Genomic DNA, 72089 nt, shown 5'->3' on the forward strand with positions numbered 1-72089 from the left:
ACCTCCTTCAAAGCATGTTGTGAGACTTCTTTCCCAAGGCTGTCAATGGTCTTCAGTGTCTCATTCAGGTGAACCATGTCATTCCTGTGAGTTTCTTCCAACCAGGACAGGAAACCATTCAAGGTCAGTCGCATGAGAGCCTCATACAGGAGCTTGTGTAGTCGCACTGCCCTGTTGTACTTGCGGCCATCCATAACACCAGCAATTGAGCCTTCTGCAATCATGCCAGACTCAATGCAGAGGTCTTTGAGTCCAGCATCTTGGAAACGCTTTCCTATTATTGCCAGCAGTGTGCAGATGGTGTGGAATACCCCAAGCCTAACGATGATATCATGGAACTTGTCATGGTGTTTCCATGTGATCTCGACAGCCTTCGCATACAGGGCTTGGTCAAAGACACAGACAGTCTTCCTCAGGCCTAAGCACTGCATGATGCTCAGTGACTGGTTAAGCACCTCGTTGACAGTAGACATTTGTGTCGCTGGAGCATTGATGGTAGGCAGATAGCCTATATTGTCGGGGATGACCGTCATCTCTCCTCGAGTCAGGATGTTGAAGCCTGTCCAGCTGCTGACTGACTGTTCTTCTTGTTGTGACATGCGTGCTAGGACCCAAAGAAGGTTTTTCTCTCTGGCAAGCTTAGTATTGGCTGCAGTATCGGCATCTGACTTTTTGCTTTGTGGTGGCCCTACCCGTTGTCCAGCATTGTAAGTTGGTAACATTGGTGGGGGTCCATCAATGCTTCTCTTCTTTGTTTTGGGAACAGTGGGCATGGGTTGGACAGGAAGTGGGTTGACTGGCTTTGCTTGCACAGCAATCCCATTGACTCTGTGAGATGTTCCCTCACCACTGACAGTTTCTTCAAGACGGTCGATATTGTCCCAGGCTAAAGTTGTGAATATGCCAGGATGGATGTTAGCTGGAAGGGCAATGCCACTCCCTGACGATGAGAGTTTCTGGAGACACAGGGCAGTGTTGATCTCTTCCATCTGTGAATAGGACACACTGTGACCAAGTCGGTTGAGGATGTTTATCAACTCTACATTTCCTGTCAACGATTTGACACTGAATGGCAGAACAATGTGCTTGGAAGGCTTGGTATTTCCACATGTCACTGCATATACTATGTCATGGCCAAATGACTGCAGAAGGCACTGCACTCTCTGGGACGCATGATCAGGATCATTTGAGCCTGTGAGTAGAGAGTACAGGAAGATAATGAGCGACTCTGGAATGGTAGGACATTCTGCTTCTGGTTTGACTTCAGGCGGCCAGGTTTGAGGAACATCTTGACTTTTAATGTCTGCTCTCAATTTGATGGCTGCTTTGGCTATAACATCTTGTGCACTGACACTTTTCAGGGTCTGCAGCTCCCTTTTGAGAGACTGATTTTCTTTGGCAAGTTCCCTCATGGACAAGTTATTGGGATAGAGGAGGAATTTTCCTTTCTCATCAGGGAATATCTGCAAGGCTCCAGCAAACTCACTCTCCAGGTTTCGCCTTATGTGCTTCTTGGTTGATTCCTTGACTTGGGCAATGCCTTGGGAGTTCATTGAAGCTACCAGTCTAGAAGAGAGATCAGTCATTGTCATCACTTGAGGATTGCTAAAAAGCTCCATCCTGATGAAGAGGAACAGCTCATTGTATGCCTTATTCACAGCAGCTTCATACTGGGCTGCAGCATCATCATCTTCATTGCTGGCAACCTCTCCTTTGGAAACCTCTTCTTTGGTGTAAAGTCTATAGCATGACCTGTGGTAGTGCCCTTCAGCTGCTACCAGATCTCTACTCACAATGGCAAGGATTCTGCTGTCCCTTTTCTTTGTGGCTGCACTCCTGATCTTTGCATCAGCTCGCAGTTCTCGACACTGCACCAGTACTTCTCTCGTATTCTGTCTCTTGGAATATTTGCTGTTTTTCTGACAAAATATGCACTCTGCATCATAAGTCCTAGATGTACTTGGAGCATGTCGAGCTACTCTCTTAGATTGTTTCTCTTCAGCAGAGACACAACTTTTCTTTTCTTTTGCAAGGAGGCCATCAAGAATTTGCTTCATAGTGAAGATACTGCGACACTTTCTGTGGTAGTAGATTGCTGGAATCTGTCCCTCAGGAATGTCTTTTGCCAGTTTCAAAACTGGTGCATGATTTCGTATCTGAGCTGCCCTGAGCAGAGTTCTCCATGAGTCAACACTTTGTAGTGAAACCAGCTTATCTGTATCATCAGAACAGTGGATAATGCACTCCACCCGTGGGCGCTTTGGTATTGGGTAAAAACTTGCTTGTTCACCAGTGGCCATATTCAGTCAGTTTTCACCTGCCACATACAAACAAATACATGTAACTTAGGTGTATGAACACTACTAAAACAAAGTTTACTTTGCTTCACCAGCGTCATATTACCATTATTTATCTTACATAGCCACAAATAGATACATTACCTAGTTGCTATGCAACAGCTGTATTTTGTCCACATGAGGCCGCTAAAATCAACACAAGATGAAAGTTCCTCGTAGCCACTTTAACTAATCATATTAACATATACATTAAAAGAACATGCTAACATTATGGGAAATTAGCTTACAATCTTCTCCAGAGTGAGACAAGAAGATAGATACCAGTTTCCTCTATATGTGTTTAGTAGAAAGCTATTTGGCTGCACGTTAGCCTAGCTTAGCACAATGAATGGAAGTACACAGTACTGGTTATCCTTGGTTGTTGGCCAACTAAGAACTGTCCCAGAGTTTAAGCTAGGCTAATCAGTACCAGGGGTGTTGAAATGCTATATTTGTAAAAATCTGGGCAAATACACAATCGTGAGAGGCACAGAAACAGGTTTCCTGAAAGAAAAATGAAATAGCTGCTCATTTGGAAAGGTTATCATGTATTATTTTACTTCTGTTAGTGTACCAAATAAAATGGCACCAGTGAAGTTGTGTCACCTTGGGTGATATCGATATCTGGTCTGACCCATGGACTAACTGGCTTTGGTCTAGTTAGTTTCTTAGTAATAATGCCCTTCTAATTTAAGGTTCACAATCACCTCACACAATGAAATAGTATGGGTATATTATACATTTCCTGAATCTTTACAGTCCTGTGAGTATTCCAGTGTTTGTGTTTTGTGTCCCTGATATTCCTAGATGCCACAGGGCTAAAAGAAAGTATATAGTTTAGGCGAACATTGCAGAAAGATGTGTGTTATTGACGGGTTGAAGAGCTCAAGTGACCTCTATATTTGTGAGAAATATCCACAACAGGGCTTGAATGAAAGCTAAGAAGGTCCCCTTTAAAATGATACCAAAGACAATATTATAGAACATTGAAAAATGTCCTGACCATGAGGCTAAACCAGGATATGCACCAGCGTCTAAAATGCAATTTAGTTTAGCGGGTGGTTAACTTCATGAGCTGATAACTGTGATACAGCTGCCACTCAGGAATGGTTATCATACCAAAATATCATCTACAGACATGGATCCTTTCAAAAATTATAAGTAAGTTTTGCCACCTTGAGTGTACCGAAATAGGAAATTTTGGGCTCTGGCCCATGGACTCCAACAGGGCGGTCTAAGTCCAGGTGAGCAGGCTTGAGGCGGTCCACAGAAACCCGCTCCAGCCTGCTGCCAACCTCCACCACAAAGTGCTTATCTCCAGTGTCCCGTACCCGAAATGGGCCGTCGTAGGGTGGCTGCAGGGGACCGCGGTGCGCGTCGTGACGGATGAAAACATACTCCTCCGACCGCAGCTCCGTGGGGACATAGGACTGAGAGCCGCCATGCTGAGAAGTGGGGACCGGTGCAAAAGCCCTGGCTTCCTCCTGCAGCGCAGTCCGTTGGCAGCTGGCGGACCAGGGAGCTGTCGCGGTGGGAAGGAAATCTGTCCGTAGACCAGTTCGGCGGATGAGGACTGGAGGTCCTCCTTGGGGGCCGTCCTGAGCCCAAGCATGACCCAAGGCAGTTTGTCGACCCAGCAGTCGTCCTTGAGGGTAGCCTGCAATGCGGCCATCCTCGAGCGATGGAACCTCTCGACCAATCCATTCGCTTGAGGGTGATACGCTGTGGTGCGATGGAGCCTCACCCCTAAACCCGCGGCGATCTCCTCCCAGAGCGCTGACGTGAATTGCGGCCCTCTGTCCGAGGAGAGGTCAGATGGGGTGCCAAAGCGGGCGACCCAGGTTCCGATGAACGCTCGGGCAACCTCAGGCGCTGTCGTGGACGAAAGCGGGACGGCCTCTGGCCATCGCGTGGTCCTGTCGACCATGGTGAGCAGGTATGTGAAACCACGGGAGGGGGGTAGGGGGCCTACCAGGTCCACATTCACGTGGTCGAACCTCCTCTCAGGTACCGTGAAAGGTATCAGGGGCGCTTTGACATGCCAGAGCACTTTGGAGCGTTGGCACTCCACACAGGTGTCAGCCCAGTCCCTCACATCCTTTTTGAGTCCATGCCAGACAAACTTTGCCGCCACCAGCCTCTGTGAAGGCTTTCTGCCAGGGTGAGACAGCCCATGGACTGCGTCGAAGACCCGCCGCCTCCAAGCAGTCGGAACGACGGGGCGGGGCTGACCCGTAGAGACGCCGCACAGGAGCGTGGTGCCGGCGTCGTCGAAAGCCACATCCTCCAACACAGCCCTGTGACGGCGGTCCTGCATGCCTGCACTCCTGGGTCGGTGGCCTGGTCAGCCGCCATCTGGCTGTAGTCGAGTCCCAAATGGGCGGCCCCATGCGATGGCCCGGGAGAGACAGTCGGCGACCGGGTTGGACTTCTCAGCGACATGCCTCACGTTGGTAGTAAACTCTGAGATGTAGGCCAACTGTCGCTGCTGGCGGGCTGACCACGGCTCTGCCACCTTGGCCATCGCGAACACCAGCGGTTTGTGATCGACGAAAGCCGTGAACTGACGGCCCTCCAGTAGGAAACGAAAGTGCCTAACAGCGAGGAGAAGGCCAAGCAGCTCACGATCAAAGGTGCTGTATTTGCGCTCTCTCAGGTTAGACTGCCGGCTGAAGAAGGCAAGCGGCTGCCACGCGCCGCTCACCCACTGCTCATAAACCGCGCCGACAGCGTCGTCCGAAGCATCCGTCGTGATGGCGATGGGTGCTCCAGACACAGGGTGTGCCAGCATCGCCGCGTCAGCCAGGGCGGCCTTCACATCCTTAAAAGCCTTGTCCCTCTCTGCAGACCAGTCCACGGCGTGTTTGGGGGCTGTGCCCTTCAGAGCCTCATATAGGGGGCGGAGGAGATCGGCAGCCCGGGTGATAAACCGGTGGTAGAAGGACACCATGCCAATGAACTCCCGGAGGGACTGGGCCGTGTGTGGGTGTGGAAAGTCTGCGACGGCCTCCACCTTAGATGGAAGGGGGGGCGCCCCGTCCTTGGTGACCGGGTGGCCCAGGAAGTCGATGGTGCTCAGACCCAACTGGTATTTGGCCGGGTTAACTATCAACCCGTGCAGGCTGAGCCTCTCGAAAAGGGCTCTGAGGTGGGACAAGTGCTCGGACACGGAGGTGCTAGCGACCAGGATGTCATCCAGGTACACAAAGAGGAAAAGTAGGTCCCGCAACACTGAGTCCATGAGGCGTTGGAAGGACTGCGCGGCATTCTTGAGCCCAAACGGCATGCGCAGGAACTCGAACAGTCCGAACGGAGTTGTCACAGCCGTTTTGGGGACATCAGCGGGATGGACGGGCACCTGGTGGTATCCACGGACGAGGTCCACCTTGGAAAAGATCACTTTCCCAGCCAGGTGGGTGGAGAAATCTTGGATGTGAGGGACCGGGTAGCGGTCCGTTGTTGTTGTATCATTGAGCCGACGGTAGTCACCACATGGACGCCACCCACCGCCAGGCTTAGGCACTATGTGGAGGGGTGAAGCCCACGGGCTGCTGGAGCGGCGGATGATGCCGAGGCGCTCCATGTTCTCAAACTCCGCCTTGGCGACAGAGAGCTTGGTCGGGCCGGGGCGCCGAGCTCGGGCGTGCACCGGCGGGCCAGTGGTGACGATGTGGTGATCAACCCCATGTTTGGTCGTAGATGACGAGAATGTGGGCTGAGTGAGGTCAGGGATCTCAGAGAGAAGATGGAGAAACACGTCCTCGTTGGAGAGCATGCTGGACAGCCTGACGGAGCCTGTATCGCTGAGTGCACATGCGTGTGAAGCGAAGGTGACGGCGTCAATCAGGCGTCGATTCCTGACGTCCACCAGCAGCCCACGAGCACAAAGGAAATCTGCACCGAGGAGGGGAAATGCCACGTCGGCGGTGACAAAATCCCAGCTGAACCGCTGTCCGTTAAAACACATGTCAATGTGCCTCGTGCCGTACGTACGGATAGAGCTGCCGTTAGCAGCTTCCATGGGAGGGCCGTGAGCGCCCGACAGGGCGTCCACACTTGATGCAGGTACGACAATCCTCTGCGCCCCAGTGTCGCATAGGAAACGCCGCCCCGAGATGGAGTCTTGCAGGAAAAGTAGCCTGTTGTCCTCCACGCCGACGCCCATGGCCACTAGTGAGCGCCGGCCTTGGCGTTTCCCGACGAGCTGAGATTGCACGGGGAGGTGCACTTTTTCGCCTTGGCCCCGAACTTTGCATGGTAAAAGCACAGGCCGGGCTCCTGTCGCCGACCGGGGGTTGCCGCGGCGACCACCATGGAGTCACCAGGTGGTGGCGTGTGGGGGTGGGCAGGGGTGAGCGTGGACGCGCAGTGCTGCTGTTGGCTGGCCAGGAAGAACTTGTCAGCTTCTTCAGCTAGCTTGCGGCAATCGGTAATGCTGGTGTTAGCCAAAGCGGTCCGCACCTGAGCAGGCAGTTGTCGCAGAAACAGTTGGACAAAGAGGAAATCAGGAGTGTGCGCCGGTCCCAGCAGATTCAGCATTTTGTCCATGAGCTCGGATGGCTTGCTGTCACCCAAGCCTTGCAGAGAAAAGAGACGGTGGGCCCTCTCGGCGTCGGAAAGTTCAAAAATCTTCAAGAGGTGGTCTTTGAGCCCCTTGTATTTGTCTGCCGCCGGAGGATTTGTAAGGAGACTCACCACTCTAGTTGCAGTCGAACACCCGATCGCCGATACCACGTAGTAGTATTTAGTAGCATCATCCGTTATTCTGCGGATAGCAAACTGCGCTTCCGCCTGGGCGAACCATGTCGTTGCCGATGACCCCCAGAACTCTGGCAATTTGAGAGAAACCGCGTTGATTTCGTCAACCATGTTCGTCTGAAAGTTTGTCTCTGATAACTACCAAGAGACAAACGTCGGGGTCACCAGTGTAGAGGAGCTCAAGCAGGAGTCGTGACAACTTTCTCTTTCGGCTACACAACGTGCACCAATTATTCCGTCCACCATTACAACAACAACAAAAACCCGCGCAGCGGAAGTGTGTCACTGTAAACCCGAACCGAGGAAACAGCAGCTGTAAACTAACATTCCTACTAGCTCAATAAGGGGAATTATGTAGCCCCATAACCACTACAATGGATGTGTTTGTTGTCTTTCTGTTGCACTGCTGTGGGCTGGGGGGAAATGATGTTTGGTTTCATTCATTCATGAAATTACATATAAATGTTCCTGATTCCTGAACAGTTTCAGCCTTAGCAAACACACATTTCACCCTCAGTCATTGTATTTGTCATGTAAACCTTGTAAATAGTGTGTTATCACCACACGAGAAGGACCTTATCCTCAACATGGCCCTGCAGCTGCCAGAGCTGACCGTGTCCCACCTCATTGGAGTGACAGCGAGAACAGCGTGTAGAAGAGCCAGATGTGTAGTTAGGGAAGAATGTGTTTTAAACTCAAGGTGGTAGAAGAAGAATCACCTCTGTGTTCAACCTATTAAGAGACACAGAGGTGGGGAACGTAGAGGAGCTAAAACCATCATGAAAGAGCGGGATAGTTGGAAATGCCATGTGGAAGCAGTTATGGGGCGTCCTGGCGGACGACCTGGGTGAGGTGAGGTGTTTTAGGCCATAGTAAAGTGGGATTCTAGGATTCTAGGATTTGGTTTTGATGATGACTCAATGCAGCATGCGGCTCTGTCGGACCTCAACTTTTTCCACTTTGTACAGGATCTAAGTAGACAAAGTTATATTCGGTCAAATACTGACTTACTTGCTTTTTTGTTGTTGTTGTTTTTAACATAAGGCGAGAGCTGCAAACTGCAGATATTCCGGTCTTCCCAGGAATGCACTTTCTACTGCGTGGAAGACAGAAGACCCATTGCTTCAGTGCAGAGCTCTAGTCATGTGGAGAAACACTTAAAGCTTTCGGAAGCAGAGATGATTTTGACCTGCCTTCTTCATCTGCCACAGCTTCCCTCCCCAAAGTTCGGCTTCTTGGACTCAAAAGGCTGGCCTCCAGGAGACCTGCTGGGGTTACAAAAGCATCTCTTCTTTAATGAGCCGAGGTGGGGGACTAAAAATAGCTGGGGTTCCTTCCCTCTCTCTCCCCTCAGGTTGTTGTTGAAGTCTGCTGCATTCCTGACACACTGGGCTGGTCTGTGCTGCGCTCCCGCCCCTCGCTCCGGCAAGAATGTTCCTACAGGGACACTGTGTACCGGAGCTGGGCTGAGATGCTAATCTGAAGTCATGTCTGCTAATGTTTGTCTTACATATTTGTTGATGCAAATCGAGAGCGAGATTGCTCTGGTGTGTTGTTTTTTTGTTGTTTTTTTTAACCAGAAAATGTTTGAGCAAGTGTTCGCCTTGATGGTTTTGGAACACTGTGTGGAACAAATGTGTAATTAATGCAACCAGTAGTCCTGTTATACACCCCATTATACTGGTGTTTTGTACACGTGCAAGCTCCGTCAGCTGAGGTCATGAATAAAATGGCTCAGGTTGTGCAGAAATAAATACTGCTATGATGTTGGCCTCTAGCAGAACATCTGCTTGTATTTCGGTGCAGCCCCGTCACACGATGCTGGGATGACACGAGCGTTCAAATCTGCAGTACAGATGTCAGTCTCTCTCTCGCTCTCTCTCTCGCTCTCTCTCGCTCTCTCCCTCTCTCTCTCTCTCTCTCTCCCTCAAACACATAGAGACACTAAGACTGGACTTTTAAAATACATGTAAATGTGTTAGTCCAACTGAAATCGTACTAGATCGACACTCTCGAAGTTGGGCTAACACATACAGTGCGTTTACATGCACAGGTAAGTGGAGCTACGGTTACAGCTCCATTAGGCCATGTCATTGGACTACTGTCGTTGTCCCAGTACACAAGAACCGGGGAAGAATAGATTTATTGACGGAAGTACGTATGTCCGACCCCGGTACGGTAGGTGACGATATACCCCGTTTCAGCTGCTTGCTATTGGGCCGCGGGAACCATGGATCATGCGCAGAACGCCTAGGCCAGTTTGGGACCGATTGAAGCGTATACATGCCAGAGTAAATCCATCCCCAGCCGCATTATCTAGGTGTGTTAGTCCCACTTAAGAAATTGGATTTAGTTCGATTTCAGTCGGAGTAACACGTTTACATGTGGTTTAAAAGTCCGGTTTCAGTCGGAGTAAAGCGTTTACATGTGTTTTAAAAGTCCAGCTTCAGTCGGAGTAACGCGTTTACATGTGTTTTAAAAGTCCAGTTTCAGTCGGAGTAACGCGTTTACATGTGTTTTAAAAGTCCAGTTTCAGTCGGAGTGAAGCGTTTACATGTGTTTTAAAAGTCCAGCTTCAGTCGGAGTAACGCGTTTACATGTGTTTTAAAGGTCCAGCTTCAGTCGGAGTAACGCGTTTACATGTGTTTTAAAAGTCCAGTTCCGGTCGGAGTAACGCGTTTACATGTGTTTTAAAAATCCAGTTTCAGTCGGAGTAACGCCTTTACGTGTTTTAAAAGTCCAGTTTCAGTCGGAGTAACGCGTTTACATGTGTTTTAAAAGTCCAGTTTCAGTCGGAGTAACGCGTTTACATGTGTTTTAAAGGTCCAGTTTCAGTCGGAGTAACACGTTTACATGTGTTTTAAAAGTCCAGTTTCAGTCGGAGTAACGCGTTTACATGTGTTTTAAAGGTCCAGTTTCAGTCGGAGTAACGCGTTTACATGTGTTTTAAAAGTCCAGTTTCAGTCGGAGTGACGCGTTTACATGTGTTTTAAAAGTCCAGTTTCAGTCGGAGTAACACGTTTACACGTGTTTTAAAAGTCCAGTTTCAGTCGGAGTAACGCGTTTACATGTGTTTTAAAAGTCCAGTTTCAGTCGGAGTAACGCGTTTACATGTGTTTTAAAAGTCCAGTTTCAGTCGGAGTAACGCGTTTACATGTGTTTTAAAAGTCCGGCTTCAGTCGGAGTAACACGTTTACATGTGTTTTAAAAGTCCAGTTTCAGTCGGAGTAACGCGTTTACATGTGTTTTAAAAGTCCAGTTTCAGTCGGAGTAACGCGTTTACATGTGTTTTAAAAGTCAAGTTTCAGTCGGAGTAACGCGTTTACATGTCTTTTAAAGTCCAGTTTCAGTCGGAGTAACGCGTTTACATGTGTTTTAAAAGTCCAGTTTCAGTCGGAGTGACGCGTTTACATGTGATTTAAAAGTCCAGTTTCAGTCGGAGTAACGCGTTTACGTGTGTTTTAAAAGTACAGGTTCAGTCGGACTAACACAATAAATCCACCTTTCTAACGTCATGTAAACGTAGTCACAACACGTGCACATTATGTTTCTCCCTGATGACGTCACATGCAACACCAGCCCACTGACAGACCGGGTCAGTCGGGGGACACACCTTGTTCATACACAAACCCACACTATGAAAGGTTGGGCTCGGATAGTTTACCCTGTCCCAGCTCGGGGTCAGTGGCATTAAGGAGTCCAGCTGTTCTGTGCATCCCCCTGTCTGTGAAACTAAGCAGGAACATTGTAAAGGGATGAAACTGATGAAACAGACACACAAGCCTTCTGTTCTTCCTCCTGTTTTTCCAGCCTTCCAGTAAAGCTGAACCGCCACCCTGCTGAAACACACGCCGCTGTGTGTCAGGCAGACTTGTGGTTCGGAAAGGACAACACAGGTGTCATTTCAATGTGTTCTTATTGTTGACAAAAGCTATGAAAAGACTATAATCCCTGCTGCCTCATCCCTCCCCATCCTCATCCTCATCCTCATGACTCATCCTCATCATCATGACTCATCCTCATGACTCATCCTCATGAGTCTTCTTTATCCATCTAATCACTGGAAGCCAGGAAGCCATCACATGCAGTTTACAGAGACCTGAGTTAAAGAAGACATACTACCATTAAAACAGTGTATCCCAGTTAAATACACTGATACAACATATAAATACAAAGTAAATATATGAATACAAGCGGATATACCTTTAAAACAGTACACCAGTTAAATATACTGATACAACACATAAATACAAAGTAAATATATAAATACAAGCAGATATACCATTAAAACAGTATCCCAGTTAAATACACTGATACTGTGGAGGACACAAGGGGCTATGCCTCTCACCCAGCAGGACTGTGAGCTGGGGGTGTGATTTACGTTCCCGGGCTTTCTGGTGCAGGGTTGTTCCTGTTTCAGATTGGTTTTTGGAGCTGAGGAATAAAGATCAAACTGGCCTTGGTCTCCTGTGTTTTTCCTCATCCTGCCACATTGGTGACCCCGAACTGAACATGGTTGGAGCAGAAGAAGAGTGTGAATCCACTTCGGCCACGCCGCCCCAACTCTCTCAGCCGGCCGTTCTCGCCGCGGCTGTGAAGCTCCCAGAGTTCTGGCAGAGCGACCCGGCCTCGTGGTTCCAGCATGTTGAGGCGCTGTTCCACCTGCGTGGAATCTCCGCGGACGACTCCAGATACTATCTGGTCGTCGCTGCGCTGGACCAGCAGTCCGGGCCATGCAGCTGTTGTGCCCCCCCCCCCCCCCCCCGCAACACGGTAAATATACGTCGCCCTCAAACATCTTCTGCTCCGGAGGTACAGCCTATCAGCCGCAGAGAGGGCAGATAGAATCCTTTCCCTATCCGGTTTGGGCGACGGGACGGCTGTGGATCTCATGGACAATATGCTGTCGCTGCTAGGTTCATACGAAGGTGGATTCCTTTTCCCGCGCGTTTTCCTGCGCCAGCTCCCGTCTCCTGTGCGCGCGGCTTTGCCTAACTCCCCGTGTCTGGCCGCTGGTGACTGCCGAGGTTTGGCTGAGGAGGCCGATCGGGTCCTGCTGGCTACCGGACGGTTCTCTGTGCAGAGTGTGGCATCGGAGCCTCTGCAGCCGACGTCGGAGGACGCGGACCCGGCAGTGGTGGCTGGAGTGACTGCCCGGAGACGGCGCGGGAGCGGCCTCTGTTTCTTCCACCAGCGGTTCGGCGGCAAGGCGAACCGCTGCTATGGACCCACGGCGTCCATAGCTTTAACAACCGATGCGTCTGACATAGCCAAGGGGGCTGTGGTTGAACAGCGCGTGGCGAATGCGTGGCAGCCACTCGCATTTTTTAGCCGCAAACTGCGAGATAGCGAGCGCAAGTACAGCGTTTATGACCGGGAGTTGCACCTTGCAACCTGTCATTTCCGCTTCCTGCTGGAGGGTCCCTCATTCACGGCTTATGTGGATCATAAACCGCTGACTTTCGCCATGTCCAAGGTGACTGAGCCGTGGTCTGCTCGTCAGCAGCGCCACCTGGCGGCCATCTCCGAGTTCACAACGGACATTCAGCATGTGGCCGGGAAGTCCAACCCTGTTGCTGATTGTCTGTCGCGTGTGCTTGTGTGTCCTGTGCACCTCAGTGTGGATTTCTCCGCTATGGCTGCCGACCAGCCCAGCGACCGGACGTCCTTGCCCTTAGGTCAACGCGTACCGGTCTCAAGCTAGAGGACGCTGTGATGCAGGAAGGCAATCCTGCCCTCCTCTGCGATGTCTCCACCGGCCGTCCCCGCCCCGTTGTTCCAGTGGCCTGGCGCCGTCGAGTTTTCGAATCGATTCACTCCCTCTCGCACCCTGGAGTTCGGGCGTCGGTGAAGTTGGTCGGTTCCAGGTTCGACTGGCCTGGCCTCCGCAAGGACGTCAAGGGGTGGGCGGCTGCATGTGTGGCGTGCCAGCGCGCTAAGGTCCATCAGCACATTAAGTCGCCACTCGAACCGTTTCCGATCCCGGCCAGACGTTTCGACCACGTGCATGTGGACCTGGTGGGCCCTCTACCTTCTTCACAGAGTTTTACGCACCTGCTCACAATGGTAGATCGGACCACCAGGTGGCCAGAGGCTGTCCCTCTGTCCTCCACAACATTCCTGGATGTTGCACGCGCGTTTCTTTCCTCCTGAGTCGCCCGTTTCGGCACTCCGTCAGATATCACCTCAGACAGGGGCCCCCAGTTCGTGTCAGAGCTCTGGTCGGCACTTGCGCGATCCTTGGGGGTGCAGGTACACCGCACTACCGCGTACCACCCTCAGGCTAACGGCTTGTGTGAACGGTTTCACCGGTCGCTCAAGGCAACGCTGCGCGCTGCGCTCTCGGATGGTAACTGGGTGGACCGTTTACCTTGGGTTATGCTCGGGTTGCGTTCGGCTCCTAAGGAGGACCTCGACGCGTCACCCGCTGAGCTGGTGCTCGGTCAGCCGCGTCCCTGGGGAATTTTTGCCTGGGGGTTCCGCTCCTCGACCCCATCCGGCCGTTTATCCTTTTTTGTCCGACAGCACTCGGGTTCCAGGCCCCGTTCACCACTGTTTTCCGCGGTCGTTCGTGCCTGCGGAGCTCATGTCGGCTCGTTTTGTTTTTGTCCAACCCCCATACGATGGCCCATTTCGGGTTCTTGAGACGGGTCCTAAGTGTTTTGTGCTGGATATGGGTGGGCGTAGGGAGCGTGTCACGCTTGATAAGCTTAAACCTGTTGGGGTTTGTGGGAGACCCCAAGCGCGCGACACCAGGCAGATGTAGAGTTCGCCGAAACTGGCGTACTTTATTAACAGTTCATACAAAGGTCAACGCGGAAGGACAAGGAGCAACTAGGAAGCAGGAAACCCGAAATGAACCGAGATGTCCCTTTAAGGTCCACTGAGAAAAACACACACGGCAACGAAAAGAGCCCAGTAATCCGCTTCGCGGGTCGTCCCAACAAACAGAGAAAACGGTAAATCCACGGGCTGAGATAAACTCGGAGAGAATACACATGGAGGGAAGAGTAGTCACCTCACCGAGAAGGTTACGGCACGAACTGGCAACGGGCGCTGGGAGACCAGGAAACTTAAGCCCAGCCCTGACGACTAAGCCCAGCCCTGACGACTAAGCCCGGCCCTGACGACTAAGCCCAGCCCTGACGACTAATCCCAGCCCTGACGACTAAGCCCAGCCCTGACGACTAAGCCCAGCCCTGACGACTAAACCCAGCCCTGACGACTAAGCCCAGCCCTGACGACTAAGCCCAGCCCTGACGACTAAACCCAGCCCTGACGACTAAGCCCAGCCCTGACGACTAAGCCCAGCCCTGACGACTAAGCCCAGCCCTGACGACTAAACCCAGCCCTGACGACTAATCCCAGCCCTGACGACTAAGCCCAGCCCTGACGACTAAACCCAGCCCTGACGACTAAACCCAGCCCTGACGACTAATCCCAGCCCTGACGACTAAACCCGGCCCTGACGAGCTGATTGGCTGACGGCGCGGGGTGGGCGAGCCGTAACAAAACCGGCGCACAGGGTGGCAGACGAAGTTGTGTTTCCGGCCCAGGTTCCCCGTCGGGGTCGTCCTCCTTCCAGGACCCCGGCAGTGTCTTCACGGGTTCAGCGTTCTGCTTCTCAGCCGGCTTTGGACTGTGTTTCACCTACTGTTCCGGCTGAGGGACGGCGCAGCCGTTATGGCAGGCTGCTTAAGCCTCCAGTGAGACACTGATTTTATTTCCAGGAGTCCCTTCTGGGTGTTCGGGGGGGGGGCTGTGTGGCGGACACTAGGGGCTGTGCCTCTCACCCAGCAGGACTGTGAGCTGGGGGGGGTGGTTTACGATGGGGGCGTGGTTTACGTTCCCGGGCTCTCTAGTGCAGGGTTGTTCCTGCTGCAGTTGGTTTTGGAGCTGAGGAATAAACATCAAACTCGCCTTGGTCTCCTGTGTTTTTCCTCATCCTGCCACAATACAACACATAAATACAAAGTAAATATATAAATACAAGCAGATATACCGTTAAGACAGTGTATCCCCGTTAAATACACTGATACAACACATAAATACAAAGTAAATATATAAATACAAGCAGATATACCGTTAAGACAGTGTATCCCCGTTAAATACACTGATACAACACATGAATACAAAGTAAATATATAAATACAAGCAGCTATACCATTAAAACAGTATCACAGTTAAATACACTGATACAACACATAAATACAAAGTAAATATATAAATACAAGCAGATATACCATTAAAACAGTATCCCAGTTAAATACACTGATACAAAACATGAATACAAAGTAAATATATAAATACAAGCAGCTATACCATTAAAACATTATCCCAGTTAAATACACTGATACAACAGATAAATACAAAGTAAATATATAAATACAAGCAGATATACCATTAAAACAGTATCCCAGTTAAATACACTGATACAACACATGAATACAAAGTAAATATATAAATACAAGCAGATATACCATTAAAACAGTATCACAGTTAAGTACACTGATACAACACATAAATACAAAGTAAATATATAAATACAAGCAGATATACCGTTAAGACAGTATCCCAGTTAAATACACTGATACAACACATAAATACAAAGTAAATATATAAATACAAGCAGATATACCATTAAAACAGTATCCCAGTTAAATACATTGATACTGTGGCAGGATGAGGAAAAACACAGGAGACCAAGGCGAGTTTGATGTTTATTCCTCAACTCCAAAAACCAACTGCAGCAGGAACAACCCTGCACTAGAGAGCCCGGGAACGTAAACCACGCCCCCAGCTCACAGTCCTGCTGGGTGAGAGGCATAGCCCCTAGTGTCCGCCAAACAGCCCCCCCCCCCCCGAACACCCAGAAGGGACTCCTGGAAATAAAATTAGTGTCTCACTGGAGGCTTAAGCAGCCTGCCATAACGGCTGCGCCGTCCCTCAGCCGGAACAGTAGGTGAAACACAGTCCAAAGCCGGCTGAGAAGCAGAACGCTGAACCCGTGAAGACACTGCCGGGGTCCTGTAAGGAGGACGACCCCGAACGGGGAACCTGGGCCGGAAACACAACTTCGTCTGCCACCCTGTGCGCCGGTTTAAGCCTATCAAGCGTGACACGCTCCCTACGCCCACCCATATCCAGCACAAAACCCTCAGGACCCGTCTCAAGAACCCGAAATGGGCCATCGTATGGGGGTTGGAGGGGCGAGCGGTGAGCATCATGCCGTACAAAAACAAAACGAGCCGACATGAGCTCCGCAGGCACGAACGACCGCGGAAAACAGTGGTGAACGGGGCCTGGAACCCGAGTGCTGTCGGACAAAAAAGGATAAACGGCCGGACGGGGTCGAGGAGCGGAACTCCCAGGCAAAAATTCCCCAGGGACGCGGAGCGGCTGACCGAGCACCAGCTCAGCGGGCGAAGCGTCGAGGTCCTCCTTAGGAGCCGAACGCAACCCGAACATAACCCAAGGTAAACGGTCCACCCAGTTACCATCCGAGAGCGACCGGTGAAAACGTTCACACAAGCCGTTAGCCTGAGGGTGATACGCGGTAGTGCGGTGTACCTGCACACCCAAGGATCGCGCTAGTGCCGACCAGAGCTCTGATACGAACTGGGGGCCCCTGTCTGAGGTGATATCTGACGGAGTGCCGAAACGGGCGACCCAAGAGGAAAGAAAAGCGCGTGCAACGTCCGAGGATGTTGTGGAGGACAGAGGGACAGCCTCTGGCCACCTGGTGGTCCGATCTACCATTGTGAGCAGGTGCGTAAAACTCTGTGAAGAAGGTAGAGGGCCCAAAAGGTCCACATGCACGTGGTCGAAACGTCTGGCCGGGATCGGAAACGGTTCGAGGGGCGATTTAGTGTGCTGGTGGACCTTAGCGCGCTGGCACGCTACACATGCAGCCGCCCACCCCTTGACGTCCTTGCGGAGGCCAGGCCAGTCGAACCTGGAACCGACCAACTTCACCGACGCCCGAACTCCAGGGTGCGAGAGGGAGTGAATCGAATCGAAAACTCGACGGCGCCAGGCCACTGGAACAACGGGGCGGGGACGGCCGGTGGAGACATCGCAGAGGAGGGCAGGACTGCCTTCCTGCATCACAGCGTCCTCTAGCTTGAGACCGGTACGCGTTGACCTAAGGGCAAGGACGTCCGGGTCGCTGGGCTGGTCGGCAGCCATAGCAGAGAAATCCACACCGAGGTGCACAGGACACACAAGCACACGCGACAGACAATCAGCAACAGGGTTGGACTTCCCGGCCACATGCTGAATGTCCGTTGTGAACTCGGAGATCACCTCTAGGTGGCGCTGCTGACGAGCAGACCACGGCTCAGTCACCTTGGACATGGCAAAAGTCAGCGGCTTATGATCCACATAAGCCGTGAATGGGCGACCCTCCAGCAGGAAGCGGAAATGCCGGGTTGCAAGGTGCAGTGCCAGCAACTCCCGGTCAAAAACGCTGTACTTGCGCTCGCTATCTCGCAGTTTGCGGCTAAAAAATGCGAGTGGCTGCCACGCATTCGCCACACACTGTTCAACCACAGCCCCCACGGCTATGTCAGACGCATCGATTGTTAAAGCTATGGACGCCGTGGGTGTGGGATGGGCGAGGAGGGCAGCGTTAGCCAGGGCGCACTTAGCTCCGTCGAAGGCCTGGACCTGTTCGGGAGTCCAGTCGACAGGGTCGTTAGCCTTCTTAAGCCGCAGGGCTTCGTAAAGTGGCTGAAGGAGGCGGGCAGCGCGAGGGAGGAAACGGTTATAGAAATTCACCATTCCCAAGAATTCCTGCAATGCCTTAACAGAGACCGGGCGGGGAAATTCCGCCACCGCTTGCACCTTAGAAGGCAACGGGACCGCGCTTTGCGGCGAAATGCGGTGACCCAAGAAGTCAATCACCGGCAGTCCAAACTGACACTTGGCCGGGTTGACTATCAGGCCGTGTTCGTCCAGACGACGGAAAACCTGATTCAGGTGCGCCAGGTGCTCTTCAGCTGACGGACTGGCCACTAACATGTCGTCGAGATAAACGAACACGAAGCAAGGTCACGCAACACCGAGTCCATCAGCCTCTGGAATGTTTGCGCTGCCCCCTTCAAGCCAAAAGGCATGCGCATGAACTCAAAAAGCCCAAACGGGGTGATCACTGCGGTCTTGGGCACGTCCTCTGCGCGCACGGGAACCTGATGATAGCCGCGCACCAGGTCCACCTTAGAGAAAATAGTGGTACCTGCCTGGCGTATGGAAAAGTCCTGTATGTGTGGGATGGGATAGCGGTCATTAGCGGTGACGTTCAGGTGGCGAAAGTCGCCGCAAGGCCGCCACGACCCATCCGCCTTGGGCACCATGTGAAGCGGCGAGGCCCACGGGCTGTTGGAACGCCTCACTATACCCAGACGCTCCATGATGGTGAACTCCTCCTCAGCTGGAGCCCATTTTACCGCGTCGAGGCGCCGCGCGCGCGCAAAAACTGGCGGTCCCAGAGTGGGAATGAAATGTTCTACCCCGTGTTTAGTAACCGCGGTGGAAAAGGCAGGCGTAGTCACCGATGGAGAATCCGCCAGCAAACGCTGAAAAACATCCCCTAATGCTAAAAAGTTAGCGTGTGTTAACGGCCCGGCTCCCCCTGTCTCGCACGGAACAGTGGCGAAAGACACAGCATCAATTAAACGGCGGTTTGCAACATCAACCAGCAGACCATTAGCACACACAACATCCGCGCCGATAATAGGAACAGTAATGGCGGCCACTACAAAGTCCCACTCAAAATGGCGCCCGTGGAAGCAAACAGTCACCAACCTTGTGCCAAACGCCGCAATGGACGAACCGTTAGCTGCACTCAACTGTGGGCCGCCGCCTTCGGCTGACCTGTTTGTCTTAGCAGGAGGGATTAGGCTCTTTTGCGAGCCTGAGTCCACCAGAAACCGTCTACCTGACATCGTGTCCTTAATGAAGAGCAGCTCACTACGTCCACCAGCGCCCACAGCTGCTACTGAGCGCTGCCCTGGAGTTTCCCGGCCCCTCAAACGTGCACGGAGGGACGCAGCGCCTCGCTTTGCCGCCGAACCGCTGGTGGAAGAAACAGAGGCCGCTCCCGCGCCGTCTCCGGGCAGTCACTTCAGCCACCACTGCCGGGTCCGCGTCCTCCGACGCCGGCTGCAAAGGCTCCGATGCCACACTCTGCACAGAGAACCGTCTGGTAGCCAGCAGGACCCGATCGGCCTCCTCAGCCAAACCTCGGCAGTCACCAGCGGCCAGACACGGGGAGTTAGCCAAAGCCGCGCGCACAGAAGACGGGAGCTGGCGCAGGAAAACGTGCGGGAAAAGGAATCCACCTTCGTCTGAGCCTAGCAGCGACAGCATATTGTCCATGAGAGCCACAGCCGTCCCGTCGCCCAAACCGGATAGGGAAAGGATTCTATCTGCCCTCTCCGCGGTAGATAGGCTGTACCTCCGGAGCAGAAGATGTTTGAGGGCGACGTATTTACCGTGTTGCGGAGGGGCGCGCAACAGCTGCATGGCCCGGCGTGTGGACTGCTGGTCCAGCGCAGCGACGACCAAATAGTATCTGGAGTCGTCCGCGGAGATTCCACGCAGGTGGAACAGCGCCTCAACATGCTGGAACCACGAAGCCGGGTCGCTCTGCCAGAACTCTGGGAGCTTCACAGCCGCGGCGAGAACGGCCGGCTGTGAGAGTTGGGGCGGTGTGGCCGAAGTGGATTCACACTCCTCTTCTGCTCCCAACATGTTCAATTCGGGGTCACCAATGTGGCAGGATGAGGAAAAACACAGGAGACCAAGGCGAGTTTGATGTTTATTCCTCAACTCCAAAAAACAACTGCAGCAGGAACAACCCTGCACCGGCGAGTCCGGGAAGGTAAACCACACCCCCAGCTCACAGTCCTGCTGGGTGAGAGGCACAGCCCCTAGAGTCCGCCACAATACAACACATAAATACAAAGTAAATATATAAATACAAGCAGCTTTACCATTAAAACAGTACCCCAGTTAAATACACTGATACAACTTATAAATACAAAGTAAATATATAAATACAAGCAGATATGTCATTAAAACAGTACCCCAGTTAAATACAATGATACAACTTATAAATACAAAGTAAATATATAAATACAAGCAGCTATACCATTAAAACATTACCCCAGTTAAATACACTGATACAACACATAAATACAAAGTAAATATATAAATACAAGCAGCTATACCATTAAAACAGTATCCCAGTTAAATACACTGATACAACACATAAATACAAAGTAAATATATAAATAGAAGCAGATATGTCATTAAAACAGTACCCCAGTTAAATACAATGATACAACACATAAATACAAAGTTTTGCTTTGCTTTAGGTTGTCCGTCGTGTCCGATGATGACAATCCTGCCTCTCTCACTTGTGAGTCTTCTTATGGCTGTAAAGCCCAATCCGCGATCCACAATGTCTGCCACAGACAGAATAGGTGAAATCACTGACTGGGGGTGTAGGTGTACTGACTGGGGGTGTAGGTGGTGGGGGGTGTAGGTGTGGTACTGGCTTCATGTCTCTTCAGACGTCTCCTGGTCCGTCGATCACCGCGGTCCTTCTCGAGGTTTTGCACACCTTGTTGACAGAGCTGCCGCCAGATGGAGCGTTGAGCGGCAGTGTCTTCCAGCTGGCTCGGGTTCAGGCCGCACTTGTTTATGATGGTCTTCAGCTGGTCTTTGTACCGTTTTTCTGGCCCCCTGCCAAGCGGCGGCCAAGATGTTGCTGGCCATACAACACTTTACGCGGTAAGCACTCCTTTGGCATCCTGATGACGTGGCCGAGCCATCGAAGTTGGTTCTGGGTGACGGTATCCTCCATGCTGATGCAGTTGGTCTTGCGGAGTATTTCAGTATGGGGCACTTGGTCACACCAGGTTCTCCTCAGGATGCATTGTAGGCATCTGATGTGGAAGGCCTCAAGCATCCTGAGGTGGTGGCTGTACAGGGTCCACGCCTCACAGCTGTAGAGGAGAGTTGTGATGACAACTGCCAAGTAGACAGATATGTTGGTGTGGAGGTTGAGGTCTTTGTTTTGAAAGACCCTTCTCCTAAGTCTGCCAAAAGAGGATGACACTTGTTTAATCCGGTTTTGTATCTCCCTGTCGATGCTGCAGTCGTCAGAGAGGAAGCTGCCCAGGTATTTGAAGGATTCCACTGTTGCAAGTGGTTTGTCGGAGATGGTGAAGGTTGGTGAATGAAATGGGGGAGTAGATGCCCACTGACATACTACTTCAGTCTTTGCCACGTTTATAGAGACCCAGCCTACCATACGCCCTTGCAGCAGCTGCACGGGTAGCTTGTAGTGCCTCGGATGTGTGGGCCACAACTGCACAGTCATCTGCGTACTGTAGCTCGATGATGTGCTCAGATGTCATTTTTGTGACCGCTTGGAGCCTACGGATGTTAAATAGGTTTCTGTCTACTCTGAAGTCCACAGTAACCCCACTGTCCTTCCTGGTTTCCTTGTGGAGCAGCAATGTCACACACAGGAGGAATATGTTGAAGAGAACTGGAGCAAGGATGCACCCCTGACGTACCCCGGTGCACACCCTGAAGGGCTCAGATTCCTGGCCTCCAATGGTCACACGTGCCATCATCCCCACGTGAAATCTTTGAAGGATGTTGACAAACTTTCGTGGACAGCCAAACTTCAGGAGGATGTTCCATAGGATCTCCCTGTTGACTGTGTCGAAAGCCTTTGACAGGTCGATGAAGGCTATGAAGAGGTTCTGATGTTGCTCCCTACACTTCTCTTGGAGTTGCCGTGCTGTGAACACCATGTCCACAGTACTCCTATTCCTCCTAAACCCACACTGTGACTCAGGCAACAGCTCCTCTGAGATGTGTTTTACCAGCCTGTGTAGCATGAGTTTGGCCAGGACTTTTCCAGCAACAGCCAGTAGTGAAATGCCACGGCTGTTGCCACAGAGGGACTTGTCTCCTTTGCCTTTATATATGGAGATGATGTTAGCATCCCTCCACTGCTGAGGGACAGTTTCATTCTTCCATACGTGTGCGATGAACAGGAGAAGTGCATGGGTGCAGAGGTAGCCTCCCTGTTTAAAAATCTCTGCAGGGATACTGTCAGGGCCAGGGGTCTTGTTGTTTTTCAGCGACCTAACTGCACAATGAACCTCCTCAAAGGTTGGTGGACGGTCAAGGTCTTGGATGGTGGGGCGGACAGGTAGTTCATCCAAGATCGAGGGATCTGTTGGGGATGGCTGGTTCAAAAGAGTCTCAAAATGTTCGGCCCATCTTTTTGTGATGAGTTTCTGGTCCTTTATGAGGGTGGTACCATCATCAGACTTCAGGGGGAGACAGAGCAGATTCTTGAGCCGTAGATGGTTTTCACTGCATCATAAAAGTTGTGCATATAATTTCTGTCGGCATGGGTTTGTATTTCATTTGCCTTCGATATCCACCACTCATTCTGCAGGGCACGCAATTTTGACTGCACCTCTCTCCTGGATGCTTGCCATTGTTGCCGGAGTGCAGCTGATGTGGGATTGTTGAGGACAGCACTGTGTGCTTTGTGCATGCCTTTGAGTATGGAAGTTATTGTGCCTGTGTTGTCATTGAACCAGTCCTGGTGTTTTCTGCTCTTGTAACCGATGGATTGGGATGCTGCCTTGTAGAGTCTGGAGCTCACGGAAGACCATTTCCCATCAATGGAATCATCTGTCCTCAAGAGAAGCTCAATGTCTTCCAGGTTTTCAGCCAGAGAGAGGCGGAGATTGTTCTGGACCTCAGCCTTTTCTAGCCGGGTACAGTCAAGCCTCTTCTTTGCTGACCTCTGGAGACGAACAGCAGGGCGTACCTCCACCTGGAGTCTGGTCATGATGAGCCGGTGATCTGTCCAGCACTCAGCACCTCTCATTGCACGAGTGAGTAAGACGTCTTTTGTATCAGCACGTCTCACAATGATATAGTCCAATAGGTGCAAATGTTTGGAGCGTGGGTGCATCCAGGATGTTTTGTGCTTATTTTTTAATTGGAAGAGGGTGTTTGTGATGGTCAAGCCATGCTCAGCACAGAGGCTTAGGAGGCGCAGTACATTTGCATTGACTTTCCCAATGCCATGCCCACCAATGACACCACTCCACACCTTGTTGTCTTTCCCCACTCTGGCATTGAAATCGCCCAGCAAAAAGATCTTGTCCTCCTTGGGTATATGACGGAGAGCCTCATCTAGTGACTGGTAGAAGTGGTCCTTTACGTCATCCTCTGATGGTAGTGTTAATGCATAGGCACCTAGGAGGGTGGCTTAGCGTTTCTTGGCCAGAGGGATCCTGAGTGACATGAGCTTGTCACTTATGCCAATCGGTGTTTCAGTGAGTCTTGGTAGGAGGCTGTTTTTTATTGCAAATCCCACACCATGCTGATGCTGTCCTCCTGCAGGGTATCCCTTCCAGAAGAAGGTGTAGGTGTCCGCCTTCAGGGAGCCTTCATCCAGGAACCTGGTTTCGCTGAGTGCAGCGATGTCAACATTGTAGTGGCAGAGTTCTGCTGCAATGAGTGCAGTCCTTCGCTGAGGTCTTTCAGCGTTGGCATCCAGCAGAGTTCTTATGTTCCATGTTGCCAGTTTAAAGGGATTATTTTCTTTCTTTTATTTCGACCACATAGTGGAATGTTCCGATAGGTGCGGTAGCCTATCCAGGATGTTTTGAGTGGGCAACGTTTAGGCCACCTTTTCTAGGCCCCCCCCCCACTTGGGGGGAGCAGTGTGACTCCTAAATAGGGCTGCTCAGACACACAGGGGTCTCCCGAGAGCAGCTGCCACTCAAGCCCAGCTGCTGGCGACCATGAATAGCCCTGTGCCGCTGGCGTGCAGGGGTCTGATTAGGAGCTTCCAGTGCATTCATACCTGCTCCCGTCACCAGACACCCCATCGCCGCCAGACTTTGATCCATATTCCGGTTGCTGGTCTCACCGAGGCAGAGGTGGATACCTGCGCAAAGAGATTATTTACAGTGCCGCTGGGGGTGCGCATGTCCCAGCAGCACTTCTTCACTGTGAGAGGGTGGGATCCGGTGGCAAGGGGGGCCAAGACGACCATCACTCTTCCACAGCTGCAGGAGGCTGCCAGAGCTCCAGTCTGTCAGAGGGCCGCCTATCGTGCGCCGCCATGCACGTTGCTTTTCTGTCAGGGTGTGCTCCCCTAGCCTTTATCGTCCTACACTTACCCACAAGGCAGTGGGACAGTGGTTGGTCAATGCCAGGGCGTATCCACTTCACATGGGCCTGCGCATTAGACCTCTGGGGACCACACTGATACAACATATAAATACGAAGTAAATATATAAATACAAGCATCTATACCATTAAAACAGTACCCCAGTTAAATGCACTGATACAACACATAAATACAAAGTAAATATATATATCATATCCAAGATGGCGGCGCGCTGGACGCAGCGGCTGCAGCGGCTCCCCGTTCCGTGTCGTGTTTTCTTTGTTATTTATACGTTAGTTTCAAGTTTACTTACAAGTGTAGGTCCTGCTCTCTTCTACAGCCGTCAGGACCTGTTAAACCTCAGAAGGGATTACTCACTTCCCTCCACCATCACGGACAACTCCCCCATCCATATGATCCGCTCACCGGCCTCGCAGTGGAAACGCTGCCCCCTGGCGGCAACGTGAACAGAAGAGGGGGAAAGGAGGCGGGCTACATGCTAAGCTAAGTAGCGCTGCCTTCAAAGCTCCCCTCCCCAGCATCTTCATGGCTAATGTCCGGTCGTTAGCTAACAACATGGAGGAGATAAGACTCAGGCTGTCCTCTCAGAAAAGGCTGCAGAACTGCTGTCTGCTGATGTTTACGGAGACTTGGCTCAACAGCAACATGGCGACTCGGCAGTCGAGCTAGCGGGCCGCACAGCCCTCCGTTCCGACAGGACAGCGGACTCCGGCAAGACCCGCGGAGGAGGTTTGAGTATTTATGTCAGTAACTCTTGGTGCAACAATATAAAGGTCGTCGAAAGGCATTGCTCTGCTGATCTGGAGCTCCTTATGATTCAGTGCAGGCCTTTTTACCTGCCCAGGGAGCTAACGGCCATTACCATCGCCGCTGTATACATCCCCCACATGCTAATGCTAAGGTAGCACTTAAGCAGCTACAATGTGTCATCAGCAGACAGCAGACCCAACACCCGGACAATGACTTAATCATAGGTGGTGACTTTAATCAGGCTAACCTCAGGGCTGTATTGCCCAAATTCCATCAGCATGTCTCCTGCCCCACTAGGGGACAAAACACCCTGGACCATCTCTATACAAACATCAAGGACTCATACAAAGCTACTCCCTGCCCTCATATGGGGCATTCTGACCACCTCTGCCTGTTCCTGGTCCCAGCCTCCAAACCCCTAATAAAACGGGTCAAGCCAGCAGTAAAGACAATCACTGTCTGGCCAGAAGGAGCAGTCTCTGAACTCCAGGACTGTTTTGACAACACAGACTGGAGTGGTTTTGCACATTCAGCTACCCATGGCTCCCCTATAGACATTAATGAACAGACATCTGCCATACTAGCCTACATTAACTTTTGCACTGAGAGTGTCACAACAAAAAAATCAGTCCACACCTTTCCAAACCAGAAACCCTGGATGACCAGTGAGGTCCGGCAGCTGCTGAAAGTCCGGGATGCAGCATTCAAGTCAGGTAACTGTGAGGCCTACAGCACAGCCAGATCCAACCTCAAAAAGGGCATCAGAACAGCCAAACATAAATATTCCCTACGAATAGAGGACCACTTTCACAATAACTCTGATCCTCGGTGAATGTGGCAAGGCATTCAGTCTATCACAGACTGCAAAAGCTTCAATAGCGGTCCCACTGTCCATGATGCCTCCCTGCCAGACAAGCTAAATCATTTCTATGCCCGCTTCGACAAGGACAATACTGACCCAGCCACAAAAATCCCCAGCCACCCAGAAAACCAGGTGCTCACTCTATCAGTCGCAGAGGTCAGAGAATCACTGCGCAGAGTGAACACACGGAAGGCTGCCGGACCAGACGGCATACCGGGTTGGGTCTACCGGGAATGTGCCGACCAGCTGGCTGAGGTCTTCACACCTGTATTTAACCTCTCACTGTCCCAATCTAAAGTTCCGGCATGCTTTAAGACCACCTCTATCGTTCCTGTCTCCAAGAAACCAACTGTTGTGGTTACACCGCCCCGAGCTGCCTCCCCGGCACGTTCAAGCCACTCCCCCAGCTCGGACGTGCCGGAAACATCCGAGCGCTCGGCTCGCGCTCTGAGGAGACGAGCGCTCCACTGCACCAGGTGTTTGCCATCATCCATCAGGCACACCTGTGGCAATCAGGCAGCCTTCTACAAGAAGCCTCCCAGAACGTCTCTCAGTGCTTCGACGTACTGAACCCTGCGGTAAAGTTCTGACAAGCCCTCCAGCGGTCCTTGCAGTCTGTTTATTCCCCAGTGTCTTATCTTCGTGTCTCTGTTTCCTCCCAAGACTCTCCCTCCGCGATTTCCACGGCTCCCCGCGTCTCCCTCGTCCCCAGCGACCTTCACGTTTCTCCCCGGACCTCTCCTGCGATCTCCCCCCTTGTCCTTCTATCTGGACCCCTCCTTTCGGACTCGACTTCCCGGATCTCGGACCTGGACTTTCTCGGACAACCCCTCTTGGATCACGGACTGGACTTTCTCGCCAGGTGCACGCACATTTTTTCAACACCTCCTGGTCATTTACATACCGCACCACACAGGCTAAAAACACTCACACATAGTTATACACGCAAACCACGGGACACCACACATAGTTTATTCACACATCCCACTAACAGGACGCTTTAGCACCATACATTCCCCTCCCCCAATAAAACCACCTTTTGGATTTTGAAGTCATCCTGTGTCTGTCTTGGGTTTCGCCACACGGGTCAGGTTCTGGTGCGCGAGCATAACACCAACATCCACATGTCTGAATGACTACCGACCCATAGCACTCACCCCCATAGCTATGAAGTGCTTTGAAAGACTGGTTCTGGCTCACATCAAAAACATTATCCCCCCCCACATTCGACCCACATCAGTTCGCCTACCGCCCTAAAAGGTCTACTGGGGATGCCATTGCCACTGCCCTGCACTTTGCTCTGACCCACCTTGAACTTAACACATACATCCGGATGTTGTTTATAGATTATAGATCTGCCTTCAACACTATCATCCCCGCCAAACTAACCACCAAACTCCTCTCCCTTGGCCTCAACCCCTCCCTCTGTAACTGGATCCTGGACTTCCTGACCAACAGACCTCAGTCTGTTAGGTTAGGTGACCACACCTCCTCCACCCTGACCCTCAGCACAGGTGCCCCTCAAGGCTGTGTTCTGAGCCCCCTCCTTTTCTCCCTCTTCACCCATGACTGCCTGCCAACTCACCCTTCAAATGTTATAGTTAAGTTTGCAGATGACACCACAGTCATTGGCCGTATCACCAACAATGACGAGACGGCCTTCAGGGACGAGATTGAGCACCTTACATCATGGTGTACAACCAACAATCTTGTCCTTAATGTGCAGAAGACAAAGGAGCTGATTGTGGACTTCAGGAGGTCTAGAAGCTGCAGCCACTCCCCCATACACATCAATGGGGTGGAAGTGGAGCGTGTTTCCAGCTTTAAATTCCTTGGAGTCCACATCAGCGAGGACCTTTCGTGGACATTAAACACCCAGGCCCTTGTGAAAAAGGCCCAACAACGCCTGCATTTCCTGAGGAGCGCCTGTCTACCCCCCAAAATTCTCACCAACTTCTACCACTGCACCATAGAGAGCATCCTGACCATCTGCATCTCAGTGTGGTACGGCAACTGCACCTCAGTAGACCAGAAAGCTCTGCAGCGGGTCGTCAAGGTGGCCCAGCATATCACCGGTACCCAGCTCCCAGCCATAAAAGACATTTATCACAAACGCTGCCTTCGAAGGGGTCTGAGCATCAGCAGAGAGCCCTCCCACCCCAACCATGGACTGTTCTCCCCCCTGCACTCTGGGAGGCGCTACAGGAGCCTCAGAGCCTGCACTACCAGGCTCAAAAACAGCTTCTTTCCACAAGCTGTTGCCCACCTGAACCTAGCTACCCACTGAATGTCTGTAGATATTTTTAGATATTTTGTACTCCAGCTCTTTTTAACTTATTTTCAGTTTTTGGTCTTCATGTGCTTATATCTTATATTGTGTTTGCTGTGTTTGTCTGAGTCTGTCTTGCAGTGTTTGGTGAAGCCACAGCCCTCATTTCATTTTTAACATGTGCCTGCACATTGTTTTTAATGACAATAAAATTGAATTGAATTGAAATATATAAATACAAGCAGCTATACCATTAAAACAGTACCCCAGTTAAATACACTGATACAACACATAAATACAAAGTAAATATATAAATACAAGCAGCTATACATTAAACAGTGTATCCCATTTAAATACAGTGATACAACACATAAATACAAAGTAAATATATAAATACAAGCAGATATACCATTAAAACAGTTTATCGCACTTGTTACAACGGGATTTAAAACTGTTCAGTTTCATAGGGAATATTGTCATTATTTCAGTGCCACGCACTTGTATTTATTTCTGATACACCAGGTTGACAGAAGCAGTCTCTCCATGTGTGAGGTGAAGGGGTGAGGCCAACAGTTGAGATTGTAACTCATGGTGAAGCAGAGACACCTTCATGTGTGAGGTGAAGGGGTGAGGCCAACATTTGAGATTGTAACTGTACACGGTGTAGCAGAGACACCTTCATGTGTGAGGTGAAGGGGTGAGGCCAACATTTGAGATTGTAACTGGACAAGTAGGCATGCTTCACTCACAACGTGTGAATGAATGAAAAGCTGTATGGTTGAAAGCTTTAACAATCTGTCAGTGCTGCTCGTGTGGTTTCACTTGTACCATACAAGATGAAGAACATGCAGAGCAGATGGAGAACATGGAGAACACACAGAGCAGATGGAGAACATGCAGAGCAGATGGAGAACATGGAGAACACACAGAGCAGATGGAGAACATGCAGAGCATGCAGAGCAGATGGAGAACATGCAGAGCAGATGGAGAACATGCAGAGCAAATGGAGAACATGGAGAACATGCAGAGCAGATGGAGAACATGCAGAGCAGATGGAGAACATGGAGAACATGCAGAGCAGATGGAGAACATGCAGAACATGCAGAGCAGATGGAGAACATGGAGAACATGCAGAGCAGATGGAGAACATGCAGAACATGCAGAGCAGATGGAGAACATGGAGAACATGCAGAGCAGATGGAGAACATGCAGAACATGCAGAGCAGATGGAGAACATGGAGAACATGCAGAGCAGATGGAGAACATGGAGAACATGCAGAGCAGATGGAGAACATGCAGTGCATGCAGAGCAGATGGAGAACATGGAGAGCATGCAGATCATGCAGAGCAGATGGAGCGCATACAGACAGAGGTCCTTTACTGCTGATAAAATGACCTGTTCCATCTGTACAATATGACTTGTTTGTCTTGAGTTAATTAGAAGTCACACTCAGCTATTATTGCCACTGTGTGTGTGTGTGTGTGACAGCACACAGGGCGTGTGTGACGCGTCAGTGCAGTAGTACTGGGGCAGTAGTGCTTGTAGTTAGTGCATGCTGCATGCTGCTTCTGCTTGCTTCTTTCTGTTTTCAGCTACTGCCGCCAGCTAGCCCTCTTGTAGGGGGTGAAAAGAGGAGCCGAGTGCATAAGTCTCCTCCTGCCGGTACATAGCCTCTCCATCGCCAAGACTTCTGCAGTGCCTCCTCGTGGCCACACATAGTAACTGGGTACTTTGCGGTCCCAGGCCAAACTGCAGGGGATCCCGGAGCAGCAGTGGGCCCCAGAGAGAAGGCGCGCAGGCCCACCGGTGTGTGGACACGCCCTGGCGTCTCTCAACCACTGCCCCAGCTATGGCTTAATAGCAAATCAGTCCTCAACGGCGGAGTGGGCGGAAGATGGTGGCTGTGAGGAGCACCACAACGGCCGCAAAGGCGGAAGAAGGCTGCAGCAAAGAAGGGCCCCCAGCTGTCTTGGTCTCCATGCTACTGGATCCTGGCCTTTCTATGCCAAGGACTGTGTGGAGGCTGCCTGTGCACCAGCCTCCCCACATTAAAAGATTCCACGCACAGGCGTCCTCCCAAAAGGGAATCAGACCGTTAACATTCCGGACAAAGTCCTGTGGCGATCAGGAAGTGGTGATGGGGGCAGGACCGTGAAGTCTGGCAGCTCCTAGCCACAACCTGACACACAGGCGGTGGGTGTCTGATTCAGTCGCTAAGCTCTTGGGCTGAGGCAGAAAGAGCTTTTCGGCAGCTGTACCCACGACTGAGAAGCCCTATTTAGGATCCACTCTGCTCACCCCAGTAGGGGAAGGGGCTGCAAAAGGTGCCCTAAAGATAGCCTGCCTCAAAAACTCCTGTCTGGGCTACCGCACCCAGAGGGATCACCACTAAGCGGTCAGAAACATAAACAGAAGCAAACTTACATTGGAACCTTGAATGTGCGGACCCTCATGGACAACAAACACAGCGATTGACCCGAAAGGCGAACTGCCATCATCGCCAGGGAGCTAAGGAGATTCCAGATCGATATAGCAGCACTCTCCGAAACCTGACTGGCTAATGAAGGGCAGCTGAAGGAGGAAAAAGGCGGATACACTTTCTTTTGGAAAGGAAAACCTGCTGATGAGCCAAGGATCCACGGTGTGGGTTTTGCTATTAAGAACAGCCTCATTAACCACCTCTCCGAACTCCCTGTGGGCATCAATGAACGCCTAATGTCCATACGCCTGACGCTCGCAGGTGGCCAAAAGGCCACTGTTGTTAGTGCCTACACTCCAACACTTGATGCACAGGATGAAGTGAAGGAGGCCTTCTATGTTGACCTGGACAACATCTTAACCAAAGTCCCCAAGGAGGACAAGCTAATTCTGCTTAGAGATTTCAATGCGAGGGTGGGACGAAACCACAATCTATGGAGAGGCACAATTGGGAAGGAAGGAGTTGGCAACACGAACTCCAACGGCATATTACTGCTATCAAAGTGCTCAGAACACAGCCTGGTCATCACCAACACAATTTTCCGCCAAAAGAATAGACTCAAAACATCCTGGATGCATCCTCGCTCTAAGCTCTGGCACCTCATCGATTACATAGTCGTCCGCGCCAAAGACCGCCATGATGTGCTTAACACCAGAGCGATGACCAGTGCGGATGACTGCTGGACAGACCACCGCCTCATCCGCTCCATCATGTCCATCAGTCTTACGCGGAAAAGAAGGGTGCAAAAAAGACAGTGCCAGCCAAAGCTCAACATCGAACGGCTGGGTGACACCACCTTTTGAGAACAGCTCCAGGCTACTCTCAGCGCTGCTCTGCCCAAGCAATACCCAGAAGATATTGATACACACTGGGACCTGCTTAAGTCTATCACCATGGACTCCTGTAAAAGCACTCTTGGTTACAAAACCCGGAAACATCAAGACTTGTACGATGAGAATGACAACGAAATCCAACAGCTCATTGACATCAAGCGGCAAACCTTCATTGCCTGGCAAAATGACATCAACTGCAAGGCTAGAAGAGTAGCACATGCCATAGCAAAGGCAGCTGTTCAATCTCGGGTTAGGCAACTGAAGAACCAGTGATGGACAAGGAAGGCTCTGGAGATCCAGCAGCTTGCTGACTGTGGGGATACCAGAGGTTTCTTCGATGCCACAAGAGCAGTATATGGCCCCAGCCCCCGTTGTCTAGCCCCCCTTCACTCCAAAGATGGGCTAATGCTGCTGAAAGACAATGAGTCAATTACCAACAGATGGAAAGAGCACTATGAGGAGCTACTGAACAGGGACACAACTACTGAGATGGAGGCCCTTGACCAACTCCCTCAACAACCCATCAATGAGAATATGGGAGCACCACCCAGTCGGAACGAGGTAAAGGATGCCATAAGGACGATGAAGAACAACAAGGCCACTGGACCTGACGGCACCCCAGCAGAAATCCTGAAGGATGGTGGGCCAGTTCTCCTTAGTCACATCCACACCCTGCTCCTCAAAATATGGGAAAAGGAGGAAATCCCTGCACAACTTAGGGATGTCTCCATCTTTAAGAAGGGAGACAAGGCAGACTGCAGAAATCACCATGGCATTTCCCTCCTATCCACCCCTGGTAAAACTTTCGCCTGGGTTTTGGCTAATAGACTCCTCCCCCTGTCAGAAAACATTCTCCCTGAGTCTCAGAGTGGATTTCGCCCAAATAGAGGTACCATGGACATGATTTTCACTGCTCGCCAACTACAGGAAAAATGCCGGGAACAAAATCAACCACTATACATGGCCTTCATAGACCCCACCAAAGCCTTTGAGTCTGTGAACCGTCAGGCTCTGTGGCTGGTTCTGGCAAAAATTGGCTGCCCGGACAAATACATCCGGATACTGAGACTATTGCATGATAATATGTCAGCCACAGCACTCAGTAGCAGTGGAGATGAAACGGAACCCTTCAGGGTTCACACTGGAGTCAAGCAGGGCTGTGTCATTGCTCCTACCCTGTTCTCCATTTTCATTTCTGCTATCCTCCATCTTATGGGGAAACACCTGCCACAAGGAGTCAGAATCATGTACAGAACCGACGGACAACTACTGAACATCAACAGATTCAGGGCTAAAAGCAGAACCACCACCATATCCATCATGGAGTTGCAGTATGCCAATGACAATGCCCTTGTGGCCCATTCAGAAGAGGACCTACAGTGCATTCTGGATGCTTTTGCCAAGGCATACACGCAGCTTGGTCTGGCCCTTAACTTAAAAAAGACCCAGATCCTCTAACAGCCACCACCCAACACAAATAACCCTGCTCCACCCCCAAATATCTATATTTACAAAACCAGACTGGAAAATGTGGACCACTTTACATACCTCGGAAGCCTCCAATCGTCCAAAGCTAATATTGATGAGGAAATACACCACCGCCTCAGCTGTGCCAGTGGGGTTTTCTCAAGACTGAGGAAAAGGGTCTTTGAAAACCGCGACCTCCAGGCCAGAACGAAAATTCTGGTCTACAAAGCGGTAGTGTTGCCCACCCTACTGTATGGATCAGAATCCTGGACCACATACAGCAGGCACCTGAAGGCACTAGAGGCCCATCATCAGAGGTGCCTTCGAAAGATCCTCAAGATCACCTGGGAAGATAGACGCACCAACACCAGCGTCCTGGTGGAGGCTAACATTCCCGCTATCACTGCCACCATTGCCCAACACCAGCTCAGATGGACTGGCCATGTCATCCGTATGCCTGACTCTCGCCTTCCAAAACAAGTCCTATACTCCCAGCTTCTCACAGGACAACGTGCCCCGGGTGGTCAAAAGAAAAGGTATAAGGATAACATCCAAACGAACATCAAAAAATGCCACATAGACCCTAAGACCTGGGAGGACACAGCAACCAACAGGGCGACCTGGAGAAAACTTGTCCGGGAAGGAGCTGCACTTTATAATAATGATCTCCGACGTGCTGCAGAAGACAAGCGCAGACTCAGAAAGGAGGGAGTTTCCACCAAAAAGGCCCAAACCAATCCCACAATTACCACCGCCCACCCCTGCCCACACTGCACCAAAATATGCGGCTCCAGGATCGGCCTCTTCGCCCACCTGAAGACCCACAAGGACCAAGAAGGAGGACAGTCATACTCCACCCCGAGTGACCGCCGATGATGATGATGGTGTGTGTGTGTGTGCGTGTGTGTGTGTGTGTGTGTTACAGAGAAAGAGTGCATGCACATACATACATATAACGGAAAGTGTGTTTGTATTTGCACACACAACTATTATTATTACTCTGGCTCCTCTTGTCCTGCAATGTCTGCATGATACAAAATGATAAAACATGATAGAAACAGGATAAAAACAGGATAAAACATGATAGAATCGTGATAGAAACAGGATAAAACAGGATAAAACATGATAGAATCGTGATAGAAACAGGATAAAACAGGATAAAACATGATAGAATCGTGATAGAAACAGGATAAAACAGGATAAAACATGATAGAATCGTGATAGAAACAGGATAAAACAGGATAAAACATGATAGAATCGTGATAGAAACATGATAGAAACATTACAGAAGCAGGATAAAAACATGCTAGAAACATAATAGAAACATGATAGAAACATGATGGAACCATGATAAAAACGCAATAAAAACGTGACAGAAACATGACAAAGCATGATAGAAACATGACAAACATAATAGAAACGTGATAGAAATGTGATAGAAAAATGATAGAAACGAGGTAAAAACAAGATAGAAACACGATAGAAACATGATAAACACATGGTAAAAACATGATAGAAACACGATAGAAACATGATAAAAAACACAATAAATACGCGATAGAAACATGATAAACACATGGTAAAAACACGACAGAAACATGATGGAAACATGATAAGACATGACAGAAACATGATGGAAACAGGAGAAAACATGAAAGAAGAATGGTAAAAACATGATAAAAACTTGATAGAAACACGATAGAAACATGATAGAAACATAATAACAACATGATAGAAACATGTTAAGAACATGAGGAAAAATATGATGAAAACATGAGGAAAACATGATGAAAACGAGGAAAAACACAATGAAACGAGGAAAATATGAGGAAAACATGATAGAAACATGATAGAAACATCACAGAAACCTCACAGAAACATGATAGAAACATAATAACAACATGATAGAAACATGTTAAGAACATGAGGAAAACATGAGGAAAAATATGATGAAAACATGAGGAAAACATGATGAAAACGAGGAAAAACACGATGAAACGAGGAAAATATGAGGAAAACATGATAGAAACATGATAGAAACATCACAGAAACCTCACAGAAACATGATAGAAACATAATAACAACATGATAGAAACAGGTTAAGAACATGAGGAAAACATGAGGAAAAATATGATGAAAACATGAGGAAAACATGATGAAAACGAGGAAAAACACGATGAAACGAGGAAAATATGAGGAAAACATGATAGAAACATGATAGAAACATCACAGAAACCTCACAGAAACATGATAGAAACACGATAGAAACATAATAACAACATGATAGAAACAGGTTAAGAACATGAGGAAAATATGAGGAAACATATGATGAAAACATGAGGAAAACATGATGAAAACGAGGAAAAACACGATGAAACGAGGAAAATATGAGGAAAACATGATAGAAACATGATAGAAACATCACAGAAACCTCACAGAAACATGATAGAAACACGATAGAAACATAATAACAACATGATAGAAACATGATAGAAACAGGATAGAAACATGATAGAAACATTATAGAAACATGATAAAAAAACATGATAGAAACATGATAGAAACTTGATAGAAACATTATGGAAACATGATAGAAACACGATAGAAACATAATAACAACATGATAGAAACAGGACAAAACATGATAGAAACATGATAGAAACATCACAGAAACCTCACAGAAACATGATAGAAACACGATAGAAACATAATAACAACATGATAGAAACAGGTTAAGAACATGAGGAAAATATGAGGAAACATATGATGAAAACATGAGGAAAACATGATGAAAACGAGGAAAAACACGATGAAACGAGGAAAATATGAGGAAAACATGATAGAAACATGATAGAAACATCACAGAAACCTCACAGAAACATGATAGAAACACGATAGAAACATAATAACAACATGATAGAAACATGATAGAAACAGGATAGAAACATGATAGAAACATTATAGAAACATGATAAAAAAACATGATAGAAACATGATAGAAACTTGATAGAAACATTATGGAAACATGATAGAAACACGATAGAAACATAATAACAACATGATAGAAACAGGACAAAACATGATAGAAATATGATAGAAACATGATAGAAACACGACAGAAACTTGATAGAAACATTATGGAAACATGATAGAAACACGATAGAAACATAATAACAACATGATAGAAACAGGACAAAACATGATAGAAATATGATAGAAACATGATAGAAACACGACAGAAACATGATGAAAACATTATGGAAACATGATAGAAACATGATAGAAACATGATAGAAACATGATAAAAAACACATGATAGAAACATGTTGGAAACACGATAGAAACATGATAGAAACATGATAGAAACATGATAGAAACATGATAGAAACATGATAAACACATGATAGAAACATGATAGAAACATGATAAAAACATGATAGAAACACGATCGAAACATGATAAAAACATAAAAACGTGATAAAAACATGATGAAAACATGAGGAAAAACGTGATGAGAACATGATGAAAAACGATGAAAACATGATGAAAAACGTGATGAAAATATGGGGGGAAACGTGATGAAAACATGATGAAAACATGAGGAAAAACATGATGAAAACATGAAAAACATGAGGAAAACATGAGGAAAACGTGATGAAAACATGAGGAAAAACGATGAAAAACGTGATGAAAATATGGGGGAAAACGATGAAAACATGAGGGAAAATGTGATGAAAACATGAAGAAAACGATGAAAACATGAGGAAAAACGTGAGGAAAACATGAGGAAAAACGTGATGAAAACATGAGGAAAACATGAGGAAAACATTAGGAAAAACATGAAAAACATGAGGAAAAACATGAAGAAAACATGATGAAAATGAGGAAAAACGATGAAAACCGTGATGAAAACATGAGGAAAAACGAGGAAAAACGTAATGATAACAACATGATAGAAACATGATAGAAACAGGATAGAAACATGATAGAAACATTATAGAAACATGATAAAAAACATGATAGAAACATGATAGAAACTTGATAGAAACATTATGGAAACATGATAGAAACACGATAGAAACATAATAACAACATGATAGAAACAGGACAAAACATGATAGAAATATGATAGAAACATGATAGAAACACGACAGAAACTTGATAGAAACATTATGGAAACATGATAGAAACACGACAGAAACATGATGAAAACATTATGGAAACATGATAGAAACATGATAGAAACATGATAGAAACATGATAAAAAACACATGATAGAAACATGTTGGAAACACGATAGAAACATGATAGAAACATGATAGAAACATGATAGAAACATGATAAACACATGATAGAAACATGATAGAAACATGATAGAAACATGATAGAAACATGATAAACACATGATGGAAACATGATAAAAACATGATAGAAACATGATAGAAACACGATCGAAACATGATAAAAACATAAAAACGTGATAAAAACATGATGAAAACATGAGGAAAAACGTGATGAAAACATGATGAAAAACTATGAAAACATGATGAAAAACGTGATGAAAATATGGGGGGAAACCTGATGAAAACATGATGAAAACATGAGGAAAAACATGATGAAAACATGAAAAACATGAGGAAAACATGAGGAAAACGATGAAAACATGAGGGAAAACGTGATGAAAACATGAAGAAAACGATGAAAACATGAGGAAAAACGTGAGGAAAACATGAGGAAAAACGTGATGAAAACATGAGGAAAACATGAGGAAAACATTAGGAAAAACATGAAAAACATGAGGAAAAACGAGGAAAAACATGAGGAAAACATGATGAAAATGAGGAAAAACGATGAAAACCGTGATGAAAACATGAGGAAAAACGAGGAAAAACGTAATGATAACATGAGGAAAAACGTGATGAAAACATGAGGAAAAACGATGAAAACGATGAAAAACGTGATGAAAACATGAGGAAAAACGATGAAAACGATGAAAAACGCGATGAAAACATGAGGAAAAACGAGGAAAAACGTAACGAAAACATGACGAAAAACGTGAGGAAAACATGAGGAAAAACGTGATGAAAACATGAGGAAAAACATGATGAAAACATGAGCAAAACATGGAGGAAAACATGATGAAAACATGAGGAAAAACATTATGAAAAACATGATGAAAACAAGAGGAAAAACATGAGGAAAAACGTGAGGGAAAACGTGATGAAAACATGATGAAAAACGTGATGAAAACATGATAAGAACATGAGGAAAACATGAGGAAAAACATGAGGAAAACATGAGGAATAACATGAGGAAAAACATGAGGAAAAACGTGATGAAAACATGAGGAAAAACGATGAAAACGATGAAAAACGTGATGAAAATATGGGGGGAAACGTGATGAAAACATGAGGAAAACATGAGGAAAACATTAGGAAAAACATGAGGAAAACATGAGGAAAAACATGAGGAAAAACATGAGGAAAAACGTGATGACAACATGGGGGAAACGTGATGAAAACATGATGGAAAACGTGATGACAACATGAGGAAAAACGAGGAAAAACGTAATGATAACATGAGGAAAAACGTGATGAAAACATGAGGAAAAACGTGATGAAAACATGAGGAAAAACGTGATGACAACATGAGGAAAAACGTGATGACAACATGGGGGAAAACGTGATGACAACATGGGGGAAAACGTGATGAGAACATGGGGGGGAAACGTGATGAAAACATGATGAAAAACGTGATGAAAACATGAGGAAAAACGTGATGACAACATGAGGAAAAACGTGATGACAACATGGGGAAACGTGATGAAAACATGAGGAAAAACATGAGGAAAACGTGATGAAAACATGATAAGAACATGAGGAAAACATGAGGAAAAACATGAGGGAAACGTGATGAAAATATGAGGAAAAACATGATGAAAAACGTGATGACAACATGGGGAAAACGTGATGAGAACATGGGGGAAAACGTGATGAGAACATGGGGAAAACGTGATGAGAACATGAGGGAAAACGTGATGAGAACATGGGGGAAAACGTGATGAGAACATGGGGGAAAACGTGATGACAACATGGGGGAAAACGTGATGAGAACATGGGGGGAAACGTGATGAAAACATGAGGAAAAACGTGATGAAAACATGAGGAAAAACGTGATGACAACATGAGGAAAAACGTGATGACAACATGGGGGAAAACGTGATGACAACATGGGGGAAAACGTGATGAGAACATGGGGGGGAAACGTGATGAAAACATGATGAAAAACGTGATGAAAACATGAGGAAAAACGTGATGACAACATGAGGAAAAACGTGATGACAACATGGGGAAACGTGATGAAAATATGAGGAAAAACATGAGGAAAACGTGATGAAAACATGATAAGAACATGAGGAAAACATGAGGAAAAACATGAGGGAAACGTGATGAAAATATGAGGAAAAACATGATGAAAAACGTGATGACAACATGGGGGAAACGTGATGAAAACATGATGGAAAACGTGATGACAACATGAGGAAAAACGTGATGACAACATGGGGGAAAACGTGATGAGAACATGGGGGAAAACGTGATGAGAACATGGGGGAAACGTGATGAAAACATGATGGAAAACGTGATGACAACATGAGGAAAAACGAGATGACAACACGGGGGAAAACGTGATGAGAACATGGGGGAAAACGTGATGAGAACATGGGGAAAACGTGATGAGAACATGGGGGAAAACGTGATGACAACATGGGGGAAAACGTGATGAGAACATGGGGGAAAACGTGATGACAACATGGGGGAAAACGTGATGAGAACATGGGGGGAAACGTGATGAAAACATGTTAAAAAACGTGATGAGAACATGAGGAAAAACGTGATGACAACATGAGGAAAAACGTGATGACAACATGGGGAAACGTGATGACAACATGGGGGAAAACGTGATGACAACATGGGGGAAAACGTGATGACAACATGGGGGAAAACGTGATGACAACATGGGGGAAAACGTGATGAGAACATGGGGGAAAACGTGATGACAACATGGGGGAAAACGTGATGAGAACATGGGGGGAAACGTGATGAAAACATGATGAAAAACGTGATGAAAACATGAGGAAAAACGTGATGACAACATGAGGAAAAACGTGATGACAACATGAGGAAAAACGTGATGACAACATGGGGGAAAACGTGATGAAAACATGAGGAAAAACGTGATGACAACATGAGGAAAAACGTGATGACAACATGGGGGAAAACGTGATGACAACATGGGGGAAAACGTGATGAGAACATGGGGGGAAACGTGATGAAAACATGAGGAAAAACGTGATGACAACATGAGGAAAAACGTGATGACAACATGGGGGAAACGTGATGACAACATGAGGAAAAACGGGATGACAACATGGGGAAACGTGATGAAAACATGAGGAAAAACATGAGGAAAACGTGATGAAAACATGATAAGAACATGAGGAAAACATGAGGGAAAACATGAGGGAAACGTGATGAAAATATGAGGAAAAACATGATGAAAAACGTGATGACAACATGGGGGAAACGTGATGAAAACATGATGGAAAACGTGATGACAACATGAGGAAAAACGTGATGACAACATGGGGGAAAACGTGATGAGAACATGGGGGAAAACGTGATGAGAACATGGGGGAAACGTGATGAGAACATGGGGGAAAACGTGATGACAACATGAGGAAAAACGTGATGACAACACGGGGGAAAACGTGATGACAACATGGGGGAAAACGTGATGAGAACATGGGGGGAAACGTGATGAAAACATGAGGAAAAACGTGATGACAACATGAGGAAAAACGTGATGACAACATGGGGGAAAACGTGATGAGAACATGGGGGAAACATGATGAGAACATGGGGGAAAACGTGATGACAACATGAGGAAAAACGTGATGACAACATGGGGGAAAACGTGATGAGAACATGGGGGAAACGTGATGAGAACATGGGGGAAAACGTGATGACAACATGAGGAAAAACGTGATGACAACATGGGGGAAAACGTGATGAGAACATGGGGGAAACGTGATGAGAACATGGGGGAAAACGTGATGACAACATGGGGGAAAACGTGATGAGAACATGGGGGAAAACGTGATGAGAACATGGGGGAAAACGTGATGAGAACATGGGGGAAAACGTGATGAGAACATGGGGGAAAACGTGATGACAACATGGGGGAAAACGTGATGAGAACATGGGGGGAAACGTGATGAAAACATGATGAAAAACGTGATGAAAACATGAGGAAAAACGTGATGACAACATGAGGAAAAACGTGATGACAACATGGGGGAAAACGTGATGAGAACATGGGGGGAAACGTGATGAAAACATGAGGAAAAACGTGATGACAACATGAGGAAAAACGTGATGACAACATGGGGGAAACGTGATGACAACATGAGGAAAAACGGGATGACAACATGGGGAAACGTGATGAAAACATGAGGAAAAACATGAGGAAAACGTGATGAAAACATGATAAGAACATGAGGAAAACATGAGGGAAACGTGATGAAAATATGAGGAAAAACATGATGAAAAACGTGATGACAACATGGGGGAAACGTGATGAAAACATGATGGAAAACGTGATGACAACATGAGGAAAAACGTGATGACAACATGGGGGAAAACGTGATGAGAACATGGGGGAAAACGTGATGAGAACATGGGGGAAACGTGATGAAAACATGATGGAAAACGTGATGACAACATGAGGAAAAACGTGATGACAACACGGGGGAAAACGTGATGAGAACATGGGGGAAAACGTGATGAGAACATGGGGAAAACGTGATGAGAACATGGGGGAAAACGTGATGACAACATGGGGGAAAACGTGATGAGAACATGGGGGAAAACGTGATGACAACATGGGGGAAAACGTGATGAGAACATGGGGGAAAACGTGATGACAACATGGGGGAAAACGTGATGAGAACATGGGGGAAAACGTGATGACAACATGGGGGAAAACGTGATGAGAACATGGGGGGAAACGTGATGAAAACATGTTAAAAAACGTGATGAGAACATGAGGAAAAACGTGATGACAACATGAGGAAAAACGTGATGACAACATGGGGAAACGTGATGACAACATGAGGGAAAACGTGATGACAACATGGGGGAAAACGTGATGACAACATGGGGGAAAACGTGATGACAACATGGGGGAAAACGTGATGAGAACATGGGGGAAAACGTGATGACAACATGGGGGAAAACGTGATGAGAACATGGGGGGAAACGTGATGAAAACATGATGAAAAACGTGATGAAAACATGAGGAAAAACGTGATGACAACATGAGGAAAAACGTGATGACAACATGAGGAAAAACGTGATGACAACATGGGGGAAAACGTGATGAAAACATGAGGAAAAACGTGATGACAACATGAGGAAAAACGTGATGACAACATGGGGGAAAACGTGATGACAACATGGGGGAAAACGTGATGAGAACATGGGGGGAAACGTGATGAAAACATGAGGAAAAACGTGATGACAACATGAGGAAAAACGTGATGACAACATGGGGGAAACGTGATGACAACATGAGGAAAAACGGGATGACAACATGGGGAAACGTGATGAAAACATGAGGAAAAACATGAGGAAAACGTGATGAAAACATGATAAGAACATGAGGAAAACATGAGGGAAAACATGAGGGAAACGTGATGAAAATATGAGGAAAAACATGATGAAAAACGTGATGACAACATGGGGGAAACGTGATGAGAACATGGGGGAAAACGTGATGACAACATGAGGAAAAACGTGATGACAACATGGGGGAAAACGTGATGAGAACATGGGGGAAAACGTGATGAGAACATGAGGAAAAACGTGATGACAACATGGGGGAAAACGTGATGAGAACATGGGGGAAAACGTGATGAGAACATGGGGGAAACGTGATGAGAACATGGGGGAAAACGTGATGACAACATGAGGAAAAACGTGATGACAACACGGGGGAAAACGTGATGACAACATGGGGGAAAACGTGATGAGAACATGGGGGGAAACGTGATGAAAACATGAGGAAAAACGTGATGACAACATGAGGAAAAACGTGATGACAACATGGGGGAAAACGTGATGAGAACATGGGGGAAACATGATGAGAACATGGGGGAAAACGTGATGACAACATGAGGAAAAACGTGATGACAACATGGGGGAAAACGTGATGAGAACATGGGGGAAACGTGATGAGAACATGGGGGAAAACGTGATGACAACATGAGGAAAAACGTGATGACAACATGGGGGAAAACGTGATGACAACATGGGGGAAAACGTGATGAGAACATGGGGGAAAACGTGATGAGAACATGGGGGAAAACGTGATGAGAACATGGGGGAAAACGTGATGAGAACATGGGGGAAAACGTGATGAGAACATGGGGGAAAACGTGATGAGAACATGGGGGGAAACGTGATGAAAACATGATGAAAAACGTGATGAAAACATGAGGAAAAACGTGATGACAACATGAGGAAAAACGTGATGACAACATGGGGGAAAACGTGATGAGAACATGGGGGGAAACGTGATGAAAACATGAGGAAAAACGTGATGACAACATGAGGAAAAACGTGATGACAACATGGGGGAAACGTGATGACAACATGAGGAAAAACGGGATGACAACATGGGGAAACGTGATGAAAACATGAGGAAAAACATGAGGAAAACGTGATGAAAACATGATAAGAACATGAGGAAAACATGAGGGAAACGTGATGAAAATATGAGGAAAAACATGATGAAAAACGTGATGACAACATGGGGGAAACGTGATGAAAACATGATGGAAAACGTGATGACAACATGAGGAAAAACGTGATGACAACATGGGGGAAAACGTGATGAGAACATGGGGGAAAACGTGATGAGAACATGGGGGAAACGTGATGAGAACATGGGGGAAAACGTGATGACAACATGAGGAAAAACGTGATGACAACATGGGGGAAAACGTGATGAGAACATGGGGGAAAACGTGATGAGAACATGGGGGAAAACGTGATGAGAACATGGGGGAAAACGTGATGACAACATGGGGGAAAACGTGATGAGAACATGGGGGGAAACGTGATGAAAACATGATGAAAAACGTGATGAAAACATGAGGAAAAACGTGATGACAACATGAGGAAAAACGTGATGACAACATGAGGAAAAACGTGATGACAACATGGGGGAAAACGTGATGAGAACATGGGGGGAAACGTGATGAAAACATGATGAAAAACGTGATGAAAACATGAGGAAAAACGTGATGACAACATGAGGAAAAACGTGATGACAACATGAGGAAAAACGTGATGACAACATGGGGGAAAACGTGATGAAAACATGAGGAAAAACGTGATGACAACATGAGGAAAAACGTGATGACAACATAGGGGAAAACGTGATGACAACATGGGGGAAAACGTGATGAGAACATGGGGGGAAACGTGATGAAAACATGAGGAAAAACGTGATGACAACATGAGGAAAAACGTGATGACAACATGGGGGAAACGTGATGACAACATGAGGAAAAACGGGATGACAACATGGGGAAACGTGATGAAAACATGAGGAAAAACATGAGGAAAACGTGATGAAAACATGATAAGAACATGAGGAAAACATGAGGGAAACGTGATGAAAATATGAGGAAAAACATGATGAAAAACGTGATGACAACATGGGGGAAACGTGATGAAAACATGATGGAAAACGTGATGACAACATGAGGAAAAACGTGATGACAACATGGGGGAAAACGTGATGAGAACATGGGGGAAAACGTGATGAGAACATGGGGGAAAACGTGATGACAACATGGGGGGAAACGTGATGAGAACATGGGGGAAAACGTGATGACAACATGGGGGGAAACGTGATGAGAACATGGGGGAAAACGTGATGACAACATGAGGAAAAACGTGATGACAACACGGGGGAAAACGTGATGACAACATGGGGGAAAACGTGATGAGAACATGGGGGGAAACGTGATGAAAACATGAGGAAAAACGTGATGACAACATGAGGAAAAACGTGATGACAACATGGGGGAAAACGTGATGAGAACATGGGGGAAACGTGATGAGAACATGGGGGAAAACGTGATGACAACATGAGGAAAAACGTGATGACAACATGGGGGAAAACGTGATGAGAACATGGGGGAAACGTGATGAGAACATGGGGGAAAACGTGATGACAACATGAGGAAAAACGTGATGACAACATGGGGGAAAACGTGATGACAACATGGGGGAAAACGTGATGAGAACATGGGGGAAAACGTGATGAGAACATGGGGGAAAACGTGATGAGAACATGGGGGAAAACGTGATGAGAACATGGGGGAAAACGTGATGAGAACATGGGGGAAAACGTGATGACAACATGGGGGAAAACGTGATGAGAACATGGGGGGAAACGTGATGAAAACATGATGAAAAACGTGATGAAAACATGAGGAAAAACGTGATGACAACATGAGGAAAAACGTGATGACAACATGGGGGAAAACGTGATGAGAACATGGGGGGAAACGTGATGAAAACATGAGGAAAAACGTGATGACAACATGAGGAAAAACGTGATGACAACATGGGGGAAACGTGATGACAACATGAGGAAAAACGGGATGACAACATGGGGAAACGTGATGAAAACATGAGGAAAAACATGAGGAAAACGTGATGAAAACATGATAAGAACATGAGGAAAACATGAGGGAAACGTGATGAAAATATGAGGAAAAACATGATGAAAAACGTGATGACAACATGGGGGAAACGTGATGAAAACATGATGGAAAACGTGATGACAACATGAGGAAAAACGTGATGACAACATGGGGGAAAACGTGATGAGAACATGGGGGAAAACGTGATGAGAACATGGGGGAAACGTGATGAGAACATGGGGGAAAACGTGATGACAACATGAGGAAAAACGTGATGACAACATGGGGGAAAACGTGATGACAACATGGGGGAAAACGTGATGAGAACATGGGGGAAAACGTGATGACAACATGGGGGAAAACGTGATGAGAACAAGGGGGAAAACGTGATGAGAACATGGGGGAAAACGTGATGAGAACATGGGGGGAAACGTGATGAGAACATGGGGGAAAACGTGATGACAACATGGGGGAAAACGTGATGAGAACATGGGGGGAAACGTGATGAAAACATGATGAAAAACGTGATGAGAACATGGGGGAAAACGTGATGACAACATGGGGGAAAACGTGATGAGAACATGGGGGGAAACGTGATGAAAACATGATGAAAAACGTGATGAAAACATGAGGAAAAACGTGATGACAACATGAGGAAAAACGTGATGACAACATGGGGGAAAACGTGATGAGAACATGGGGGGAAACGTGATGAAAACATGAGGAAAAACGTGATGACAACATGAGGAAAAACGTGATGACAACATGGGGGAAACGTGATGACAACATGAGGAAAAACGGGATGACAACATGGGGAAACGTGATGAAAACATGAGGAAAAACATGAGGAAAACGTGATGAAAACATGATAAGAACATGAGGAAAACATGAGGGAAACGTGATGAAAATATGAGGAAAAACATGATGAAAAACGTGATGACAACATGGGGGAAACGTGATGAAAACATGATGGAAAACGTGATGACAACATGAGGAAAAACGTGATGACAACATGGGGGAAAACGTGATGAGAACATGGGGGAAAACGTGATGAGAACATGGGGGAAACGTGATGAGAACATGGGGGAAAACGTGATGACAACATGAGGAAAAACGTGATGACAACATGGGGGAAAACGTGATGACAACATGGGGGAAAACGTGATGAGAACATGGGGGAAAACGTGATGAGAACATGGGGGAAAACGTGATGAGAACATGGGGGAAAACGTGATGACAACATGGGGGAAAACGTGATGAGAACATGGGGGGAAACGTGATGAAAACATGATGAAAAACGTGATGAAAACATGAGGAAAAACGTGATGACAACATGAGGAAAAACGTGATGACAACATGAGGAAAAACGTGATGACAACATGGGGGAAAACGTGATGAAAACATGAGGAAAAACGTGATGACAACATGAGGAAAAACGTGATGACAACATAGGGGAAAACGTGATGACAACATGGGGGAAAACGTGATGAGAACATGGGGGGAAACGTGATGAAAACATGAGGAAAAACGTGATGACAACATGAGGAAAAACGTGATGACAACATGGGGGAAACGTGATGACAACATGAGGAAAAACGGGATGACAACATGGGGAAACGTGATGAAAACATGAGGAAAAACATGAGGAAAACGTGATGAAAACATGATAAGAACATGAGGAAAACATGAGGGAAACGTGATGAAAATATGAGGAAAAACATGATGAAAAACGTGATGACAACATGGGGGAAACGTGATGAAAACATGATGGAAAACGTGATGACAACATGAGGAAAAACGTGATGACAACATGGGGGAAAACGTGATGAGAACATGGGGGAAAACGTGATGAGAACATGGGGGAAAACGTGATGACAACATGGGGGGAAACGTGATGAGAACATGGGGGAAAACGTGATGACAACATGGGGGGAAACGTGATGAGAACATGGGGGAAAACGTGATGACAACATGAGGAAAAACGTGATGACAACACGGGGGAAAACGTGATGACAACATGGGGGAAAACGTGATGAGAACATGGGGGGAAACGTGATGAAAACATGAGGAAAAACGTGATGACAACATGAGGAAAAACGTGATGACAACATGGGGGAAAACGTGATGAGAACATGGGGGAAACGTGATGAGAACATGGGGGAAAACGTGATGACAACATGAGGAAAAACGTGATGACAACATGGGGGAAAACGTGATGAGAACATGGGGGAAACGTGATGAGAACATGGGGGAAAACGTGATGACAACATGAGGAAAAACGTGATGACAACATGGGGGAAAACGTGATGACAACATGGGGGAAAACGTGATGAGAACATGGGGGAAAACGTGATGAGAACATGGGGGAAAACGTGATGAGAACATGGGGGAAAACGTGATGAGAACATGGGGGAAAACGTGATGAGAACATGGGGGAAAACGTGATGACAACATGGGGGAAAACGTGATGAGAACATGGGGGGAAACGTGATGAAAACATGATGAAAAACGTGATGAAAACATGAGGAAAAACGTGATGACAACATGAGGAAAAACGTGATGACAACATGGGGGAAAACGTGATGAGAACATGGGGGGAAACGTGATGAAAACATGAGGAAAAACGTGATGACAACATGAGGAAAAACGTGATGACAACATGGGGGAAACGTGATGACAACATGAGGAAAAACGGGATGACAACATGGGGAAACGTGATGAAAACATGAGGAAAAACATGAGGAAAACGTGATGAAAACATGATAAGAACATGAGGAAAACATGAGGGAAACGTGATGAAAATATGAGGAAAAACATGATGAAAAACGTGATGACAACATGGGGGAAACGTGATGAAAACATGATGGAAAACGTGATGACAACATGAGGAAAAACGTGATGACAACATGGGGGAAAACGTGATGAGAACATGGGGGAAAACGTGATGAGAACATGGGGGAAACGTGATGAGAACATGGGGGAAAACGTGATGACAACATGAGGAAAAACGTGATGACAACATGGGGGAAAACGTGATGACAACATGGGGGAAAACGTGATGAGAACATGGGGGAAAACGTGATGACAACATGGGGGAAAACGTGATGAGAACAAGGGGGAAAACGTGATGAGAACATGGGGGAAAACGTGATGAGAACATGGGGGGAAACGTGATGAGAACATGGGGGAAAACGTGATGACAACATGGGGGAAAACGTGATGAGAACATGGGGGGAAACGTGATGAAAACATGATGAAAAACGTGATGAGAACATGGGGGAAAACGTGATGACAACATGGGGGAAAACGTGATGAGAACATGGGGGGAAACGTGATGAAAACATGATGAAAAACGTGATGAAAACATGAGGAAAAACGTGATGACAACATGAGGAAAAACGTGATGACAACATGGGGGAAAACGTGATGAGAACATGGGGGGAAACGTGATGAAAACATGAGGAAAAACGTGATGACAACATGAGGAAAAACGTGATGACAACATGGGGGAAACGTGATGACAACATGAGGAAAAACGGGATGACAACATGGGGAAACGTGATGAAAACATGAGGAAAAACATGAGGAAAACGTGATGAAAACATGATAAGAACATGAGGAAAACATGAGGGAAACGTGATGAAAATATGAGGAAAAACATGATGAAAAACGTGATGACAACATGGGGGAAACGTGATGAAAACATGATGGAAAACGTGATGACAACATGAGGAAAAACGTGATGACAACATGGGGGAAAACGTGATGAGAACATGGGGGAAAACGTGATGAGAACATGGGGGAAACGTGATGAGAACATGGGGGAAAACGTGATGACAACATGAGGAAAAACGTGATGACAACATGGGGGAAAACGTGATGAGAACATGGGGGAAAACGTGATGAGAACATGGGGGAAAACGTGATGAGAACATGGGGGAAAACGTGATGAGAACATGGGGGAAAACGTGATGACAACATGGGGGAAAACGTGATGAGAACATGGGGGGAAACGTGATGAAAACATGATGAAAAACGTGATGAAAACATGAGGAAAAACGTGATGACAACATGAGGAAAAACGTGATGACAACATGAGGAAAAACGTGATGACAACATGGGGGAAAACGTGATGAGAACATGGGGGGAAACGTGATGAAAACATGATGAAAAACGTGATGAAAACATGAGGAAAAACGTGATGACAACATGAGGAAAAACGTGATGACAACATGAGGAAAAACGTGATGACAACATGGGGGAAAACGTGATGAAAACATGAGGAAAAACGTGATGACAACATGAGGAAAAACGTGATGACAACATGGGGGAAAACGTGATGACAACATGGGGGAAAACGTGATGAGAACATGGGGGGAAACGTGATGAAAACATGAGGAAAAACGTGATGACAACATGAGGAAAAACGTGATGACAACATGGGGGAAACGTGATGACAACATGAGGAAAAACGGGATGACAACATGGGGAAACGTGATGAAAACATGAGGAAAAACATGAGGAAAACGTGATGAAAACATGATAAGAACATGAGGAAAACATGAGGGAAAACATGAGGGAAAAGTGATGAAAACATGATAAGAACATGAGGAAAACATGAGGGAAACGTGATGAAAATATGAGGAAAAACATGATGAAAAACGTGATGACAACATGGGGGAAACGTGATGAAAACATGATGGAAAACGTGATGACAACATGAGGAAAAACGTGATGACAACATGGGGGAAAACGTGATGAGAACATGGGGGAAAACGTGATGAGAACATGGGGGAAACGTGATGAGAACATGGGGGAAAACGTGATGACAACATGGGGGAAAACGTGATGAGAACATGGGGGGAAACGTGATGAAAACATGATGAAAAACGTGATGAAAACATGAGGAAAAACGTGATGACAACATGAGGAAAAACGTGATGACAACATGAGGAACAACGTGATGACAACATGGGGGAAAACGTGATGACAACATGGGGGAAAACGTGATGAGAACATGGGGGGGAAACGTGATGAAAACATGATGAAAAACGTGATGAAAACATGAGGAAAAACGTGATGACAACATGAGGAAAAACGTGATGACAACATGGGGAAACGTGATGAAAACATGAGGAAAAACATGAGGAAAACGTGATGAAAACATGATAAGAACATGAGGAAAACATGAGGAAAAACATGAGGGAAACGTGATGAAAATATGAGGAAAAACATGATGAAAAACGTGATGACAACATGAGGAAAAACGTGATGACAACATGGGGGAAAACGTGATGAGAACATGGGGGAAAACGTGATGAGAACATGGGGAAAACGTGATGACAACATGGGGAAAAACGTGATGACAACATGGGGGAAAACGTGATGAGAACATGAGGAAAAACGTGATGACAACATGGGGGAAAACGTGATGAGAACATGAGGAAAAACGTGATGACAACATGGGGGAAACGTGATGAAAACATGATGAAAAACGTGATGAAAACATGAGGAAAAACGTGATGACAACATGAGGAAAAACGTGATGACAACATGAGGAAAAACGTGATGACAACATGGGGGAAAACGTGATGAAAACATGAGGAAAAACGTGATGACAACATGAGGAAAAACGTGATGACAACATGGGGGAAAACGTGATGACAACATGGGGGAAAACGTGATGAGAACATGGGGGGAAACGTGATGACAACATGGGGGAAAACGTGATGAGAACATGGGGGGAAACGTGATGACAACATGGGGGAATACGTGATGAGAACATGGCGGAAACGTGATGAAAACATGATGGAAAACGTGATGACAACATGAGGAAAAACGTGATGACAACATGGGGGAAAACGTGATGAGAACATGGGGGAAAACGTGATGAGAACATGGGGAAAACGTGATGAGAACATGGGGGAAAACGTGATGACAACATGGGGGAAAACGTGATGAGAACATGGGGGAAAACGTGATGACAACATGGGGGAAAACGTGATGAGAACATGGGGGAAAACGTGATGAAAACATGATGAAAAACGTGATGAAAACATGAGGAAAAACGTGATGACAACATGAGGAAAAACGTGATGACAACATGAGGAAAAACGTGATGACAACATGGGGGAAAACGTGATGAAAACATGAGGAAAAACGTGATGACAACATGAGGAAAAACGTGATGACAACATGGGGGAAAACGTGATGACAACATGGGGGAAAACGTGATGAGAACATGGGGGGAAACGTGATGAAAACATGAGGAAAAACGTGATGAAAACATGAGGAAAAACGTGATGACAACATGGGGGAAACGTGATGACAACATGAGGAAAAACGGGATGACAACATGGGGAAACGTGATGAAAACATGAGGAAAAACATGAGGAAAACGTGATGAAAACATGATAAGAACATGAGGAAAACATGAGGGAAACGTGATGAAAATATGAGGAAAAACATGATGAAAAACGTGATGACAACATGGGGGAAACGTGATGAAAACATGATGGAAAACGTGATGACAACATGAGGAAAAACGTGATGACAACATGGGGGAAAACGTGATGAGAACATGGGGGAAAACGTGATGAGAACATGGGGGAAACGTGATGAGAACATGGGGGAAAACGTGATGACAACATGAGGAAAAACGTGATGACAACACGGGGGAAAACGTGATGAGAACATGGGGGAAAACGTGATGAGAACATGGGGGAAAACGTGATGAGAACATGGGGGAAAACGTGATGACAACATGGGGGAAAACGTGATGAGAACATGGGGGAAAACGTGATGAGAACATGGGGGAAAACGTGATGACAACATGGGGGAAAACGTGATGAGAACATGGGGGAAAACGTGATGACAACATGGGGGAAAACGTGATGAGAACATGGGGGAAAACGTGATGAAAACATGATGAAAAACGTGATGAAAACATGAGGAAAAACGTGATGACAACATGAGGAAAAACGTGATGACAACATGAGGAAAAACGTGATGACAACATGGGGGAAAACGTGATGAAAACATGAGGAAAAACGTGATGACAACATGAGGAAAAACGTGATGACAACATGGGGGAAAACGTGATGACAACATGGGGGAAAACGTGATGAGAACATGGGGGGAAACGTGATGAAAACATGAGGAAAAACGTGATGACAACATGAGGAAAAACGTGATGACAACATGGGGGAAACGTGATGACAACATGAGGAAAAACGGGATGACAACATGGGGAAACGTGATGAAAACATGAGGAAAAACATGAGGAAAACGTGATGACAACATGGGGGAAACGTGATGAAAACATGATGGAAAACGTGATGACAACATGAGGAAAAACGTGATGACAACATGGGGGAAAACGTGATGAGAACATGGGGGAAAACGTGATGAGAACATGGGGGAAAACGTGATGACAACATGGGGGAAAACGTGATGACAACATGGGGGAAACGTGATGAAAACATGATGGAAAACGTGATGACAACATGAGGAAAAACGTGATGACAACATGGGGGAAAACGTGATGAGAACATGGGGGAAAACGTGATGAGAACATGGGGGAAAACGTGATGACAACATGATGAAAAACGTGATGACAACATGGGGGAAAACGTGATGACAACATGAGGAAAAACGTGATGACAACATGGGGGAAAACGTGATGAGAACATGGGGGAAAACGTGATGAGAACATGGGGGAAAACGTGATGACAACATGGGGGAAAACGTGATGACAACATGGGGGAAAACGTGATGAGAACATGGGGGAAAACGTGATGAGAACATGGGGGAAAACGTGATGAAAACATGATGAAAAACGTGATGACAACATGGGGGAAAACGTGATGACAACATGGGGGAAAACGTGATGAGAACATGGGGGAAAACGTGATGAGAACATGGGGGAAAACGTGATGACAACATGGGGGAAAACGTGATGAGAACATGGGGGAAAACGTGATGACAACATGGGGGAAAACGTGATGAGAACATGGGGGAAAACGTGATGAAAACATGATGAAAAACGTGATGAAAACATGAGGAAAAACGTGATGACAACATGAGGAAAAACGTGATGACAACATGAGGAAAAACGTGATGACAACATGGGGGAAAACGTGATGAAAACATGAGGAAAAACGTGATGACAACATGAGGAAAAACGTGATGACAACATGGGGGAAAACGTGATGACAACATGGGGGAAAACGTGATGAGAACATGGGGGGAAACGTGATGAAAACATGAGGAAAAACGTGATGACAACATGAGGAAAAACGTGATGACAACATGGGGGAAACGTGATGACAACATGAGGAAAAACGGGATGACAACATGGGGAAACGTGATGAAAACATGAGGAAAAACATGAGGAAAACGTGATGACAACATGGGGGAAACGTGATGAAAACATGATGGAAAACGTGATGACAACATGAGGAAAAACGTGATGACAACATGAGGAAAAACGTGATGACAACATGGGGGAAAACGATGAAAAACGTGATGAAAAACGTGATGAAAACGTGATGAAAACATGGGGAAAACGTGATGAAAACATGGGGGAAAACGTGACGAAAACATGGGGGAAAACATGGGGGGAAAACGTGATAAAACGTGGTAAAACATGGGGGGAAAACGTGATGAAAACATGGGGTAAAACATGGGGGGGAAACGTGATAAAGCATGTGGTAAAACATGGGGGGAAAACGTGATGAAAACATGGGGGAAAACATGGGGGGAAAACGTGATGAAAACATGGGGGAAAACATGGGGGGAAAACGTGATAAAACGTGGTAAAACATGGGGGGAAAACGTGATAAAAACATGGGGTAAAACATGGGGGGAAAACGTGATAAAACATGTGGTAAAACATGGGGGGAAAACGTGATGAAAACATGGGGTAAAACATGGGGGGAAAACGTGATAAAACATGTGGTAAAACATGGGGGGAAAACGTGATGAAAACATGGGGGAAAACATGGGGGGAAAACGTGATGAAAACATGGGGGAAAACATGGGGGGAAAACGTGATGAAAACATGGGGTAAAACATGGGGGAAAACGTGATGAAAACATGGGGGAAAACATGGGGGGAAAACGTGATGAAAACATGGGGTAAAACATGGGGGGAAAACGTGATGAAAACATGGGGGAAAACATGGGGGGAAAACGTGATGAAAACATGGGGGAAAACATGGGGGGAAAATGTGATGAAAACATGGGGGGAAACGTGATGAAAACATGATGAAAAACGTGATGAAAACATGAGGAAAAACGTGATGAAAACATGGGGGAAAACGTGATGAAAACATGGGGTAAAACATGGGGGGAAAACGCGATGAAAACATGGGGGAAAACCTGGGGGAAAACGTGATGAAAACATGGGGGAAAACATGGGGGGAAAACGTGATGAAAACATGAGGAAAACATGGGGGGAAACGTGATGAAAACATGAGGAAAAACGTGATGAAAACATGGGGGAAAACGTGATGAAAACATGGGGTAAAACATGGGGGGAAAACGTGATGAAAACATGGGGTAAGACATGGGGGGAAAACGTGATGAAAACATGGGGTAAAACATGGGGGGAAAACGTGATGAAAACATGGGGTAAAACATGGGGGGAAAACGTGATGAAAACATGGGGTAAAACATGGGGGGAAAACGTGATGAAAACATGGGGTAAAACATGGGGGGAAAACGCGATGAAAACATGGGGGAAAACCTGGGGGAAAACGTGATGAAAACATGGGGGAAAACATGGGGGGAAAACGTGATGAAAACATGAGGAAAACATGGGGGGAAACGTGATGAAAACATGAGGAAAAACGTGATGAAAACATGGGGGAAAACGTGATGAAAACATGGGGTAAAACATGCGGGGAAAACGTGATGAAAACATGGGGTAAGACATGGGGGGAAAACGTGATGAAAACATGGGGTAAAACATGGGGGGAAAACGTGATGAAAACATGGGGTAAAACATGGGGGGAAAACGTGATGAAAACATGGGGTAAAACATGGGGGGAAACGTGATGAAAACATGGGGTAAAACATGGGGGGAAAACGTGATGAAAGCTGGCAGGGTGTCCCAGGTCTGCAGTCAGAGGAGCTAGCTAGCTAGCTGTTGGACCCATGAAACCTCAAAATCGCCACACTCCTTCGGTGTAAGAGATACATAGAAACCCAAGTATTCCTCTTGATAAACACAACCGAATATAAAAAGACAGGGAGAGAATATGGGGGGGGGGGGGAGTCTGCAAGACTCAGGAATGTCCTCCACTGCAACTGTGCTTCCCGTCCACGGCAGGAAGTGCCAGTCAAACCACAGGAATGCAAAGCAGCAGAACAGACACGGCCTTCCACGAGCCATGGAGAGAGAGGAGGGGGTGGGGGTGGGGGTGGGGGTGTATGCCTGTTTTATTGCAACACATCATGACATGATTATTATTACATAAGTGGGCCGTTAAGAAGTGAGCGAATGACAGCCGCTGCTCGAGTCCCTCCTTCAGATAATACCAGCGGACATGTGGGGTTAGTCAGCCTGCCCTTCCCTCTGGAGGAGCACTAATTAATGATCAACCAATTAACGGCTACACGCGGACAGTAAAGGTGGGTTGCAACATATACCACATCCTAGTTGAGCCGTCACGTCCGGCTCCACGTCTGGGTGGTGTAAGCCTCGGTGTAGCCTGCCTGCCCCTCCCTCTGGAGCGTCTCACGTCCCCGGCAGGCACTGCGCTGAACACAAATGAAGAACGGAGAAACTTTAAGTCAGGATTGAAAGTGTTTGGGAAGCCCCTGCCTTCCCACTGGGAAGTCCCTGCCTTCCCAGTGGGAAGCCCCTGCCTTCCCAGTGGGAAGCCTACCAAGGCCTTAATCCCCACCAGCCAATGAAAACCTGATCACAGTGTTGGATAAGCGTACTACTGATACAGGGCTGTTCCTCCAGATGTACTCCTGCACAGTTACCTCACACATATCTGGGAAGCAGACCACTCTCATATGAACGCTAAAGGAAAATGGGGGGGGGGGTCTGTCCCTGCCCTTTGACACCACCACCATGGTCAGTGATTCTCAGGTGGTCCGTTGCTAGAAGGATCTACCTGAACGAGTTATGTACGATATACTTATGTTGGATCTCATTATACTGCAGCTCTGAAAAGGCCCGGAGGGCTGAAGAGACCTCCTTCTCCTGTGTTGGAGACATACGAGGACACAGACAACACCCGGGAGCAGGCGGCTGTTTTGACGGCTGGGAGCTGGCAGGGGGCGCTGCGTCCCCTTGGCAAGTTTGAGAGGAAATACCGCTGGCACAGAGCACGGCAGGCAGGCGCAGGGTGGGCCTGGACTCTGCTGGTCTGAATAAACCAGCAGCCTGTTGTGGACTGATCGGACATAAGGAGGAGGTGGCGGCAGGCGTGGTGTTACTGTGAGGCGATGGCCCTCAAGAATAAGAGAGGGATCTTTTCAAAGCATTCCCGCCGGTAGTGTATCGGGAGCGGCGTGGCATATCACATGGCCCTCCTCCTCCTCCTCCTCCTCCTCCTCCTCCTCCTCCTCCCCGGTGCTGTTCTTCCCTCTGAGCATCGCACAGTTTCCTCTGGCTGCATTCACACACACCCAGACAGGAGAGGCCCTTGAAGACCTTCCAGCCTCAACATTTTACCCATCTGGAAAGAATTAAGACGGAGGTGGGGGTGGGGGTGGGGGTGGGGGGTTCTTGAGGTGGTTCAGACCAATTTTCCAAGAGTCAGGGAGACCCACCCAATCTATTGCAAAATACCAAATCCACGCTGTGATCATGTGTAACTGTGCTGTGATCCCTGCAGCAGACGGACCGGGCTGCATGTAGAGCCTGCTCCGGCTCCGGCTCCGGTTCCGGCTCCGGCTCCGGCTCCGGTTCCGGCTCCGGCTCCTGCTCCGGCTCCGGCTCCGGCTCCGGCTCCGGCTCCGGCTCCTGTTCCGGCTCCGGCTCCTGTTCCGGCTCCGGCTCCTGTTCCGGCTCCGGCTCCGGCTCCGGCTCCTGTTCCGGCTCCGGCTCCGGCTCCTGCTCCTGCTCCTGCTCCTGCTCCGGCTCCGGCTCCGGCTCCTGCTCCGGCTCCTGTTCCGGCTCCGGCTCCGGCTCCGGCTCCGGCGCCACTGTCATATAGTATGTCTGCAGCACGGGGGAGGGGGGAGACCACCTATTGGGACTATATCATCACACTTACTGGTCTGTTGACCCCTGCTTCCTTTTTGCATGCTGCTGGGTAGGAGCAGAAATATCTTCTGCTTGCATTTCTGCCCCCTCCCCCCCTCCCTCCTCCCTCCCCCCTCCCCCAGATATGCCCAGTGATGCCATGCGTGATGCAACGGCTGGTTTCCTCTCTCACCTTCTTCCCCCTGGACACCTCATACTTCATGTCTCCCATCTGGGAATCCAGTCAGACAGGCACAAGTCTAACTTCTCCCCATAAGCTTGACCCTCAACAATAACTGAGCCGCCCCCCCACCCCCCAAACACCACCCCCCAAACACCCACCCACCCCCACACACAAACCTAATCTAGTTCCTTTTCTCTTCCTGGGTAAACCACCTACACACGCCCTCGCCGGCCTCTACCTTCCCTTCAGAATTCAGAATGAATCACCTCTTTCATCCTCCTGGGATCCTTGGCTCTAGGGTGACAGGAGGACTCCCATCCTGCACCCACATCAGCCGAAGGCCATGTGGCCTAGCGGACGGCAGCTGCGAGGCCTCTTGGTGCTGAGGCACCGGCGGCTTGATCACGTGACCAAGCGATGGGAAGAAAAGGCTGCCGGTGTAGGAACCAGTTGGAGCAGAGGTTGACGTAGTTACACTTTAACCTTTGACCCTAAGCCTGGTGACAATAAGCCTGGTGCCGGACTGACTGGTGCTGACCTATGGTCTTCAATGGATCATCGGTTTACACACAAATACACACACACACACACACACACACACACACACACACACACACACATGTAGCTTGGCATACACAAACACACAAATATACAAACTACAAACACATATGCACATTTATTAAGGCTGGACTTACACACACACACACACACACACACACACACACACACACACACACACACACATACACACACATACACACACAGCACCTTACATACACCACACACTATTATTGTTATTACTTTACTGCTTTTTTGTTCTGTTTTGTTGTTACTATTGTTGCTGCAGTGCTGAGGAGCCGAAACACAATAATTTTCCCCTCTTGTACTTGCATATTGTACTTGTGTATTGTACTTGTATATTGTACTTGTGTATTGTACTTGTGTATTGTACTTGTATATTGTACTTGTGTATTGTACTTGCGTATTGTACTTGTGTATTGTACTTGTATATTGTACTTGTGTATTGTACTTGCGTATTGTACTTGTGTATTGTACTTGTGTATTGTACTTGCATATTGTACTTGTGTATTGTACTTGTATATTGCACTTGTGTATTGTACTTGTATATTGTACTTGTGTATTGTACTTGTGTATTGTACTTGCATATTGTACTTGTGTATTGTACTTGTATATTGTACTTGTGTATTGTACTTGTATATTGTACTTGTGTATTGTACTTGTGTATTGTACTTGTATATTGTACTTGTGTATTGTACTTGCGTATTGTACTTGTGTATTGTACTTGTATATTGTACTTGTGTATTGTACTTGCGTATTGTACTTGTGTATTGTACTTGTGTATTGTACTTGCATATTGTACTTGTGTATTGTACTTGTATATTGCACTTGTGTATTGTACTTGTATATTGTACTTGTGTATTGTACTTGTGTATTGTACTTGCATATTGTACTTGTGTATTGTACTTGTATATTGTACTTGCGTATTGTACTTGTATATTGTACTTGTGTATTGTACTTGTGTATTGTACTTGTATATTGTACTTGTGTATTGTACTTGCGTATTGTACTTGTGTATTGTACTTGCGTATTGTACTTGCGTATTGTACTTGTATATTGTACTTGTATATTGTACTTGTGTATTGTACTTGTGTATTGTACTTGTATATTGTACTTGCATACGGAGACGTAACAAATAAATACTCTTGAATCTTGTGGCAACTTAATGGCAGGAAGTGGCAGGATGCAGAGACCTTCTGTGTAAGCATGCTGTTCATGAACGCTAGAAGGCCATACTCCACTTAGCAGCAAGATACTACAGCACAGAGTTTTCATGGATACATGAGTACGTGATACTATCTTTCACATTATTGTATCGATTTTCAAAGACACGCGTTGACCTTAAAGCGACAATATCGAACTTTTTCATAAAAGCAAATATCTGCTTCATTACTATCCTTTTTTACTACTTTATTAATCCTGCATTTAACCCATGCTAGCTATGTGGCTAGCTATGTGGCTAGCTGTGTGGCTAGCTGTGTGGCTAGCTGTGTAGATAGCTGTGTAGCTAGCAGCAGTGGGCAGCCGCCGTGCAGCACCCGGGGACCACCTCCAGTTGGCCTTGCCTTGCCTCGCTCAGGGGCACAGACAGGAGTATTAGCCCTAACATGCATGTCTTTTTGATGGTGGGGGAAACCGGAGCACCCGGAGAAACCCCACCACAGACACGGGGAGAATATGCAAACAGAGGACGATCTGAGCGACCCCCAAGGTTGGACAACCCCGGGGATTCGAACCCAAGACCTTCTTTCTGTGAGACAACAGCGCTAACCAATAAGCCACCGTGCCGCCTGGTCTATCTATCACTGACCATGGTAAAACAAAACTGGTTCAGCTCCCTCTGAGTTCATGAAAGTGTAACGCTCACGGATAACTAGACTCGCTAGCCCTTAGCTAACGGGTCCAGCATCCCCGCGACCCTGAGAGCAGGATACGCGGTTCAGATAATGGATGGATGGATGGATGGATGGATGGACATACTCACAGAGAGCAGGTTTATGGATGTGGTGAGGGAGGACATGCAGGTGGCTGGTGTGACAGAAGAAGATGCAGAGGACAGGAAGAGATGGAAACGGACGATTTGCTGTGGCGCCCCCTAACGGGAGCAGCCGAAAGTAGTAGTAGTAGTAGTAGTAGCAGCAGTAGTAGCAGCAGTAGTAGCAATAGTAGTAGTAGTAGCAGTAGTAATAGCAGTAGCAGTAGTGGTAGTAGCAGAAGTAGCTGTAGTAGCAGTAGTAGTAGCAGTAGTAGTAGTAGCAATAGTAGTAGCAGCAGTAGTAATAGCAGTAGCAGTAGTGGTAGTAGTAGAAGTAGCTGTAGTAGCAGTAGTAGTAGGAGTAGTAGTAGTACTGGCAGTAGTAGCAGTAGCAATAGTAGTAGGAGTAGTAGCAATAGCAGTAGCAGCAGCAGTAGTACTAGCAGAAGTAGCAGTAGTAGTAGTAGCAGTAGTACTAGTAGTAGTAGCAGTGGTAGCAGCAGTAGTAGTAGTAATAGTAGTAGTAGTAGTAGCAGCAGTAGTAGCAGTAGTACTAGTTGCAGTAGTAGCAGTAGTAGTAGTAGTAGCGGTAGTAGTAACAGTAGTAGCGGTAGTAGTAGCAGTAGTAGTAATAGTAGTAGCGGTAGTAACAGTGGTAGTAGTAGTAGAAGCAATAGTAGCAGGAGTAGTAGTAACAGTAGTAGCGGTAGTAGTAGCAGTAGTAGTAATAGTAGTAGCAGTAGTAACAGTGGTAGTAGTAGTAGAAGCAATAGTAGCAGGAGTAGTAGTAGTAGTAGCAGTAGTAGCAGTAGTAGTAGTAATAGCAGTAGTAGTAGTAGTAATACTAGTAGCGGTGGCAGTAACAGTAGTACCAGTGATACTAGTAGTAGTAGCAGTAGTAGTAGCAGTAGTAGTAGCAGTAGTAGCAGTAGTAGTAGCAATAGTAGTAGCAGCAGTAGTAGTAGTAGCAGAAGTAGCAGTACTAGTAGTAGCAGCAGTAGTAGTAGCAGTAGTAGTAATAGTAGTAGGTGTAGTAGTAGTAGTGGTAGTAGCAGTAGTAGTAGTAGTAGCAGTAGTAGCAGTAGTAATAGCAGTAGTAGCAGTAGAAGTAGTAGTAGTAGCAGTAGAAACAGTAGTAGCAGCAGTAGTAGTAGTAGTAGTAGTAGTAGTAGTAGTAGTAGTAGTATTAGTAGTAGCAGTAGTAGCAGTAGCAGTAGCGGTAGTAGTAGCGGTAGTAGTAGTAGTAGCAGCAGTAGCAGTATAGCAGTAGTAGTAGCAGTAGTAGTAGTTGTAGTATTAGTAGTAGCAGTAGCAGCGGTAGTAGTAATAATAGTAGTAGCGGTGGTAGTAGCAGTAGTAGCAGTAATACTAGTAGTAGCAGTAGCAGTAGTAGTAGTAATAGTAGTAGCAGTAGAAACAGTAGTAGCAGCAGCAGCAGTAGTAGCAGTAGTAGTAGCAGTAGCAGTAGTAGTAGTAGTAGTAGTAATAATAGTAGTAGTGGTGGTAGTAGCAGTAGGAGCAGTAGTACTAGTAGTAGTAGCAGTAGTAGTAGTAGTAATAGTAGTAGCAGTAGTGCTAGTAGTAGTAGTAGAGCCAGGAAGATGCCCAAACAGTGCACGGGTCAATCGAACAGAGGAGAAGGACAACCGCTGCCTAAGCCCAAACCAGTGGTGTCTCCATACGTGGCTGGAGTGTTGGAAAAGCTAGTACCACTTTCGGCCGCTCCTGTTAGGGTTCGCCACAGCGATTTGTATGCATTTGAACTTCTGGAGTGATTCTGAATTGCTGGTTCATCTAGAATAGAGTAAGTATCATCTTTCTTGCTTAACAAGTTGCTATTAGTCTTCTTCCAGCTGTTTGAGTATTAGTCCTTTTCTCTATAGATCTGCTGCTGGTTCCTAGTGTGAACTAGTAGTATCTTATTAGCTGTCTTACTTTAGCTGTAGCTGTTGTTGCCTAGCTGTTTTGACTTAGTTATCCTTTTAGCTTATAAATACATTCCTTGGTAACTTGCTCTTTGCAGCTTTAATAGTTTTGTGTGAGGTTTGGTAGAGTTTTACACAAGTGTCCAGTTTCTGGGCAATAGGCCTACTTTCATTTTAGCTCTTTGGCCACTTGGGTTGTGAACTGCACCAGGTTGTGAACTGCACTCCTGGCAGACAATTAGAAATCAGTGTTCTTTAAATCACTGCTGTAACAGCCGAGGGAAAGCCGAGGGAAAACAGGTCTAGGCTGAACGAAGGCTAGAGTGAACAAAGGCAAGCGTGACTTTTTCAAGCCAAGACTTCGTCAAGCACGGACTGCTCTTTTTAGATCCAATCAGTCATCTGTATTTTGTGTATCTAGTATAGACTACGTGTTTCCTTCGCATTCTTGTCCTTTCCTCTTCCCGGGGCTGGCACAGACATTGGGTCACTCCTAGGCGCTGCGACCCTATCAATCTCATCTACCCCACTCTCTCCACTCACGTTGAGCAAGTGGTGACGGGAGGGCTCGGGAATTGCCGGTCTGCGGTGCCGAAAGCTGAGTTTATCTCAGGCTACGCATCCTTGCTCTCCCTCCACGTTCTTGCTCTAACTGAGACCTGGATCACGTCAGAAAACACCACCACGCCCGCAGCTCTGTCAGATGTGTACTCTTTTTCTCACACTCCCAGAGCTGGGAGGCGAGGTGGCGGTACTGGCCTGATAATTAACACTTCAACTTTAAACTAGAGTCAGCTCCCAACATAGTGGCTCCTATGAAAAACTAAGAAAAAATCACAGACTACAGTAATACCCTGGAAGACTGAGCAAATACGTTTGCTCAAGAAGGATTGCCGTAGAGCAGAGCGAATATGGGAAAAAAGTAAGCTTAAAATCCATGGCGAGATCTTTAGAAAATCTGTATTTGTCCATAACAGAGCTCTGCGCTGCGCAAGGCAGGCTTATTTCTCTAGCATTATCAATGAAAACAGGAACAACTCCAGAGTCTTATTTTCCACAATCGATCGCCTTATAAATCCTCCCCAGGCTCATGAGCAGTTATGCCCTGCATCTAAATCAAAATGTCATGAGTTTGCATCATTCTTTGATAATAAAATCATTAATATCTGAGCAGGTATCATGAATAAGGTTGTTAATCCAAACAGTTAAACTACTAGTAACGACTCTCGGGGAAATCTAATTTCCTTTTGCAAAATTAGTGAAGAGGAACTTCGTAAAACCATCTTGCAGATGAAGTCATCCACCTGCTCTCTGGATGCAATTCCCACTACCTTTTTTAAAGAGGTCTTAGATAGTTTGATTGGGGATGTTTTGGATTTTGTAAACTGTTCTTTAGAATCGGGCATCTTTCCTGATTCACTGAAAACAGCTATAGTAAAGCCCTTACTCAAGAAGAATAATCTTGATCCGTCGGTGCTGAGCAATTATAGGCCTATTTCTAATCTGCCTTTTCTGGGCAAGATTTTGGAAAAGGCGGTGCATAATCAACTGGATGGGTTTTTGCATGAAAACAAAATTCATGATAAATTTCAGTCTGGTTTTAGAAAAGGACACAGTGTTGAAACAGCGCTTGTAAAAGCAGTCAACGATCTCAGAGTGAGCGCTGATAACAAAAAGGATTCCATTCTTTTACTCCTTGATCTGATGGCTACATTCGATACAGTCGATCATGATATACTTTTAGACCGCCTTGAGAATTGGATTGGCCTTTCAGGCACTGCCCTATCATGGCTCTACACATATCTCACTGGCAGAAGCTATTTTGTTAGTCTTTCTGACCATGTCTCAGACAAACATGTAATTTTCTCAGGTATTCCGCAGGGTTCCATTCTTGGTCCTTTATTGTTCTGCCTGTACATGCTGCCACTTGGGAAAATTATCTGTGATCATCGAGTGAATTTCCATTTTAATGCTGATGATACTCAGCTATATTTATCTGTAGCTCCAGATGACCCCAATGCTCTCAATCCCTTGATGATGTAAGGGTTCCTAGTGTTTTCTCCGTTTTCCTCCTTGTTGTCTGTGCTGCTGGTCCCTCCCCCTTCTGTCTGTCTGGAGGTTGGCTGGGCTGGAGCTAATCACCTGCACACCTGTCTTCCATCAAGCCTCATCAGCCACCTAATCTCCTGGTCCATAAAACCTGGTTCATTCTCCCACTCGTCGCCAGATCGTCTGCTTACCTTTGTGGTATAGTTGCATTGGCTCCTTGTTTGCGTTTATCTCTGTGCCAGCCGTGTGCTCTTTGTACTCCCTTTCTGTGTTGTGACCATCAGCTCCAGCTTCCAGTCCTGCTCTGTCTCCGGCTGTCCTGACCCAGCTCTGCCCTGCTCGACCAGCCTCCCGTCCCTCTGCCTCGTCCTACCTGGTGTCTCTCCAACTCCCAGCCTCCATCTTGGATTTCCACATGCCAGTGAGACCATTCAGACCGGCAAGACCAGCGTCCTCTATTAAACCTTTTTCTTCTCACTATCTGGGAGTTCCTTGCCTGTGTCTGTATCAGTGGGTGCCCAGAGAACACGTTGGTTATCATGACAAATGAATTGTCTGTCTAGTATTTTTTTTTTAATTTATTTCAGATTTTTTCCCTTTTTTCTCCCAATTTAGTGGCCAATCGATCCCTATTTTAGTTCAAACACCCAGCCTCGTTCTGCATGAGTTCGCCAACTGCATCTCTCCGGCCGGCAGTCTCGAAGGAGACGCCTCGCCACTTCAGGCCGAACCACTGCTTTTTCCCGACACACACAGAGACGCATTCATGTGACGAACCAAGCCGACTCCGCCCCCCTCCCGAAGACAGCGTTGCCAATTATTGCTGCTTCATCGACTCGAGCCATAGTTGGATCTGATGAGACCGGGGCGCGAACCCCGGTCCCCAGTGGGCAACTGCATCGACACAAAGCCGATGCATAGACCGCTACACCACCGCGACCCGTCTGTCTAGTATTAATCAATGGATGAGTGAAAACGTTCTCAAACTGAACGAATACAAGACAGAAATTCTCATTATAGGCACTAATGCACAGAGAGAAATGATATCAAGTAGAATGGGAAGTCTGGCTGTACAGAATAAGACTGTAGTAAAAAACCTGGGTGTCATCATTGACTCTGAGTTGGATTTTAAATCACATATCAGCAATGTTACAAAGGGGGCCTTTTTTCGACTAAAAAATATTGCTAGAATTAGACCCTACCTCTCCCTGGAAGACGCCAAAAAGGTGACGCATGCTTTTATCTCTTCGCGTCTAGACTATTTCAATGCACTTCTTACTGGCTTACCCAAAAAAAAAAAGTATTGATAGGCTGCAACTAGTACAGAACACGGCAGCAAGGGTTGTTACAAAAACCAGGATGAGAGATCATATTACCCCAGTTTTATCACCTTTACACTGGCTCCCTGTAGCATTGAGGATGGATTTTAAAATTATTTTACTTGTGTTTAAAGCTCTACATGGTTTAGCTCCCTCATACCTGTCTGACTGCTTATCTGATGATGTTCCGAGCCGCTCTCTTAGATCCGCCGGTGCTGGCCTGCTCAATGTCCCTAGAATGAACTACAAAAAGTATGGCGAAGCAGCATTTTGTTTTTATGCACCGACGGCTTGGAATAGACCCCCCCCCCCAACAACTAAGAGAAGCAACGTCCATAGATAATTTTAAGAAACAGTGCAAGACCCATTTGTATACTCTTGCTTTTAATTAATTCCACTTTATATTTCTTTTACTCTTATTTTTTATCTTGTCGTGTTTTATTTCTTGCCTTGTTTTATGTTTTTTGCCTAGGTCTGTGTTTTATTACTTTTAACTGATTTTATCTATATTCTTGAGTTTTATTGTTTCCCTTGTTTTTAATGTAAAGCACTTTGACCTGCTTTTTATGTATGAAAGGTACCATACAAATAAGGTTTATTATTAATATTATTTTAATAATAATATTATTATTATTATTATTATTAATGGAAATACTCTCTTGTTTCCATTCCACAATTTTCTCCGCCCTCTTTTGAATTTCATGCTGTTACCGACTCTTACCCAGTCAAACTCACCACTGTGGTTGCGTACCGCCCACCAGGCCCCTTGGTGAGTTTCTGGGGGAGCTTGACACACTTGTCTCACGCTTCCCTGATTATGACTCTGCACTTATCCTTCTCGGTGACTTCAACGTCCTCACTGACAAGCTAGATCCTCGTCTCTCTTTCCTCTCCTCATTTGACCTTCACCTCTCACTTTCTCCTCCTACCCACAAGGCCGGCAACCAGATGAACCTTATCTTTACTAGACACTGTCCTATTTCCAATCTCTCTGTTACTCCCCTCCAGTTCTCTGGCCAATATTTCATGTCCTACTCTCTCTCTCCCTCTCTTCTCCCCCCTCAGTCCCTCCCCCTACCCACATGGTTTCCACCCATAGACACCTCCGCTCTCTCCGCCACTGATTTTTCTTACTGTTACCTCTATCCTCCCTACACCTGAATCTTTCTCTCTCCTACCCCCTGACACTGCTACTGATCTTCTTCTCTCTACCCTCTCCTCTTCTCTGGACAATCTCTGTCCCCTCACCTCCAGGCCTGCACGCCCAACTCCACCTGCCCCTTGGCTGACCGACTCAGTACGTACTGACAGACGGAGCCTAAGAGTGGCAGAGCGCAAATAGAGAAAAGGCAAACTCCCAGAGGACCTTCTCAACTTCCCATTTCTTCTTTCCACTTTCTCCTCCTCCCTTTCTGCTGCTAAAGCTGCCTTCTATCGCTCTAAAATCCAATCCTCTGCCTCTAATCCTAAAAGATTCTTTGAAACCTTCTCTACACTTCTTCAACCTCCACCTCCTCCCCCTACTTCCTCCCTCCTCCCTGATGACTTCGCTAATTTCTTTGACAAGAAAGTAAACGACATCAGATCCTCCTTTTCTCGCCACCCAGTTAGCGATCCTTGCACTAGCCCACCCTCTGCACACTCCCTCACCTCCCCACGTCCCACCGTATCTCACCTTGCTCCCCTCTCCCCCGACAAAGTCCTCAACTTCATCACATCCAGTCGCCCCACCACATGCTCTCTTGACCCGGTCCCCTCCCCTCTTCTTCAGTTTATAGCACCTGAACCCCTTCCCTTTCTAACCCACCTCATCAACACCTCCCTCCAGGCAGGATGCTTTCCATCTGCCTCCAAGACTGCTGGAGTCAACGCCCTTCTCAAGAAACCATCACTTAACCCCTCTGACATCAAAAACTACAGACCGGTTTCCCTTCTACCCTTTCTATCCAAAACTCTCGAACATGCTGTCTTTAACCAACTTTCTTTGTACCTCCACCAGAACAACCTCCTGGACCCCAAACTATTCTGGGTTCAAGGTGGGTCACTCGACAGAGACGGCCCTCCTTGCGGTGACAGAACCGCTGCACTCTGTGAGAGCGAACTCTCTCCTCTGTCCTGATACTCCTGGACCTGTCAGCTGCGTTTGACACATTGAACAACCAGATCCTCCTCCTCTCTACCCTCGATGGGCTGGGTGTCACAGGCTCTGCACTCAATGTTTGAATCCTACCTGACGGGTCGCTCCTACCAGGTGACATGGAGGGGATCTGTGTCGGACTGACTACAGGCGCTCCACAAGGTTCGGTTTTGGGTCCTCTCCTGTTCTCCCTGTACAAGACATCCCTGGGTTCTGTTATTCGCTGGCATGACTTCTCTTACCATTGTTATGCCGATGACACCCAGCTGATCTTGTCCCTCCCTTCCTCTGACACACAAGTAGAGACACGCATTGCTGCGTGCTTGACTGACATTTCGGAGTGACACACCACCTGAAGCTCAATCTGGACAAGACAGAGCTGATGTTCCTCCCGGGGAAAGGTTGCCCGCACCGAGACCTGGCCATGACCATTGACAACACCGTGGTGACGCCAACTCGGATTGTGAGGAATCTGGGTGTGATTCTGGATGACCAACTGTCGTTTGCTGAAAACATTGCATCGGTTGCTCGCTCCTGCAGATTTCTCCTCTATAACATCAGGAGGATTCGTCCATTCCTCACCGACGAGACAGCACAGGTGCTCATGCAGGCTCTGGACATCTCCCGGCTGGACTACGGCAACTCCCTCCTTGCTGGCGCCATCAGACCGGCCATCAGACCTTTGGAGCTTGTTCAGAAAGCTGCAGCTCGTTTGGTGTTCAACCGCCCTAAGTTCTCCCACACAACTCCCCTTCTCATGTCCCTACACTGGCTCCCAGTAGCTGCTCGCATTCAGTTTAAGACTCTGGTGCTGGCCATGGTCAAGCCCTACACCCCCCCCCCCCCCAACCACTTCGCTCTGCTGACTCGGGACGCCTGGTTGCCCCGTCGCTCAGAGGCCCCTGCTACCGATGGACCCGGTCACGGCTCTTTTCTGTCCTGGCCCCACAGTGGTGGAATGAACTCCCCACTGATGTCAGGACAGCGGAGTCGCTGCCCATCTTTCGGCGCAGGTTGAAAACTCACCTCTTCAAGAAATACTACCCTGTTACTTGTTCTTAGCACTTATTGTATTCACTCATTAAAAAAAAATCTCTTTCTCGTGCTTTTACCTTAGCACTGGTTTTGCTCTTAGATGCTTGTTTAGAGAGAAGAAGCACTTATGACTGTCTTGTACTTTATAGTACTTATATTAGTAAAGAATGGACTGGATACCAAGGCATAACGTTGACCTTTTACTAGGCATATCTTCAAGTCTCAACACTCGCGCATGCGCACTCATTACATATCAAAACCTGCTCACTACATCTCCCCCTTTTAAACTGATACTTTCAGGATCTGTACAGAAAAATTAAATCATATGCTAATAAAGCCTAATGGTGATTTTACCAACAAGGCAGGGGAACAGCTGGCACCTTAAACCTCTCTGTAAACGTGAGCATATGTAAACTGGTTAAATGAACTTCACATTTCACATCTCATATCTAGACACACATTTCACATCTCATATCTAGACACACATTTCACATCTCATTTTCCTTTCTTTTTTTTTTGACCTATGAACCTATCAAGACAAGCACATAACCTAACTGAGAGGTAGGGTAGACTACCTGATCCTGTGGTATCGAGGTTATTCTGCTCCGTGTATACGCACAACACTAAACTACAAATTCAGTCTTTTAACAGGCTTGACTGCCCTGCCAACTCTGGTGTGTAGTCCTGAGTCTGGTTGGTGTCCAGACGGTGAAGGCACTACTCTCAAATGAGAACGGTTTCTTCGGAGACTGCCTGCTGAGGTTTGGATCACGTATGAACGTGGTGTCCCTGCTGACCCAGAGACGACTCCTGTGTGTGGAACATTCCGTATCCCAACTCTCTGACCTGGCTGGAGTGGTGGTGTCTCCCGTGCTCTATGTCGTCTGTTGTATCCTTCAGCCTGTTGTCTTTTAAGCTCCTGCTTTCAACTCAAAAGCTCTCAAGTCTGGCCATGCTGGTTTAAGAGAGCGTGGACACACCGGAAGGGGTGTTTGGATGTTGCGCCACTTCAGGAGCTGTGCCGGTGATACTCCATGGGCAAGAGGAGGTGCTCTGTATGCCATAAGCGCTTTGCGAGGGTCCTCACTCTTCTGCAACAAGGATTTCACAGTCTTTACTGCACGTTCAGCTTCCCCATTGCTTTGCGGGTAACGGGGGCTACTGGTAACATGTTGAAAGTTATAATCTTTAGCAAAATCTGCTAACTCTGAAGCAGCAAACTGCTGTCTGTTGTCTGTGACGAGTGTATCCGGCATCCCGTGGCGGCTAAAGATGACTTTTATTTTCACAATCACAGCTGTTGCTGAAGTGCTTGTTAAATTGGCAACCTCAATGTATCTTGAATAGTAATCAATGACTACTAAATACTGACCCTTCTTCCACTCAAATAAGTCAGCTGCTAGCCGTTCCCATGGGCGTGATGGCAAGGGTGTGGTCATCAGTGGTTCTGTGGCATTTTGACTCTCTTTAGCACAAATTTCACACTGACGTACCTTCTCTCTGATCTGTTTTGTCAGCCCAGGCCACCACTCTGCTTCGTGGGCCCTGGCCATGCATTTCACCATTCCCCGGTGACCCTGGTGAATTTTGTCCAAGATGTCCTGTTGCATGCTTGCTGGAATCAGTATCCTTTTTCCTTTCATCAACAGGCCTGTACTGCCAGAAAGGCTTTAACTGTGGCGCAGAACTGCTTCTTTCCCATCCTGTGTGGATCAGGGGGGACAGCTGCTTACACACCGGATCTTCTTCTTGTGCTCTTCTTATTTGTAGCAACTTCTCAGGTGAGGCCGGGAGTTGCTGAATGACCTAACTGATTTGAGCTGTGACGTTGTTCTGAAGCGCAAGGTCTTCCTCTGTTGCAGTACACTGGAGTGGAGCTCTTGATAGAGCGTCAGCTGCAATAAGATTTTTCCCTGGTACATGTACGATTGAGTAGGAAAAACGCAGAAGTCTCAATCTGAAGCGCATTATATGAGGCGGGACGTCATCCAGCGGCCTTGAGCTGAGAAGACTGATTAACGGTTTGTGGTCGGTTCGCATCACAAAGTGTAGGCCCAGGAGGTAGGTCTGAAATCTTTCGCAAGCTCAGGTGACAGCAAGGGCCTCCTTTTCAATTTAGGCATATCTGCGCTCTGTTTCAGTCATGCTGCGAGATATGAAAGTCACTGGCCTCCAGTCTCCAGGTTCTTGAAGCTGAGATAAGAACCCTCCTAATCCGTAAGACGATGCATCTGCTGACACCCTGGTCGGTTTCTCTGGACTGTACTGGGCAAGGACAGTAGATGAGCTGAGCTCATTTTTCACCTTTTCAAAGGCACACTGCTGCGCTGCTCCCCACATCCACATGTTTTCTGCTTTCAGGAGTTCTCTGATTGGCCCAGTGAGCTCTGCGATGTTAGGAGAGAATTTCCCCACATAGTTGACCGTCCCCATGAAGCGTTTTACGTCAGCCACATCTTTGGGTGGTGGCATCTCTCTAATTGAACTAATCTTCTCAGGACCTGCTTGTATGCCCTCTGAACTGACAATGTGTCCGAGAAATTTGACCTGCTTCACTGCGAACTGACATTTGTCATTCAGAGTTAGGCCCCGCTGCTGCAGTCTTTGCAACACTTGATGCACCCTGTCATCATGCTCTTTGGGCATAGCATCGAACACCAGGATGTCATCCGCATGACACAAAGTTCCTTCTAGGCCGTCAAGCATCTGCGTTAAACGCTTCTGAAATTGTTCTGGCGCGGATGATATTCCAAAGGGAAGCTGATTAAAACAATAACGGCCAAATGGTGTGATGAAGGTGGTGAGTGGGGCTGAATCTTTGTGCAAAGGCACCTGCCAAAAACCGGCAGTGGCATCCAGTTTGGAAAAAATCCTTGCTCCAGCTAGCTTAGCTAGCTTCTCATC

Source organism: Lampris incognitus, chromosome 18 (assembly GCF_029633865.1).
Source record: "Lampris incognitus isolate fLamInc1 chromosome 18, fLamInc1.hap2, whole genome shotgun sequence".
Classification (NCBI taxonomy): Eukaryota; Metazoa; Chordata; class Actinopteri; order Lampriformes; family Lampridae; genus Lampris; species Lampris incognitus.